Raw genomic sequence first — 72089 nt, 5'->3', positions numbered from 1 at the left:
ACGCTTGAGACTTGAATGCCTAGTGCGGTTGTGATAGGTCTTTTCTGTACTTATTTGATTCCAATCCAAGCAGTCACAACAGTCAAGGGGCAGACTAAAGGTGTGTCTGACTCGGTCAGATTTACAATGCTTGGACCATCACAAGGACTCTAGGGCAAGGGAAGATAAAGATTTTTTCCAACCGGTGTCCTTCGCCTCGGGTACTATCACACTCCCTCAGGAACCTCAACTAGTCGTACCGCAGAAGGCGTGTTCGACCAGAGATGCAGGAGTATTGACATTCCCAGGCATACACTCATGAAAGAGAGCACGTCTCCTCCATTTACGCCGATGAGACGGTGTCAGTCTTGGCGCTGGTTTTTACTATATGTTAGCTCCTCCACTGATGCACCAACAGTGTGTGCACTCCTTGCATTCATGACAACACTAGAAATATAGAAAAAGCAAGGCCCCCATGAGAGGAAAAAGAGAATAGAGACATACCAGCAAGGATTCCTCAAGACTATCAAGTTCCCTAGTTGGCACGGCGGGGCTACAAGAAGACATGGTAGGACCGAGCCAGAGTGACCTAGAGTGCATGAAGATCCTCCTTCTTGGATTGTATGCAGAAACATTAGTAAGTGCCCGTTTTTTATGTGGTGAATCTGATCTGCTAGGGTTTGCCTTTGGGAATGAACTTGTCCCTCTATCTGGCTATGTTGATCGTTGTGCACGCAGAAACTGCCGGCTGCAATGGCTCGGGCTATCGGAGGTCGTCGGAAACTCGAGCTTTGTATAGACGACGAGCAGAGCCTTGCCCGGTGGAAGGTGGAGGTGTTCCCCGACGACAATCAATTGTACCTCCGTTAGGGATGGAAGCACTTCGCCCATGCCCTCGACCTCCAAGACGGGTTCTCTCTTGCATTGTGGTATGATGGCCGGTCACAGAAATGTCAAGGTCTTCGACCTTACCACCTGCCGCAAGTAGTACTCGCATGACTTTGAGGCCGACAGTAGTCAGCTCTCCCTGCCCATCGTGGAGCTGAGTTTTGCAATGATCCTAAAGAAGTACCACCTTAAAGCAAAGTATCTGGTGAGCACTCGCGTGAGATGCAGAATGTACTGACGATGTTGCAAGTTACCAATGTCCACTTTGTCATCAGTCTTTTTTGTGCGAGACGAAGAACATGCCAGTGGACTATGAGCGAGTGCACGACGACAAGCAGTGGTGCATGGTCGAGCTACAGATGGCTGGGTAGTTCTAGATCGTGGGCTTGGAGAGGACCCACATGAACAAAGTTTTTGCGAGTGTCATTCAAGTATGGGTGGGGCACCTTCTGTGCTGACAACAACCTCAACATCGGTGACACCTGCTTCTTCAGTGTGATCCATGAGGCCACCTGCAGCAATGACAACGATGAGGAATAGGAGGAGGAGCTAGAGGACGATGAAGCTAAGCTCAAGGTGGAGGTGCACAAGACAAATGGCTGATGGAGGCGGTGAACTCGGCGCAAGAGTTGACACGATCTGTATTTTGTTGTTTCATCAATACTATTATCTAGTCTGTCAAGATTTCTAAGTACTAGACTGTCTTAGGCCCTGTTTGGATGAACTACGATTAGTTAGCCATGGCTAAAAATTAGTTAATTAGTTATTTTATTAGTCCATAGCAGTTTGTATCATGAACTAATTGTTGGGTTCTATGGACTAGTTTGATGGCCCCTGATAGTTGCCATCACTATATTTCATTGTTCATCAACTCGTAGTGATCTGGATCGTCTATATACTACCTCACAGTGTCATTGTTGCCGGCATCGCCATTGTGCCTATAGAGTAATAGGGCGACCAGATAGGCCGCCAGATTGGGCCCGCCATCCGTGGCGCGGGCGAGATCGTTAAGGCATGGCGGGGGGCTATGCTTTTCCATGAATACAGTTTGTATCCCAGTGATGAAGCAAGCCTCCGGGTTGCTGACTTAGGTCAGGCTAGCAAGGAGGCTTCGTAGTCGATGGGGTCATCCTAGTCCTCCCGCGTCTGAACCAATCCAGTGCCAGACATCGACCGATGATGGGGTCACCGTAGATACAACACATGGATGAGCAGGTCACCCAAAGGCTATAGAGGTCATCCGTGGGCCGCTCCGAGGTCACAGTGAGGTGGCCCATGATCACAATTTGCACCTCTATAGGGAGCACTGTCAATGACATGATTGCCACATGGATCGAGCTATAGCGTGTGGACGACGACGAGCTAGAGGCCTGGAGAGGCAGAGTGGAGCGACATACGTTGATTGAGGGGGAGACAGGGGAGGCCACTGAATGGGGGCAACAGTAGGAGTCAAACAATGGGAGTGAGGTTAGGCTTTGTACACATAGGGATGCTAGGGCTAGAATAGGCTTCTGACATGAGCGCACCACGTTCATCATTACTAGTATCCGAGTAATGAATATTTTAGTCGGGTTGGACCTTCTGTCATTTGGTGAACTATACAGTGCAGCCCTATCTAAGCAGTCATAGGCTCGCAGTAGCCGAGGGGGCAGCAGCTAGGTAGAGATGGCCACAATACATGGTTTCATAGGTTCTGATCATCTGTACTCCCTCGGCTGTGTTTGAAGCTGCCGCGTTAGGATTCATGCTTGCAGCTCCTATTTGTAGCACAACTAATCAGGCAAAAGTTCTACTCATAGCTATACAAGAGTTCCATGTCTGGCCCGTTCAAATTTACGCTGCGTAGATTATCAGGCGAGCATACGGTTTACAAGAAACAGGTAAACTCCATTTCTTCTAATATACTAGAGGGACGTGGTCGGGGAAAGTTGTGGTCGATAGTTGTAGAGTACACATCCCTGGTATGGTAACAAGTTGCCATCTATAAGCATGATTTCAGTTAGAATAATTTTCAATCGAGATCCTCAAACCAGCATGGAATGCAATAATAAGTTCATACAAATAGTATGGTTTGATATGAAGTACGTTACCTTTATCTAGGTCCTCAAACTAGCATGGAACGCGGTTGGGAAAATGCAAACGGGTGAGAGAAGGAGGAGCCAGAAGGTAGGAGATTGATGCAATGTGCACCATCAGATGAGGGAAGGGGGATGCTCCATTCATATAGACCCTGCACGGTTGATGAGTGTGAAGCGAATGCGGCAGGAAAGCTACACACAAGAAGTTAATCGAGAAAAAGAGCTTTTGACCACCATGACATGCTTGACACTTGAATGCCTGGTGTGGTTGTGATAGTTTTTCTGTACTTATTTCACTACAATCCATGCAGTCATAGCAGTCGAGGGGCAGACTGATAGCTACGACACTTTATACTATCCTACGAGATGAAATACACAGCAGGCGGACTTTCTTGAGTTCGTAGTAAAAGTCAACAGCTATGACTCATGCATTCTGCATTAGATTGAGGCGAGACTTATTCAGATGAACTCCACACTGCATGGTTCTTTTAAGTTCAATAAATTTTATCAAAGAAAATTTTAACATCTATACACCCACGTCCTCCGATCAGAAAGGGCGAAGACCGTTAGTATATTACAGATCAGAAAGAGAAACAGAAAGAAATCTGCAGGCAAAAGCAACCAACATGGGCTAGAAACAAGTTATCAAATAACCAAAGGAATTGAGCTACACCACGCTCAACAGAGTTTAACAGACCTAATACGAAGTTTAAGAAAAGTTAACACAGACATGCATGCAAATAATTAAGACTTCACATACGATCGTCCCACAGACCAAACCTAGTCATGACTTACTACTAATACATCCCATAGATCAACGGTCGAGGTGGTTGTGTAGGATATCATCCATGTCCACCTTTGCTATGATGGCGTCGATGGCTGGCTCGACGCGCTTGAATAGTTCATCAATATAATCTTTGTCTTCCGGTGTTGGTGGAAAAGCCTGCTGTACCACCTGGACTTTCACCACTGTGGCAAACTCAAGCTAGGCAGCGACCAGTGCCATGGCAGCCCCTTGACGGATGGCTTTGGACGCTATGGCCCAAATGTGGGCTGGTAGGGCTCAAAGGCGCTCCTCTAGTGTAGTGATCGAATCATCTACTGTCTACACTAGGAAGGCGGTGTCACAGGCGGCAGTAGCATCAACAAGCAGGTTCTGGACCTCCGCCTCAGCGGCCGCATTCTCATCTTGTGCCTAGGCGGCTTCTTGTTGGGCGACGCCAAGTGTGGCACGTGCGGCCTTCAGCTCATCGCGCAACTTGTCGGTGTCTAGACTGGCCCCTGAGTACAAGTCTGTGACCTTGAGGTAAGCCTCCTTTAACGTAAAGTACTCTTCATGGTCTGACAATGCATCACCGGAAGACTGTCTAGGGTTAGACGGGACTTCGTGGTCTGACGATGCATCACCAGAAGACTGTCCAGGGTCAGACAGGATTGGCGACGGCGTGCGGTGATGGACATCTCTCTGCACAATGCAAGCCAAGTTCAAGCCCATAGGATAAGGGGGAGAGCGATCTGATTAAGAAGGCAAACGACTCACTAGACTGTCCAGAGCAGCATGGGACAAAATCATCATTGGTGGCTGCCCCCACCGGGGGATGGTTCCCGGGGCCACTTTTTAAGCGTGATGGTGGACGAAGAACCTGGCTCTAGGGCCAATGATCCTCAGGACGCCATCACGCCCACGTCCACCTGTTGAGAAAGTAGACAATTTCCAAATACTAGTTAAATTAAGTAGCATGAACACAAATACTAGCGCGAGCATTGTTTGTAGACTCTAGTTAATTTAATGAAGAGAAACAACATGAACAGCGGTACACGAAAAAAATCACCGTGTCAGGAGGAACTGGCGGTGGATGTGAGACCACACTGATGAGAGGTTCGTCTGTCATTGGAGGATGGCCGGTGCTGAAGGCCACTGAGGACTCCCCCTTGCCATGATCCAGCATGTACTCTCCCATAACCTTCATCACCCATTGGTCTAGGTCATCCTCATGGATGGAGACCCTCAACTCGATTGTAGGGTCAGTTGGGCCTTGGAAGTCCCACTGGGGGTGGTGCCTCATCTTCAAGGGGAGGACCCAACAACCGATGAAGGTATGGATCACCCTCATTCCCATCAGGCCCCGATCCTTTAGGTCCTTGATCGCATCCAACAAGTTGGGCATGTGGTGTCTGTAGGCCTCTAGGGGCGGTAGTTCCTCCCATGACTCCAGGAGGTCACCACGCAGCCGGTCAGGAGAATAAGACGACAGTGGTGGGCTCTCATTGGGGACGTAGAGCCACGACTTTTGCCACTCCAAGTTCATGAAAGGGTAGCAGTCAAGGCTTAGGTACCTATCCTCCAATCTAGGACAAAGTTGGATCAAGGCACCCCCCATCCGAGGAAGATGGACCCCCTTGGGCGCTGAGCGAACCACCCAAAATAAAGATGCCACAGCTCATAGTGGGCAGGGACTCCCAGGAAGCCCTCGCACAGCGTGATGAAGACGAAGAGGTGGAGGATCCCCTTTGGGGTCAAGTCATGGAGGCACAACCCATAGTAGTATAGCAACCACCGGAGTAAGGGGTGCGCCGGCACCCCGAACCCAAAAGAGTGGAAATGGGCGAAAGAGACAACCTCATTCTCCTCCGGCCTCGGCTCCACTTTAGTTCTCGGTGGGACTCTCCACCCGATCGTGCCGACGGCCTCTGGGATCATTGCGTTCGGTCGCAGCTCGTTGAACGCCTTGTGGTCAATAGACGACTTCGTCCACTACATGGTCATGGTCCTCGCAGGAGGCCCGGTGGCACAAAGGGCGCAGTAGGATGGAGGGCAAAAACTTTGGCATGGAAGGAGGAGATCTAGGGAGGGAAGGTAGATGATCGCAGAAGGCAGCAGATAACCTTCCCTCTCGCGCCCTTATGTCTTCTATAGTTTGGGGGTTGTAGAACCACCCTATGCCCCACGACCACTGGCACGTTTGCGTCGGCGGGCGGTTCGGCTTTGCCCTGTCACATCAATGCGATGGGCCACGAGGCGACGTCCCTGCTGGAACTGCTAGCTGATGCCACCCACGCATGTGCGCCTGTGCGGGAATCCAAGAGTCTACAAGATGAAAACAGGTGCCGCACGTCATTCATCAATACTATCTAGGTAGTCATGATTTCAAACCGCTGGACCTTCTGTGATAAACCTTATTGCTCCACTAGTGTCCGGCTAGTGAAAATTTTAAAGGATCGTTCTATCTATAGGGTGCAGAAACATTTCAATAGCTGTGCATCCATCCTTTGACGGTTGCGATCAGCCCAAATATGACTTCAACTACTCCCTCCATCCCAAATCGACAAGTCAGATTGTCAAATTTGACAAAATAAAAAAACTCAATGTAATAAGAATCAACCAAAGTATATGAAGTATGAACGAAATAAAGGAAGATAAATATAGTTGGACCAACATAAAAACTTCATTCCATTATAGAGAAAAGTACATTACGTAGTTTTTCTCTAATCTCTAATGTCTAAAATAACTCATCTTACCAAGGGGACTCATGTCAGACGGTTGACAAATTTCATTCAGTCTATCAACATTAGTGAAGATGACAGAGTCTCCTTCCATAAACACAGTAACACTGCTAAGTCTTTTCATTTGCTTGAAATTCCTAACACGGACAAAAATCTCACCACTATCATAGTCTTCGACAATTGTAATAAAGCAATCTTTACCAAGCATATAACGAACTATAGCTTCAACAACGATTTGTCGGGGCTGTTGATGAACATGACATCCCCAAGCAACAAGCACCCCTTGTACGATACCTGGCGACACTCCTAGCTACCAAAGCGCAAGCTTGCTAATGGAGTAAACATGGGTGTTGTGGTATGACGACATCTCTCTGTATACATACAGAATAAAAAAACACAAGGAAAAAATCATTAGAAAAAAACACATATGAAACACTACACCTTGAGCAAGCAAGAACCAGCACAAAGCAACAAAATATTGCCTAGGCCATATCTTAGCCTTGATTGAGATCCTGGCTAGAATAAAATGACAAAGAAACTAAAACTCACCTCAACAAGGACGATCACTGTTGTTCTATGGGCAACAACTGCTAACAAACTTGTAACACTGCCTCCTTTCCTTAGCTAGCAACTTGAAAGTGAAAAGTAAAAGAGACCAGGAAGGATATGTATACTCGACGTAGACGCTAACAAACGTTAAAAGACGTGAGTCCCTGTAGCGTTACTAATTACTAATAAAATAGATTCAGAATACGAGCAGTCAGAGTAGTAGTCGAGGGGTTGGCGTGTTTTCCTGCTCTGATTATGAGAAAGTTTGGCGCATTAAATACACAGAGCCACAGACTTTCTCGTTATTAGAGTAAGAAAACATGTCAACCCCTCAACTACTACACTAGCGATTTGAGTAGTAACGGCGATGAGCCATGGGAACGTACCTGAGCGATGGCATGTACATCACTGACTGCGACTCCAGCGAGAAGGAGGACAATCCGGAGTACTGCGACTCGTCCAGTGATGAGTCTGGCGAGCCGGCGAATCGCCAGAGCACTAGCGAGGAGGAGGATGCTTTTTTCTTTCTCTGGAAACTCAAATCCCCTTAGAACCCGTGACTTTTTCTAGGTTGGGAAATCCATTGGGATATCAATAACCCATTTAGTTATTTATGGAGGGTTTTCCATCTCTGGACCTGCCTTCCCCTTGCTTCCAAATTATAGGCCTTAGTTCAAACAGCCGCAGATGCAGTCACACACATAAAAAAATTGGTAGATGCAGCGCAACAAGCTATAACGAGTAGTTTTTTTGATAATTTTTAGGTGTCAAATTCATGCATCTTTTAATTATTTATTTATTATCACCCTCTTTTAGTTTTATGTTTATTTATATTATTATGAAAAAATGAAAAAGGCAACAACTAACTCATCAGATATATAAACAGGTGCACATGAGAAAAAATGAAAAGATGGATATTAGGTAAGTAACATTTTGTTGTAATAATTTTCAATTAAAACACGAAATAAATTTCGGTCTCTGCCGAGCACCGCGCCGAGCAGTCCTGCCAACACACCCCGAAAATTTGATTTCGCACCGCGCCGAGCAGTCTCGCCAACACGTACCAAAAAATTAGATGTCTATCTTTTGCCCTCCACGCGGAAAATAGGTTTACCACGCCATCGATTTCAGACAAGGGCATTTGTGGTAATGTGATGGCCACATAAAAGCACAAAGAGCCGCCGTCTCTGCCTCCATCTCCATTCTCTACCCACACCATCTCTCCTCTAGCTCCAAATCCTAGTCCCATGGCCTCCCTCTTCACTCTCCAGCCACCCCTTCTGCCACCCTGCTTCGGACCCTAGGCGCCATTGGCACAGTAGCTCAACTTCCTCTCGACTCTCTAGCTGCACCCTCTCTGATACATTTTCAAACCCTAGCCTCAACGACAGTACAAGCCAGATCTGGATCCCCTACCTCGGCACCTGCCACGACCGACTGAATATGAACCCTAGATAGAGTTAGATCTGTTACCCCTGTGTCAACGCCGGCCACACCAGCTCCATGACCACGATGACAAGATTAGATCTGAACACGAACAAAGAGTAAGGCGTACCCAAATTCCTTTTATGATGTGTGCTCTACTGTAGAGGTTGAACCAAGGATATGTAGATAGCGATGGGGTTACATATTTTGTATAGTTGAGTGTAGTTGACATGTGCTTTATTAGATTAATGACTTCCGTATAAGCTGTAGTTACATACTAGTTAGGCACTTATTTGCATACTCTAGCTCTGTTGTGTTGATATTCCATAGAAGCTTTAGTTAATAAATGTCTTTGCAATCTAGAAAGATGGAAGAACTTGAAATACGTGTGGTCCCAAAACCTGTGTCTCCAAAGGCAAAAAAGTAAACAACAAAGGGTAGACACGGTGAAGATTTAGAATATATCCCTGAACCAGGGGAGGTAGTTGAGGGATTTGATGTTACAGATGAAACAAATTTAGATTTAGAAGATGAGTTAGTACCCCTAGAAATTGAGGTGCTTGTTCTATCTTGTATTTAGTTTGGAAGGGGGGTCGGTAGCAATGCAATGCTTTACTGTTTGGATAGCAATGCAATTTGTACATGCTTGCTGCTTAAGTTTGTATCTCCAATTTCTATGTTCGGGTTAAAAGAGCCATAGAGGAGGCTCTGCTAGCAGGACAAAAGGCAGCGCTGCCATGAGTCCTAGGCGAAGGCACTCCAAGCGATGAATTCAACATGACCAGGAGAGTTTGCTCATGGGGTTTGTACTCAGAGGGCTGCCACTAGCAAAAAGGTGGAGGTATCAGCAGTTGGTGAACATAATTCTCCATCACCACACACACCTATATCTAGGGATCAATTCAAACTTTATCAATTGACCGAAGACATTTGTCGGGATGGCTCCCTACCTAGCCCTGTGAGAGAGTTCCCACGGCCAGATGATGATAGCCATGCCAAAGTGGAGCCCTCTGAGCTACCTAGCCCAGTGAGAGAGTGCCCACAGCCAGATAGTGATAGCCATGCCAAAGAGGAGCCCTCTGAGCTACATAGCCCTGTGAGAGACTGCCCACGACCAGATGATGATATCATGCCAAAGAGGAGCCCTCTGAGCAAACTCCCGTCTCCACCCACCCATAGAACAATGAAAGTTGTCTAGGTTGGTATTACCTTACAGATGTCTATCAATCAATTCGCACTAGCTATTTGATATCCATGTTACTTTTCTAATAATCTAAATGTATAAAAACTTTGTAGTACCATTACCGAGAAGTGCGAGGAAGCTGAGGTCTCGAACTCTTGGAATTTTGCTTGACAAAATGAGCAAATCAATGGGAGGATTGAGGATGCTCATCTCTGTTGCCAAGGGGAACAGAAGGCCACATGATCCAGTACAAGCTGCCAAGTTTGCCTCAGAGGCAGGTGCAGTAGTCAGGCATCAAATACCAATTTTGACACATTGAAAACATTACAAGAAGCCGTCTGGTGTCGTCCATTACAGGAATTTTATGGAGAGGCTAACTGTATGTATGGGTATCCTCTCTTGACATTCAACTTTGCTTTGAGAAACTTTAACAGATTTATTTTTCATTCACACTACTGTGTACAGTCAAGGCTAGACATTGACAAGGCTCACCCACCAACACAAGAAGCTTGCTAGAATGTATTGCAACGTGGGGTACGGCAGGCACGCTATAGGTTGAAGCAAACCTACTTCAATGGCATCCCTGCAAATCAGATCCGTACGACCTTTCCTATCCCGTGCATGAGCGATGCACAATGGTGTGAACTAGGCGAGACTTGGACTAGTGCTAAGAACAAAGTATGTGTGAACCCATCGATTTCCTGTCTAGTCTTGCTATGGTCTACTTGTGCTACAGTCTAACACAAATAAAGCTATAGGAAACATATGAGATGAACAAGCGAAACCGTGCAAAAGTGAACTACCACCAGTCTACAGGATCTCGGTCCTATGTTGTCCAACTGCAAATATTTGTAAGTGATGGTTGTGTTTTATTGTTACTCTTGCCTTTGTATAAATATAAACAGAAACTCATATGCAATGTGAATAGAAGAAGAACAAGAGGAAGGCTGCAGAACACGATCAAGGACTTGATGAACAACATGATGATCCAAGACTTGAACAACATGGTCGACCTGATGAAAATATTAATGCTGTGGAAGTCTTCAAGGACTTTCATACCAGTACGAAAAAGGGCCTGAGCGATGCTGCAAGAGCAGCAGTTGTAAGTACCTTCATTTGCATTTCTTGAAATCTACTGAACCCATTGCCATAAAAGAAGAAAACACAGTAGGAGCCTGATGTGGCAACATCATTTAATTTTATAGTTGTAATTTTACACCATTCAATATGGTATATGTACATTATGCTTATGTAATCTCTATCAGCAGTAGGCTGCAAAAGACCTATGCATTGTGCTTATGTAATCTCTATCAATAGTCATCTGAGGAAGTCCTATGCATTACTTGTTATGAATTAATCTCTTGGGTTTTAGTTGAAGTCCTCTTTCACTATCTGTAACCTAATGTTTTACTGATTGAATTTCACAGGAAGCTATGGAAGCTATGCAAGCAGAACCTGTTGCTGATGGACAACAACTAATGATTAGTGCTGATGTTGTTTTCAAGATCCTCTGCCTCTACCAGGACAAGCGTCCCTCCCAGGCAAGCAGCAAAAACCTTTTTTTGAAGAATGTTGGTATCCTGAGAAGCTCCACCAGAGCAGAGACATCGGTGGAGATGACACTTCGGGAGCAGCTTGCTGTTGAATAGGAAAGTACATCTAAGCTCGTCGAACTAGTGGATGAACTAAAGGTGAGGACAGAAAAGGCTGAAAGGGAGCTTGAGGAATTCAAGCAACAACAACAGGAGGAGTACAATAGGCTCGGTGAGCTAGTCTTCTGCTTAAGCTCTCCTAGTAATTAGCTCTCTGTCTTCAACTCCTGTGGCTTGATGCGGTGAACATTTATGGTCAGTTGTGTGGACGCATGTGATGGTTTGATGTTGTGATACTCTGTCAGTGGTTTGCTGCTGACGTGTAAAATATTAATTGTGGTTATTTGATTGCCATGCTGAATTGTTATGTAGTCAATCTGTGCAGTAGTAACGATCTCGAATTACTTCTATGACGAATTGATTGTACTCCACGTGGTAGAACCAGAATAGGCCACGTAATCAAATAAAAATATGACACGTGAAGGAACTCATGCATGACACGTGAAATAGCCAGAGCACGACACGTGGGCTATTAATAATCCGACATGTGGAAGGATGTCGAGCCATGTGGCTGAATAAAAATGCGAAAACGTGGACGGACAGTGCCGTGACGCGTGGTCGAATAAAAACGGCCATGTGGACCAATAAAAATACGCCATATGGTCTAATGAAGAAGTGACACGTGATTCAACCGCAACACGACACGTGTGCCCATAGAAAACTAACATGTGGAACAACAAGAACATGATACGTGGTCTAGTAAGAACCTAAAACGTGCAAGAACCAGAGATGACCACATTATGCAATAAGAATGTTACACGTACCCGAACTATCTCAAATGCAACAGGCTATAGCATGTACACGTGGAAAGCAACTCCAACGGAAGCACCCACACATGCTAAAACAGTTCTATAACGTTCTGTTTTTCGTCATAGATCAGTTCTATAATTGCAAGTATGACGTGACTTCTATGACGTGTTTTATGACGAATTTGACTCCTTCAGTGACGAAATCTGATCGTCATAGAAGTGGATATTCCTACTAGTTCCCCAGTCCCCCATCCAAATTAAAGTTAAAGAGGTCTATCACCATAATCCGTGAGGTTATCTACCAGATGATGTAGTTAGTTGCAACTACAACCATATCCACATCAGAACTTGTTCTGAAAACCATGGCTTATCTGCCCGAATCATTAGCAGCCTTTTGAAATCTGACGCATAAAACTCTTCGGTTTAGCAGATCGACGCAATGAACCAAGAGTTTGCACCAGACGACGCCCACATGTTTGGTACGTACACTACTACCATACCAGACAACTTTCAATTTGGACTCGAACCATTGGGTCAACCCAGGGCACCGCCGTGTGTGTGTGTTTGCACCAGATAGAAGAAGCCGGTGTACCATGACCATGGTCATGGATGACGCATCTCCATCAGGTGCACGTACAACTCATGTGCCATGTGTGCGCAGAAGCCAGAAGGCGTGCAATTTATAAAGAAACAGTTGTACAATTTATATTTTTTATAAATTTATTTCATATTCATAAAGAAACAGTGGTAGGCAACGATGCTTATTAACAACGAGGTTGTATGAGTTACCAACGCGCTTAAAGTATACTTTCTCCATCTCTGAATAAATTAATTTGTAGAACTGTTCTAAAATATTTTTTATCTTTAACCGATTATAGAAAAGTACAAATATTTGTGATATTGATGAGCACATTATAAAAATATAGTTTATGGTGTATCTAATAATGATACTATTTGGTGTCAAAAGTCTGGATGTTCTTTTCTAAAAATTTAATCAAACATAAAAAAAAGTAACTTAAGACATCTGTAAGAAATGATTTATTCAGAAACGAATGGAATTCATACGTTCAAAATAGGTGAATGTAGGTGTGTATATATATAAACTTCTGACTATATGCTTTGTTTTCTAAAAAAATGCTTTTGTGATTCTCCAAAAAAAAATGCTTTTGTGTTCATTTTCTTGAGCCTATCTGCAGCCTGTTCATTTGGCTGTGGCTTGTCGTAAATGATCGTAAATTTTCAGTCGGAACAGTATTTTTCTCTCACACAAACCAGCCAGTGGTACTTCTTCACGAACTAGCCAAACGATACTAAGAATTGGAACATTTGAATTTTGGTTCCGTTTCTATATGAATCAAAAGCAATGGAAATTGGATTTAAATTCCAGTGCTTCTATAATTGTGAGAAGAAATAAACCGAAAATCACATCTTAGACGAAGCGCATGACGCTAAAATGGCTTGGTGATCCACTTGCACCAACACGGCAGCACCCTGACCTGATGCACATGTTCAACGAACATGGCTCCTGTGCCATATCCTTTTGTATTTTTTATCAATAGAATTAACATATGTAATATGTGAGATGTGTTAGATATATTTATTAAGACGGTACGCATGGATACTGTCGATGTTTCACCACCGATAGCCTGCCACGGGGGTACCCGGGGCAGTATGTTCGGACTTCAGCGTATGCAGAACTCGACGGTAAACGCAAGAGACAGTCGATTTATCCTGGTTCGGGCCCTCGACCATGATCGAGTAATAGCCCTACGTCCAGTCGGCGTTAGCCTTTGCGTTGGATTGATTGTAGAGTGTTGTGTTGTCGTCCAAAGTCTCCTCTGCTCTAGGAATCCTGCCCTCCTTTATATAGTCAGGGGGTCAGAATCCTAGTCGGTTTACAATGAGAGTTCCTAGTAGGATTACAGAATAATACTACTACTAAGATTACAGGGGAAGAATCCTAGTTAGACTAGATCTTCTCCCTTCCTTACGAGGTATCCCGTGGGTCCCGCACCGATAAGCCCCCGAGCACTTCATGGTTGAGCTCTGGAAGCCTCGTCTTGTTCCTTCAGGTCTTGTCGAGCAGAAACAAGCGTCGTCCGAGTGCTTTCTTGAGTGAAACCATATAGCGCTTCGTGAGATCTTCGCGTGGTGTATACCTTTTTTGAAGAAAAAAGTACTCCCATTTGGGTGTAGCCCCGAGCCTCTTGCTGTTTGGCACAAGGAGCTGGAGGGTCTTCTCTTGAAATCGCTCTGATTCTTCGTTGAAGGGCTCCTGAGCATGTACCCGGGTTCTTTGTCAAAAGGAGCTCGGGTATTGCTATGTCCGGGTTCTTTTTATCGTGTGGCCTTGAAGTGGTCCGTCTTGAAGAATTCTTCTGAGTGATGTGCGCTTTTTTGAAGGAAAAAGTGCACTCACTGAGTGTAGCCCCGAGCCTCTTGCTATTTAGAACAAAAAGTTGGAGGGTCTTGAATCTTATGTTTGTTTGAAAAACTGCTGTTTTGAGGAATTCTTCTGAGTGATGTGCGTTTTTTTTGAAGGAAAAAAGTGCACTCTCTGAGTATAGCCCCCGAGCCTCTTGCTGGGTTCTTTTATCCAAAAAGAACTTGGATACGGGTTCTTGGTATGTTCTCTTGTAGTCTGCTGTTGTCAGACGTAGTTGTATGGTGGTGGTTGATAGTAAATGCTGTTCATTCATGAGTTATACAGTGTTGGTATATTTTTCTGGATATGCTCGTTCTTGAGTACTGCTCCTTCACGCCTGAGTCCTGTTTCATTGAATTCTGTCTTTTCACTGTGTCCTTTATTAGGTTTGTTCTGTTGGTGCTCCCGGTCCATGTGCACTGCTTCTTTGGCCTATAAATATCCTCCTTGTGTGCTATTTTGATTCATTGAGCATTCTGTTGCGTGGTGTGAAATCTCCGTAGTCATGAATCTGGTAGTTTGTGAAGTAGAGCAGCCTCCGGGCGTATTTTGCAGTTCTTGTGTATCTTGCCATAGCTGGAGGGAGTCTTGTGATAGGGATTAGAGGTAGGCTCATCCCGCAGCAGCATTGTACTTGGAAGTACGCAGCGGTAGTCGGAGAGAGTCTTGTGATGTGGGATATGTTCCTTCATCTGGCAAATCTAGGTTGATCCTCATCGTCTGCCCTGAGACTGTCCGGTGCAGATCAACACCATATCCAGCATCACATCAGACTTGGGTAGACAGATGCCTGCCGGCCTTCTCTGCTCCATGTTGTCCCGCCGTGCTGCTGATTTCTGCCTTGGATGCACTGCGTCCGTCCTTTGAAGAAAACAGTGTAGCCGAGGGCGGTTTGTTCTACCGAGTAGCAATTTGGAACACGTAGTCGTTCCAGAGCCTAGCCGTGTCCGGGTTCCTCTTTGCTACCTTGCTTGTCGTAGTACCGAATACATTGGGTCTTGTAAAATGTGTAATCTTCTATTTTTTGAAACCATTTATAATGGAAAGAATCTTGTCTCTGAGTTGTTATTCTTTATTCTCCTGAAGTCCCGGTTGTTTATGAGATTCCCAAGTTCTTTCTATAAGGACCGGGTTGTTGCGTTCCTTGTGAGGTAACCCTTCTTTGCTTCAAGGTTGATGAGTTCTTTTTGTAGCAATATGATAACTCCGCCGTGGTGCTGGATGGATAAGTCTGAAATCTGCCTGTTAAACTGTACCGCTGTGTAGATTTGTGTCGTCCGTTATTTTAGTTGTGTCAGTAAATGGACCGTTGCGTCCTCATGCCGTGTTAAAACGGGCCTGGTGGGCCGCGTTTTCACTGGTGTAAAATCTATTTAAGGGCCTTTCCTCTTCTTCTTCTTTATTGCCCTAATTTTCCTTTGAAACCCTAGTCTTCAAACTTCCGCCACCGCCATTGTTGCCGTCATCTGAGCGCTGTCGTCTGAGCCTTCTCGATTCTTAGTGCCCCATTGCTTTTGCTAGTATATGGGTAGGAAGAAGTCATCGGGTAAGTCCCAGGCAACCTTTGTCGACGAGGAAGCATCGCTCTCCGTTATTGAAAATCAAGAATTCATGGCCATGAGGGCTGCTCAGAAGATCTGGTCGGCTCCAACAACGACTGAAGATCAGCTTCGTGAGCTCGTTAGCGATGGTCTGATTTAGAGCAAGGATATTGCTGATTGGAGAGCTCCAGGCGAGCATCGGGTCCCTGCTCTAGGTCCTAGTGAGATTATTCTTTTCATCTCCTTTATCCGTGCCGGTCTCTGCCTTCCTGCTTCTGCCTTTCTTCACCGATTTCTCAACTATTTTGGGATTAGCCTGAACCATCTTGCTCCCAATGCTGTCCTTCATCTTTCTGTTTTCGTTCATCTTTGTGAAACTTTCCTTGGAATTCCTCCTTCTCTTTCTCTCTTTCGTTACTTCTTTCGCCTAAAGCCACAACCCTGCCGCGATGACACCAATGTTCTTGGTGGCTGCGGGATTCAGTTTTGACAGGGTCTTAAGAGAAAATTCTTTGACTATGACCTGGTTGATTCTGTGAGGGATTGGCGTGCTGACTGGTTTTATGCCGCCAACTTGATTCCTCCTCTTTCCGTTCATTCTGGATCTGGTCCCTTGGTTAATGACCGATGGGAAAAGAACCCTGTGACGACGGCTGAGGTCCAGGCGATCAAGCCGTTTCTTGAGAGGATTTGCACTCTGAAACAGCAAGGCTTGACCGCCTTCAGGATTATTTCTAGTTTTCGTCGCCACCGAGTGTCGACGAAATATGGTCGGCAGTCCATCTAGGGGTATGCCCATGATGGTAGATTGTCGGTAGACGGTGCGCAAGACACGAACCGGATGGTTACAGAGACACAAGACATAAGATTTATACAGGTTCAGGCCGCCAGTGTGGCGTAAAACCCTATGTCCTATGCTCTGTTATTTGTATTGATTGAGTTGTAGATCGATTGTCCTCCCTGAGGGGGACCCCTGCCTCTCCGTATATAGTCTAGAGGAGGAGGGTTACAAGTAAAGTATCATATTTGGTACTATTACAATATCTGGTACAACTTGTAATCTAGCCATGTACGCCTTGATCTTACGGGCTGGGCCACCTCGGATGGTGCAGCCCATGTACCATCTTGTGGTACCCGGGGGTATATCCCCCATAGCTAGTCCCCGAGCGCCATGTATTCTAATGCGACACGCCATTTTAACCTTCTTCGAACAGTGAGGCTTGAGTTCTTGACATCTCCGACCACTGTTGTCGCCGGAGAAATAGGTTGTCCGAAGAATGTATGGTGCTCTTAAGAAGAAAGAAAAAGATTTCTGTCCTGGGAAGTGTGCCCACTTGTATTTCTGAAAACAAAATGCAAGTACGTCTTGAAGCGTAGCGTCTTTGATCATCAGAGGCGTAGTGGTCGAAAAACAAGCACATTCACTGCAAGGTGAAGTGTGCCCACTTAGTCCCCGAGCCTAGTAGTAGGTGACGTAGGCACGTGGTGCTAGGGTCTAAAAAGAATTCCCAGTTAAGTTGAGAATCCAATCGTCGTACAGGCGATACAAGATGCACCGGCAGGTGCATCGTACCGATGTAGTCCCCGAGCTTGCTGGAAGGCGAGGTATGAGCCTTGTAGCAAGGTCTAAAGGAGAAAAAATATCCCAACTGTATGCGAGTTACCAGTCGCATGTAGTCAAGACGCAAAGTCCCCAAGCCATGGTCGTTTAGTGGTCGAAGCAGTCCCCGAGCACAGGTCGAGGAGCGAGCGACGAAGTCCCCGAGCTGTGGTCGGAGAGTGATCGAGGCAGTCCCCGAGCGTAGGTCGAGAAGCGAGCGACGAAGTCCCCGAGCATAGCTCAAAATTCCTGCAATATAAATATGTAGAATGCTAGTACATGATATATAAAATAATAAATTATAGAGAAAAAATCAGCGGTGAAGAAATAGCGTATGACGCTCACTAGTCATGAGCATGATGTGATAAAGTAGTTGGTGCTTTGTAAACATCAGTGTTAATGTGAAGTTTGTGTTTATACATAATATAAATTGTCCGACCAGTTAGTATGTAGCTGAGTCTCCAGTCCTAGCTATCCCGTTAACCATAACGCAGGGCGCGGAGCCCGTGTATGTGTAGGATGAACAAAGCGTCGCCAAGGAGCCGCTGCCGACCACCCATAACGCAGAGGGCAGACGCTCGTGCACGTGTAGGGAGGAGCCGGAGACAGGGCTTTTCTGGAGACATCGAGCGTCAACATGACTGGTCGAGGATTTGCATTAAGTATAGCTGTATGTTATATTTAAGATTGTATACATGGACAAACGTTATTTGAAGAATAATCATGACAAGGACGTTGTGGAGAAACGTCGTAATGAAAATTATATTAAATATAAATATTAGAAGTGTACTTATCTTTGATAGAAATCTGGTCGGTGGTGATAAAGTTGTCCGATCCTCGTACTTTTCGGCCTGTTGTGACGGTGGTCGCGGTTGTCATAGCGCCATTCTTCGTGGCGATCATCATTGCGACGTGGTCTGGTGGTCGGAGCTCGGCGGAGCCGCTCGAGACGTGGTCTGGTGGTCGGAGCTCGGCGGAGCCGCTCGGGACATGGTCTGGTGGTCTGGTGGTCGGAGCTCGGCGGAGTAGTCGCCCGAGGACACTGAGTTGTAGTCAGATGGGCGCTCGGACTCGTAGCTGGACGTGGTCAAGGTGGAGTCGGAAGTCCACAGAAGGATCTAGACGAGGGTCTGAGTTCTCGTAGTCATTGTTGATCTCATGGTGATGAAAGCCGTGCGTCAGCAGCAAGGAAATATTCCCGTATGCATGCTTGTTCGTGACGTCAGCTTGTATGGCTCGATTCATGCTTGCATGTGATCTTTGAAGATTTGGACGTGGCCTGTACTTCAATGCTGTCTTGTCCAGGTTGGAGTTGTAGTCAGCATCTGCTGGACTTGAGTTGAACTCAGAATTGGTCTTCGGCAGGCTAGTGAGCGTGCGTGAGCCAGAGTCAAACTCAGCATCCTCGTGGGCCCAAGTTCACACGTGGTGCACCTTGCCACCGTGCATGTCTTATGGTTAGTCCTACATGTAGATTGGATTTCATCTTGGAACAATGGTACGTGCAGCTGCATGGCTCTTTCTGTTGTGCCGATTGAGTCCACGACGAGTTGTTGATGTTGCTGACGTAATCCGTAGCTTGTTGTCGATGTGGGCTGATCTTGAAGTACGCCATCTGGCTCGTCTGGGAGTCTATACGCACACCCCCTACCTGGCGCGCCACTATCGACAAAATATGGTCGGTAGTCCATCTAGGGGTATGCCCATGATGGTAGATTGTCGGTAGACTGTGCTCAAGACACGAACCAGATGGTTACAGAGACACAAGATACAAGATTTATATTGGTTCAGGCCGCCAGTGTGGCGTAAAACCCTACGTCCTATGCTCTGTTATTTGTATTGATCTGGGGTTTAGATCGATTGTTCTCCCTGAGGGGGACCCCTGCCTCTCCTTATATAGTCTGGAGGAGGAGGGTTACAAGTAAAGTATCCTATTTGGTACTATTACAATATTTGGTACAACTTATAATCTAGCCATGTATGCCTTGATCTTACGGGCTGGGCCACCTCGGACGGTGCGGCCCATGTACCGTCTTGTGGTACCCGGGGGTATATCCCCCACACTGAGTTCAACCTCTGAAGGAGCGAGAAAACTATGGTTTCGAGTACTCTGGGGCGGAGGACCCTTCTCGTATGGTCCCTACCCTTGAGTTGACTGATGAGGAGGTGCTCGAGCATCTTCAGAAGATTCTGAAAGGAGTAAGTGTCATCCCGCTTGCTATCCTTGAGTACAGAGCTAACAACCCGCCCCCTGCTGTGAGTTGTTCTTTTCTTATGCGGGTACTTTTGAATGTCTTTTGTTATATCCACTTTTTGCTTAATCTTCCTTGTCTTGTTGTTTTACTCTTTTATAGGAATTGGGGCATAATTTCGCTGATCCAATTCCCCTTGATGATTTCCCTGCAAATGTGGAGGCTAGGGGTAGTCTTGCTAGGGCATCCTTGACCAGTAAGTTTTAGACCACCACAATATTTCTTGGCGTTTCTTCCGCAAACCTTGATGTATATGTAGAGTATGTTCCTCGTCCAGTTCCTCGAGCTCCTCGTACTTTTGGGAAGAGGGGGCGAGCGGATAGTTCTTCTTCTGCTCCATCTGCTACCAAGAAGTCTTGCCAGTCGAGTACTCGTCCAGGTACTCCAGTTGTAGCTAGCATGCTCTTAGGTGAGCATATTAATACGCTCTGTCCTTTTGTTGTTTGTTTTTATCTTTGACCGAGTACTTTTGTCCTTTTTCAGCTGGTGCTATGGTGGCCTTGGTTGAGGGTGAGGAAGAAGAGGATGATGATGCCACCCTCGTTACTCGTCGGTGAGTTCTTTTCTTGTTTTCCTATTGTTGAATCCCTCTTTTTGTTTTGACTTTGGTCTTGTTCTCTTGTAGTAAGCGGTCATTGGGTTCGAGTTCTTCTGGGGCTCCAGTACCGGCCGCGCCACTCCCGTCGCAGAGTGCCGGTGATGTTTTTGCCGATATAGTTCCCCCTCTTAGGTCCTCTGTTGGTTTTCTGAAGAAGAGGGTAGCTGAGTGAGTGATTCCTTATCATGCTTCTTCGCTTCTATTTTCTCTTTCCTGACTCATATTCTTATCGTTGAGTTTTCTTATCATCTTGCAGACCCTCGCCTTCTCTTATTCCTCAGCCGCCCTCTTGTCAGCCCTCTGGTGCGCCCCCGCATACTGAGTCAAAGATCTTGGAAAGTACGGTCGGTGAGGTGGCCGTGAGGGAGACAGGGCCCCTTGGTGATCATGCTACTTTGGATCTGCTAACTCTAGGGGTGACCGTGGCTATGGGAGTGGATCCGTCTGAGGAGGTAGCTGGGGCTTCCCAGGATATGGCCCTGGTTCTTCCTTCTTTGCTTGCGTCGGCTTCTCCTTCTGCCTCTCTTGGTACCGGTGCTCCGTGTTTGGACGATGATGTGTTGCGTCAATTTGATGCTACTCATCAGTTGTTAGAGCTAACCGCTGCCTAGGGAAGCTTGTCGACCCTTGCGACTTCTTTTGGGGAAAAGCTCTAGGTAAGTTTTTCTAAAGTTCTTTCTTTGGATGTTCGTTTTTCTTTTGTCCTTATGTCTTGTTTTTCTCTCTCTCTTTTTGCTCAGTCTTTTTCTCATGATCACACTGGCTTCTTTTTCTCGTCTGAAACCGAGAAAAAGTTGTCTTCTGAGGTGAGTACCCTACAGGCAGAGCTTGACCTTTGTCGGGCCGAGTTGGAGACCGAGCGTCAGACGCATCAGAAGGAGGAGAAGGCTCTCCGTGCTTGGGTAATTGAGGCAGAAAAGTAGAGGGATGCAGCTGCCCAGGAGGCCTTGAAAAATGTGGAGGCCATGAAGAAAGAGTGCACTGGTATTGCGAGTTCTTGTTTCTTTTTGTATTCAAACTTGCCTTTCTGCTGACTTGTTTTTTTGTTGCCTGGCCTAGCTCTCCGAGTTGAAAAGTAGAAGCTCTCGAAGGGTATCGAGGAGATGAAGACACTTGTTCATACTAACCACAATAAGGCTGAAGAGGTAATTACTGGAGCTAAAGAAGAACTCGCGCTTGCTAAGTTGATTAGGCGTGGAGCTGATAGGGATCTTGTGCAGGCCCAAAAAACTATCGAAGCCTTGACTGGCAAGTTGGCGATGGTTACTGAGAACTGGAATGCTTTGTGGAAATCCTTTCGGTCAGTAGCCGGTCTTCTCCGGACTTTAGCGGATGATGGTCAATCTTGGGCTCAGTTTATTCCCCAAGTGCCGACCCATTTCCAGGAGTTCGTGAAGAGGTGTGCCCAACTGTGTACTAGGAATGTTCTTGCCCAGGTCCGGGTTCTTTCTCCAGAGTTTCCTTTGTCTAAGGTTGCTGATGAAGTCGAGACTCAAGAATACCTGGATGCTGTTGAGAAGGTGGAGCCTAAGGTCGAAGATTTAGCCAGGAGGATTATTGATAATCTTAACATTGATATCTCTTCTCCTGATGACAATGCTTGATGTAATTGACCTTTGTGCTCCAGCTTCTATAATAGAACACTAAACTTCTTTTTGAATGAAGATTAAACAAAGATTCTTAATTTTTTGTTGATGTCTTCTTGATCTGTCGAGTGCTTTTATGGCTTTCGTTTGTGCCGTGTAAGCAACTCGGTATATGTAGATCGTTGTTTTGACAGGCTTTCTTGATTTGACGAGTGCTTGTCTGGCTTTCGTCTGTGACTTGTAAGCAACTTTGCCTGTATTTTTTTGTCTTGTAAACAATCTGGTTATGTAGATCGTTGTCTTGACAAACTTTCTTGATTTGTCGAGTGCTTTTTTGGCTTTCGTTTGTGCCGTGTAAATAACTCGGTATAGATCTTTGTGTTCTTGTTAGTGCTGAAAAGACTTAGGACCGGCGATCTCAAGTATCTTCAGCTTCTTCTTTTCGGCTTAACTCGGGATGTGGTCATCATTTGGTCCTTTCCCTGGTTGCAAAAACATCCTAGGATCGACAATCAGCCCCCGAGCACTTCATGGTTGAGTTCTGGAAGCCTCGTCTTGTTCCTTCAGGTTCTGCCGAGTAGGTACAAGCGTTGTCTGAGTGCTTTCCTGAGTGAAACCGTGTAGCGCTTCTTGGGATCTTATGAGTGTGGCCCCCGAGCCTCTTGCTATTTGGAATAAGGAGCTGGAGGGTCTTGCTCATGCTTAATTTTAGTCGTTTTGCTTTTTGGTTCAGGTGTTAGCTTATTAGCTACCCTCATCGGCGGGCTCAAGCATCTTTTCAGCTCTTCTGCTCTTGGCCGGTATGCTCAAGTGTATTTTCAGCCATTTTGCTTTTTTTGTTCGGGTGTTAGCTTATTAGCTACCCTCATCGGTGGGCTCAAGCATCTTTTTAGCTCCTTTGCTCTCGGCCGGTATGCTTAGGCGTATTTTTAGCCATTTTGCTTTTTGGTTCGGGTGTTAGCTTATTAGCTACCCTCATCGGCGGGCTCAAGCATCTTTTCAGCTCTTTTGCTCTCGGCCGGTATGCTCAGGCGTATTTTCAGCCATTTTGCTTTTTGGTTCGGGTGTTAGCTTATTAGCTACCCTCATCGACGGGCTCAAGCATCTTTTTAGCTCTTTTGCTCTCGGCCGATATGCTCAGGCGTATTTTCAGCCATTTTGCTTTTTGGTTCGGGTGTTAGCTTATTAGCTATCCTCATCGGCAGGCTCAAGCATCTTTTCAGCTCTTTTGCTCTCGGCCGGTATGCTTAGGCGTATTTTCAGCCATTTTGCTTTTTAGTTTAGGTGTTAGCTTATTAGCTACCCTCATCGGCGGACTCAAGCATCTTTTCAGCTCTTTTGCTCTCGGCCGGTATGCTCAGGCGTATTTGCAGCCATTTTGCTTTTTGGTTCGGGTGTTAGCTTATTAGCTACCCTCATCGGTGGGCTCAAGCATCTTTTCAGCTCTTTTGCTCTCGGCCGGTATGCTCATTGGAAACAACTCGGGGAAAGGCATAATAAGACATATGTTGTCGAGAAAGAACCATCTTTATTGATCATGAACATTGATAAGTCATAATAGTACATATGTTGTCGAGGAGCACCATCTTTATTGATCATGAACATTGTGGCTTGTATATATATTCTTCCTTGAGTTGTTTTCATGCGTAGAATCTTCTTAGCTGGCTGATGTGCCATGTATTTTTGACTTCTTTTCCGTCTTCAGTTATCAACTTGTATGTGCCAGGTCCGGTGACTTTTGTGACGATAAGAGGACCTTCCCATGGACTGAGTAGTTCATGGCGTCCGTCAGTTTTTTGTATTCTTCTTAGTACTAGGTCTCCGACTTGTAATGATCAAGGCTGGGTATTCTTGTTGTAGTGGCGTCTTAATCCTTGGAGGTATCTTGCTGATTGAAGGGTAGCGTTTACTCTGACTTCTTCTGTACTGTCGAGCTCTAATCTTTGGGTGTGTTCTGCTTCTCCTTCATCATATTGTTCTATCCTTGGTGACATCCAGATCAAGTCGCAGGTAGTACGGCTTCTGATCCGTAAACTAGGAAGAAAGGTGAGTATCCGGTGGCTCTGCTTATTTGAGTCTGTAGCCCCCATACGACCTTGGGTAATTCTTCAATCCATTTTGATCCATAGTCCACTAGTTCTTCATATAATCTTGGTTTTAATCCGGCTAGTATGAATCCATTAGCCCTTTCTACTTGACCATTGGCCTCTAGATGTGCGACTGATGCGTAATCTATGCTGAAGCCGCAGTCCTGTGCCCAACTTTGGAATTCTGTGGCTGTGAAGGGAGAACCCAAATCTGTGATGATTCGATTGGGCATGCCGAAGCGGTGCATAATATCTTGTATGAATTCGACTGCTTTGGCTGCGCTGTATTTTGCAAGTGGTTTGTATTCAATCCACTTGGTGAACTTGTCAATTGCTATGCAGATGTACTCGAAACCGCCTTTTGCTTTCTTGAGAGGTCCTACTTGATCCAGCCCCCAGCAGGAGAAGGGCCAAGCAGGTGGGATGCAGATGCGATTGTGTGCTGGCACATGAGCTTGTCTTGTGAACATTTGACAACCTTTGCATTTTCTGACAAGTTCTTCTGCATCTTTCAAAGCGGTTGGCCAGTAGAACCCGGTGCGGAATGCCTTGCCGACAAGTGTTCTTGAGGCGGCATGATTTCCACAGCAACCTGAGTGTATTTCATCTAGGATCTCTTTGCCCTCTTCAAATGAGACACATTTTAGGAGTACTCCTGATGATGCGGCTCTTCTGTAGAGCTTGTCTCCCACTAGGACGTAGTTCTTGCTTCTGCAAATAATTCGGGCAGCTTCCTATTTTTTCGCTGGTAACTTATTCTCTTTGATGTAATCAATAAAAACCTGAGTCCATGAAGTGGTGATTACCAAAATCTGGGTGCCTCTAGCTGAGATTTCAGGGGTTATCTCACCGGGTTGTTTGATAGAGGGAGCTGATAACTCCTCTATGAATACGCCGGGTGGGACCTTCGCCCTGTCTGATCCAAGCTTGGCGAGGACGTCTGCCGCAATATTAGAATCGCGTAGGACGTGTAGAATTTCTAATCCTTGAAAATGTTTTTCGAGCTTTCGTATTTCAGCACAGTAAGCGCCCATGTTTTCTTTGGTGCAGTCCCAATCTTTGTTGACTTGATTGATGACTACTACTGAATCACCGTATACGAGTAAACGCTTGATTCCGAGGGTAATTGCCACTCGTAGCCCATGGATGAGGGCTTCGTATTCTGCTTCATTGTTTGTAGCTTGCCATAATATCTGAAGGACGTACTTGAGTTGTTTTTCGTCTGGAGAGATGAGGAGAACGCCTGCACCGGCTTCGCCTAGCTTAAGTGATCCATCAAAGTACATCTTCCAATGATCAAGGATGGTATTTGACATAGGTTATTGAATTTATGTCCACTCGGCAACAAAATCAGCCAGGGCTTGAGATTTAATTGCCTTCCGTGGGTGAAATGGATATTGAGAGCACCAAGTTCAACTGCCCACTTAGATATGCGCCCTGTTGCGTCTCTGTTGTGTAGGATGTCTCCGAGTGGGAAATCTATCACCATGGTAATCTTGTGGCTTTCAAAATAGTGGCGAAGCTTACGTGAAGTGATCAGGAGGGCGTAGAGTAGTTTTTGCAAAATAGTGGCGAAGCTTTCTACGACAATCGCTATGCTGATCACAGTAGAAGTTGCTGCAATGTACATCATCATGTCTTCGTATTTCTTTGGAGGTGTGAGAATGGGCGAGGAAGTTAGGTATGCCTTGAGCTTTTTGAAAGCTTCGTTGGCTTCTTCTATCAACTCGAATTTGTCTGTCTTCTTTAGCAGTTTAAAGAAAGGTAACCCTTTTTCACCGAGTCTTGATATGAAACGATTTAGGGCCGCCATGCAGCCTGTTAGCTTCTGCACATCTTTGACACTTCAAGGAGGGTCCATCTCTGTTATGGCTCGAATTTGCTTGGCGCTTGCTTCGATTCCGCGATGACTGACCAAGAATCCGAGTAGTTGTCCTGAAGGAACTCCGAATACACACTTGTTTGGGTTCAATTTCCACCTCCATCTTTTTAGGTTTTCAAAGGTTTGCTTTAAGTCTTCAATTAGTGTATCCAGGTTCTTTGTCTTTACTACTACGTCATCCATGTATGCTTCTACGTTTTCGCCGATCTGATCACCAAGGCATGTTTGGATAGCTCTTTGGTAAGTGGCACCAGCATTCTTGAGTCTAAATGACATGGTTTTGTAGCAGTAGGCACCGAATGGAGTGATGAAAGATGTCTTGCTCTGGTCTTGTTCCTTTAACGTGATCTGGTGATATCCTGAATAGCAATCAAGGAAGGATAATAGGGCATATCTTGCTGTTGAATCAACTATCTGATCAATGCGTGGTAGCCCAAACGGATCTTTCGGGCAGTGTTTGTTGAGATCTATGTAGTCGACACACATGCGCCACTCGTATGTATTCTTTTTCTGTACTAGAACTGGGTTTGCTAGCCAATCTGGATAGAGGATTTCTCTGATGAATCCGGCTACCATTAGTTTTGTGATTTCTTTTTTAATTGCTTCCTTCTTGTCGGGTGAGAATCGTTGTAGTCGTTGCTTCACAGGCTTGGAGCCTTCATTGATATCAATTCCGTGCTTAGCCAACTCTCTTGGGACCCCTGGCATGTCGGTCGACTTCCAAGCGAAGATATCTTTGTTGTCCCAAAGAAAGTTGGTGAGCGTGAATTCCTATTTTACCGAGAGGTGGGCGCTGATGGTTGCCGTTTTGGAGGGATCACCGGTGCCCAGGTCGATTTGCTTGACGTCGGCTTCTTTTGGTGGTGCTAGGATGCTGGGTTTTTTAGCCGATATCACTAGCTCTTCTGGGCTCATTTTTGCTGCAACAGTGGCTATTTCTTTTCTTCCATCGGCGGCCTGTGTTTTTGCTGCAATTTGGATTGCCTGAACATCACAGTCAAAAGCGCGCTTCAAATCACTCCGAAGAGAAAGGACACCGTTAGGCCCTGGCATCTTAAGCAACAGGTACGGATAATGCGGTATCGCCATGAATTTTGCTAGTGCTGGGCGCCCGAGGATTGCGTGATATGATGAATCGAAGTCCGCAACTTCAAACTTGATGAACTCTGTATGGTAGTTTGAGGGAGTCCCAAAAGTAACTGGTAGAGTGATTTGTCCAAGTGGCATTGCTGCCTTACCGGGTACTATGCCATAAAAAGGTGTGCTTGTTGGTGTAATCATCCTGGCGAGTTGTAGTCCCATCTTCCTTAGAGTTTCTAAAAAAATGATGTTGAGTCTGGCTCCCCCGTCGATTAGTACTTTCGTGATAGTCATACCAGCAATAGTTGGATCTAGAACCAGTGGGTAATAGCCTGCGTTTCCTACGCTAGTCCATTGGTCTTCTCTTGAAAATTGGATTGGATACTGTGACCAATTGAGATATCTTGGTGTAGCCGGTTCTGCTTCCATGATGGTTCGTAACGCTAGCTTTTCTTGATGTTTGCTTCTAGAATCTGGAACCCCGGCAAAGATTACTGCTACTGTCCCCCTGGATTTTTGGAATCCCTTGTCTTCATGGTTGTCTTCTTCTTTTTTCTGATTGCCTTCTTTGGTATTCTCCTTACTATCTTTTCTTGTGTATCGATCTTTGAAGGTGTAGCAATCTCCGATGGTGTGATTTCCTTTGGGGTGCAAGATGCAACGCATGTTTTCAATGTCATCATACCTTCTGGGCTTGGAAAACTTCCTTGATTTGTCAGTCACTGCTACGGTGTTGTCTGGTCTACGTTTTCTTTCTTGATGTCTGTTGTTTCGATAATTTTGCTTGTCCGGGTTGTCTCGGTTGTTTCTATCCGGGAATCTATCTCGTGTCTTTTTCTCTATGGTAATCATCTTTTCCACTGTTTGTCTGAATTCTTCATTGTTTCTTGGGTTTTCTTTGCAGAAGTCTTGAAATTGCCACCTAGCCATGATTCTGTGAGAGAAAGCTTCGATTACTTCTCGTTGGGTGATGTCATGTACTTGAGCTCGTAGTTCGCCAAATCATCGATAGTAATTTCTGAGACTTTCACCTCCTTTCTGCTTGAGTCCTTTTAACTCTGCGTGGGTGATTGGGTGTATAATGATACCCGCGAAATTTTCATAGAAAGCTCTTTGCAAGTCCTCCCAATTTCTGATTGATCCTAGATTCAATTTGTCAAACCATTGAAGGGGCATGGTTTCTAGGGCCACGGGAAAGAACAAGGTCTTGATGTCATCGTCTCCTCCGGCCAATTCAATCGATTACGAGTAAATCTTGAGCCACTGCTTTGGTTCGGTCTTGCCATCATACTTGGAGTGGTTGGACGGCTTGAACTTGTGAGGCAGCCGTATTGAAGCAAGTCTGTTTGCAAAACAGGGGAATCTGTCGTGCATTCTGGCTTCTGTGTATTCTGATTTAGCGCCCCCTTCTTGCCAACTATTGTCTTGGTGAGAGTAGTTTTGCGTGGCTGTCCGAGTAGGTGCTTTGCTTCTGGCCTTTCTTGGTTGTTCGACTCGATCGTTTTGACTATGGTTTCTTCTACTTTCTCTGTTGTGACTTCCACTTGGTCCAAGTCTCTCGAAAGCGGACTTCCTTTGATTTTGATCTTCCTGCTCATGAGATGTTGACCTATTAGGTAGTCTTGAGTGGGACCTTCCATCGTGCGTCCTTAGGACTATTGATCGGAGGAAGTCCCGGAGCTGTTCTTGTTTTTCACTGGGATGTGAAGTCGCCCTGAGTTCTTCTAGTGCTTCTCGGATCTTATCGTAGGGTGTATTTGCCGCTCGTCCTTCTTTGACCTCTCGCTCTGATTTTCTTCGATTGTACTTGGCTAGGTCTGACTCATATCTGATCCAAGCTTCCTTGCGCTGCTTAGCACGGCATTGACATCCTTGTTTCACTTTGTTCTTTCTCTCTCTAGCTTGCCTCTGACTCTTGGTCTCACCATCGTGCCCCTGGGTAAATGGTGATATATTGGACTCAGATTCATCTGAAGACCTGACGTCGAGCGCTTCTGGGGGACCAATGGTGATCGAGGACGGCGAATCATGAATACTTCTCGAGCGTGAGTTGTTCTATCATCGACGTTGGTTTCTGTACTGTCAAAGTTGTTGATAACTTCAGTAGAGGCTTCGAGGTCGCAGATCGAGTCTCCTTCTTGGTAGGGTAGAGCTGTTGTTGTTGTTGTGTCAACTAGCCGGGTACTGCTATCCTCAGAAACAGAACCTGGCCAGTGGATGATGCAGTCTTGAGATGTTACGGTTAGTACGAGACCTTCCTGAGCTCCTGTCAGTGGTATTCCAAGCACTGGATTAAGAGATCTTTCGAGTTGTGCCCAATAAGACGTTGCTATGTTGCCGAGACCGAATAGAAAAGGACCCGTCTTCTTTAAAGTACTCTGAGTGTACTCCGAGTTGTATTCTTGATAGGTTGATGTCATGTTTTGGAGCCTTGTCGGAAAAGAACTCGGTTTTCCGAAAGAACTCGAATAAGACTCCATCTCGGAAGCGGAGCCTGAGTTTGAATCGGATGCGTGAAGCTGCGAAATCTGAGTTGGATCGGACATCACGAGCTGCGCGAATCTTCCAGCAAGTTGATCTGTCGTAGTCACCGAAATAGAATGGTCTTCATGGTGATCCGAATTTTCGAGGAGATGGCTTTGGAGCTTGCCATTGTCACCTGCCTCGCAGATCCATGAACCGAAGGTGAAGGTTGATCCTGTCGAGAAGGTCATGTTGTCGAGGTCCATTGAGCTCTCGGATGCAAAGTCGCCGAAAGCCCCTACCTGGCGCGCCAGCTGTCGATGTTTCACCATCGATAGCCTGCCACGGGGGTACCCGGGGCAGTATGTTCGGGCTTCAGCGTATGCAGAACTCGACGGTAAATGCAAGAGACAGTCGATTTATCCTGGTTCAGGCCCTCGACCATGATCGAGTAATAGCCCTACGTCCAGTCGGCGTTAGCCTTTGCGTTGGATTGATTGTAGAGTGTTGTGTTGTCGTCCAAAGTCTCCTCTGCTCTAGGAATCCTGCCCTCCTTTATATAGTCAAGGGGTCAGAATCCTAGTCGGTTTACAATGAGAGTTCCTAGTAGGATTACAGAATAATACTACTACTAAGATTACAGAGGAAGAATCCTAGTTAGACTAGATCTTCTCCCTTCCTTGCGAGGTATCCCGTGGGTCCCGCACCGACATATACAAGGAAATAAGAGGAGTGATTTTCAGGAAAAAAAAAACAAACTCAAACCAAATAAAATAAAATAGAGAAAACAGAGCACCAGACAGTTGGCACATGAGAAAAAATGAATGTGCTGGACAATACAGCTTGTTTGGAACACTAGAATTTCATAGAAATCACACATAAATTGTACAGGAATTCGTTTAGTTTTATAGGAAAAACATAGGAATAAAAAAAATTCCGTGTTCCAAATAGATCCTTAAGAGACGAACAATAACTCAAGGTATCTTTCCCTGATACTATATTTAGTTGTATGCATGAGCTAGTTTAATCCAATGATTAAGCTAATGAAAACGATGAGCAATTCGCTTATATTCCAACAAGACAAACTAAAGAAAATACAATTTATTTTTTTATTAGGAGATATAAACTACCCACAGATGTTGCGCCCCCTTTGAAGGTTTTTTCTAAGCAGTTTATTTATAATATATTTATGACGTGTGTAGGGTCGAGATGGCGACTAGAGGGGGGTGAATAGTTATTTCTAAAATTAATCACGTCGGTTAACCGAAACAAATGCGGAATTAAAACAATTCGGTCTAACCAAGACTACACCCCTCTATCAAAGTTCACAAGCACCTTATAAAGATCCTAGTTAGCCAACAATGATGCCGGGCTAGCTAGAGCTCACATATCCAATTCTAGAAGTAAGGTCACACAAACCTATGCCACTAGTATTTCAAGCAACGAGGGAGCTCCTACACATGCTAGTAAGCAAAAGCACAAAGCCAACTAAGCTCACTAGCAATGCTCAATAACAAGGCAACCAATGTCAAATTAGAGAGTGCAAATACTTAGCTACACAAACTAAGTAATGTGACTAACAAGGTTACACAAACCAAATTAGCCACGCAAGGGAGCTACTTCTATGCTACACAAGCAAGAAGGTAACTAGTGAGCTACACAAGCTAACTAATTACAAGAGCAACTACACAAGCACAATATATATGAAATGTAAATACAAGCTTGTGTAACTAGGATGCAAACCAATGGGAATATAAGGATGACATGATGATTTTTCTCCCGAGGTTCACGTGCTTGCCAAAACGCTAGTCCCCGTTGTGTCGACCGCTCACTTGGTGGTTCGGTGGCTAATTGGCATCACCCGCCAAGCCCGTATGTCGGGCACCGCAAGAACCTACCCCAAAAGTGAGGGTAGCTCAATGACATGCTCAACTAGAGTTGCTCTTCGCGGCTCCCACGGGGCGAGCACAATGCCCCTCACAAAGCTCTTCTCCGGAGCACCGCACAAGCTTCTTGCGGGCTTCGATGGAGACCACCACCAAGCCATCTAGGAGGTGGCAACCTCCAAGAGTAACAAGCACCACCGGCTTACAACTCGATCACCTAGTGCCACTCTATGCAACCTCACGATGCAATCGTACTAGAATCGCTCACTTACTCAATCGGATGATAACTATCAAGCTAGAGTGAGTTAGAGAGCTCCCAAGCACCACCACATAAGCCACCAAGGCTCTAGTGTGCTCAGCTAGCAGCCCAAGGCTGAGACCCCTTCTATTTATAACCCTCACGAAAATAGAGCCATTGTACCCCTTCACTAGGCACAGCTTGGGGTGACCGGATGCTCCGGTCAACGGATGGCTGCCACGTCATCCCTCTCTTCAAATACTGAGCGCCCAATCCCAACGGTCAAGTGATGACCGGACGCAGCACAGTGCCATGAACGGACGTAGGACCCCAGCGTCCGGTCACTTCCAGTAAGGTTCCAGCTACGACCGGACATGTTAGTTGGATCATGACCGGATGCCGGACCTCAGTGTCCGGTCACTTCCAGTAAGTCTCCACTCGCGACCGGACGCATCCGGTCACGGTCGACCGGACTCACCCAGCGTCCGGTCACTCGTTGTCTCCTCTGTGCGCTACCACGTCAGCGAGACCGGACGCACCCATCCAGCGTCCGGTCGAAGACCGACGCCTACACCTTTACTGCTGTCATGGATCAGACGCAGGACCCCAGCGTCCGATCACTATATGACCAGCGTCTGGTGCACTCAGTGAAACCCTGTCTTTTCTATACACTCCGCCGGTGAAGTTTCAAATCCTTCTCGCCTTCGTTTCATCGCCGAGTTGATCCACATCAACTCTAACTTCATCTCCTTTGTAAATGTGCCAACACCACCAAGTGTACACCACCATGTGTATGTGTGTTAGCATTTTCACAATCATTTTCCAAAGGATTAGCCACTCAAGTTGTCACGCCACTCGATCCTAGCGATGATGCAAAGTTAGATCACTCGAGTGGCACTAGATGACCGATATGCAAACAAGTTTGCCCCTCTTGATAGTATGGGCATCTATCCTAAACCCGGTCATAAACTTCTCTACACACCTATGACCGATGAAATGAAATGCCCTAGATTATACCTTTGCCTTGCACATTCCATTCCATCTTCTCCAATTTCGATGCAACATAAGCACCAACACGATCAACAATGATATAATCCACTTCATATCATCACGTGATCACATTGGTTCATGGAGCTTGACTTCACTTTCTTTTCACCGTTGTCTTCGTCCATCGGCGCCAAGTCTTGCTCAAGCTTCACCGCCATGCGGTCCATCGCTCCAAAGCCTCCAACTTGCCCTTCACGCTTGCAACCTGTCCATCAAGCCAAGTCATGTCTTGATCTTCTCCACCTTGATCACATGACTCAATGTCATGTCTCATGTGCAATAAGCTCCTTCTTCATCACATGTGTGAGCTTTGCAACATCTCAAAGCCTTTTTCACCTTCATGGCATATGTTGCTCACACACATGTACCTGTGGACTAATCACCTGTGTATCTCACATAAACACAATTAGTCCACCTAGGTTGTCACTCAATTACCAAAACCACACAAGGACCTTTCAACGTGTCATCCAAGAAAATAACCATGAATCCAACATCTCCAAACACCTTGTGAATAAAATAAATAGAGATATCTATTTTTACATTTCTCCAGTAATCTCCAATAGTTAGGGCATGTTTGGCGGCGCTCCTCCGCGCGTGCTCCTTAAGTAGAGCCAGAGCCCTCTAGGCTGAGCAAGTTTTTGACACTCTAGCTCCGGGCATCAAAATGGCTCTGGCTCGGGCTCCACACATCCCGGTGAACAAACATTCCTCCACACGTCCTCGTTTGGTAGGGCTCCACCCGCTTCGTTGCCGGAGCCACACACGAAGCCCACATGGAAGCCACACCAAATGGGGCCTTAGCTTCTTCAAACATGAAAACCAAGCAGGAGGGGGATAACTACACGAAAACCTCAAAGGATGGGTGCTCCAGTAGATAACAAGTGTGGAAGGCACGCACATATATAACAATTGATGGTAGATTTACCAAATACTTATTTAGGGAGTTGTTTTACAAAACAACTTGAGTGTTTTTCCCTTTTTCCAATAAAATAGAGAGTTCTTCTAAGAAGGTTTTGGAGATTCTCACATGCATTTTGTCTAATTCACCTTCAACATTAGAAGTTTGTCTACTTAGAGGTCGATGTTTTCAAGGAAATGGACACTCGATTTTTGAAGAATTGGATTAAGATCCAACTCTCATCTCTTTTCTGATCTATTTCTTCTTCATGTCCTATGTTTCTTCCCCAACAGCTCATTCATGGTGTATGTGATGTCCCATTCTACTCGCCTATATCATCTCCAGCAACTCCCCTCCAACGGATCCTGCCGTCCCCATCGGCAACAACATCGGCGGTTTTGTGCTCCCCTCGTTCTCTGATGCCATTCTCAATGGCAGGTGGAACTCACGCTCGAAGTTGCTCCAATCCTCCTCCGATGTGGATCTTAGTGGCCTCCTTGTCGGGTGGTGGGTCTCGCGCATAGACCTATTCCCTTCCTCCTTCGATGCGGATCTCGGTGGACCTCTCCACCCTCGCAGTGGGAGGTGCATCTTGGCGGCCCAATCGGCGTTCGGTGGATCTTACATGCAGAGCCGCGATGACATTTTATGAACTATGTCAAGTTATACCCCTTTACAAGTTTTTAGGGTTGATTACATCCGAATGGACCATGCTACACACGAATGTGAGTTCCCGCTAACACTTATCTTCTACCGGTTCTAGCCAACTAAGCATGATTAGTCGTCCCGAGCCCTTCATGTAGTTGGATAGGCTAACATTACTCTGGGTTGAGCTAACCTTAGTGAAGGCATGATATATAGTTGTTTAAGCAATCTTAGGTTGAAATGCATTTGTATAATGACATGTATAATGAGTATCCAAAATATGGTTAAGTAGTAGTGGTTCCTGTCTAGCATGATGTATGGGTGATTGCAGGAAGTCATGACAACTCATACTCATACCTAACTTCATACCATACCTGCAAGAGAGGAATATATTATAAGGAATTGAGATATATAGTTCTTGAAACTTGATGGGTTAGAGTGATAAATAGGTAGGAATCTTGTGATCCAAAATGGAGAGCTTGCTTGATGAACCAAGGGTGGATTAGTATTGTCCTAAGAGAGGTTTAGATATGGGGTAGGGTGGTTAGGTTGATATGTTAAGGTTTTCCAGCACATAAATTTGAAGTGTTCTATCGAACAGTTGGGGTGTTCTCTAGAACAATCGGTGGGTGCATTCCCGAAGAGGGGGTCTTTTGGTTTTGGGTCTAGGTGTTCCAAAAGAGCGTAGACAGTCTTATTATTGTTCTGAAGAATAGTCCATGAGTGCAGTAGACGGTTCCTGTGAGTAAGGGAAACAGTCCAGGGGTGCATGCTGAGCTGATGTGGCTCTGTGATTCCTCGACGATCCGTGTGATCAAGCGCATAGTCCAGGTCCTAGGTGAAAAAGGCATCTAAGTGTTAACTATCCATGCGTTCTAGAACAGTATAGTTCTGTCGGACAATTCGGTAGAGCAGCCGAACAGTCCACAAGAACATTGACAAAACCTATGTGATGGGTTGTTCTTGGTGTTCTTTGGGCTTGTTCTTAGGGTTTTGTGGGTGTTGTTTCCTAGGTGTGTTTAGTGGTTATCTAAGGGTGTCTAGGTGATGTGTTGGTGTTATGTAGCCTAGGGTTTACCCTTGCATGGAGATCTTTGAACTAGGATTCAAGATTTGGTAAAACATGATTAAAAGGGAATAACACATGGGAAAGAAGTTTGATGAACTTAGTCATGATGAGTTGGCCACCTTGTGTCACCAAGCTCAATCATGTGTTCTAGACCTTCTTGCCTCCAAATGAGGGATGAGAATTTGAGAAGGATTGAGATTTCCTTGCATGAAACATACATGCTTATTAGAGAGAAATTCAAGATAGCCATGAGATGAGAGGTAAGGGAATGAGTAGAGCTTACACTTGAGATGGATTTGGCACTAACAACCTTCATCTTCCATCACATGCAAGATGAAACCAAAGACCAAAGTTGGAATTTGCAATTCAAGAAAGAAAATGGAGGAATTTCTTGAGCTCACTCTTATGATAGAGAGGGAGAGGAGGAGGGTGAACTTCAGCTTCTTCTCTTGTTGATATCAGCCTTGCCCTTGGCTTGAATCCCTTCTCCTATATATTCTTCTTTCTTCATTCCTTGTTTCTTATCTTTCTCACTCTAGTTCTTGGTCTTTCCTTTCTTGAGAGGGAGGGGGAGGAATGAGAGTGGCAGAGAGATGAGAGGAGGGAACCGGATCTAGTGACTTGAAGGTGTTAGGTCGAGCTAACATGTGGGCCATGGGGAGAGAAAAGGAGGATAGATCATCCAAGTGCATGTTTGCTGCATAAGTCTTCTAGTGGATAGTCCTGCATAGTAGGCGGACAATCCGACAGAACTTTGTTTACTCCGCCGTGTTGACTAGTCAACTAGGGTTTGACCTGATCTCTGGAATAGTCCGGGGGCACTCTACAACAATCCTAGTGAACATCAAGAGATCTGAATTTTGTGATTAAGATGGGGAGATCAAGATTGGGGGTTGAGCATTACTCTTAAGAGTTTGTAGATACCATTTGAGCTTATTATAGAGAGAACCTTTCAGGCGATATCTCTTGGATTTTGGCTTTGGTTAATCGATCGGGTTAACTTGAGTTGACTTGGGTCGATTTGGAGGCGTCTACAAAGATCATTAGCTAAACCTGGGGTCTTCATCGTCGAAAATTATTAGATGACATCCACGTGGTTGACGAGGGTATTAATTGCAGGAGAGGAACAAAAGAGAGATGCCATGGGGCATGATCAACATGAGGCTCGTAATCCAGGAGGAACACGGGTGATTGACGGGGGTTCACTTCATGGACCAAGGAAGTAATGGATAGGAGATAAAGCCTCCAAGACTGTTTTTTTGAAAAGATTAAGGGCACGTTTGGTTGGTGACCAGAGGTCGCCACTCGAAACATGCGGCGCGTTGCGATTCTTTAGGCCATCGTTTGCTTCATGGCCACATGTTAGGCAGCCGCACTTCCTCATGCGTCACTGCAGTTGTTTTTCTCCACTTTGCTCGCCGAAAGTTGGGCACTCGTTTTGCTGGCCACAAATTTGGTGCCGCTAGAAACACGGTGTGGCAGGTTGATAGCACAAACCAAATGTGCCCTAAATTGCTAACGACCGTCGAGTCATGAGAGTAACAACCAAACCTAGTATAGACCATAGGCCATGTGTCACGTGACGTCGTGCCACTCATAGTGATACATGTATCGTACACTCATGTCTATAAATACACGTATATGTGTGCTCCTCTTGTAAGCACATCCTATCCAGACAAAGTTGTTATGATTCATCCGTATGCGGCACGCACACTCTGCAAAAAAAAAAAACGCGTACATATATCATAGTGATACATATATCGTAGACTCTGTAAGCACCTAGGAAGGATTGAGATTGAGCTGACGGATCTCGAAATTGACGCGATATATGATACAGCAGCTAGCAGGAGGATCAAGGGCGGCGAACTGAACCGAGCGAAAGTAGACGTATCAAGGGCGGCGAACGAACTGAACCGAGCGAACGGGAACGAGAATCAGCTGCCTCATCGACAGCGCATCGGCAGCGCGGCTCCTCTGCTCTCCAGCCTTTTTCCGCTTTGGCAACTGGTTGAGTTCAGTTTCAATCAGGTCCATGCCGTATCTGCTGCTAAAGCAAAATGCATTCAGCGGCAGCGGCGCGTGTGGGGGGTGTCCGACTCCGATCCCTTCCTCCTTGCTTTTCTGCTGCTGCTGCTGCTGCATGCACCTGTCGCTTTTTTTTCATTCATCAAAATAAAGCAACCAGCAAGCTTCCACAGTCTGCATCTGTCGAGGTAAAGAAACATTATTTATCCGTCCCTCTGTACGTCCTAGTTTGCCAGGCATCTTCCCCTAAAACAAAAAGGAAAACACCCGTCCCAGTTCGATCTCGCTTGTTTAGCTTTTGTGTCATTGTGCGTGTGTGTATACGTACGTACGTGTGTGTATATATTTTATATATAAATATACCGGCTGTGGACGGATTATGGAGGGCATCTTGTTGTGACGGGGTGACGAATGTCCGTCTCTCACCACCCGTTCACAGCAGCATAGCGCACGCAGCCAGAGGAAAGTAGGAGAGGGTTCGGCTGGTATGAAAAATACTGTTCATGCTGTTATGAAAATATTGTTTATACCGGTATTTTGTGAGAGAAAAACACTGTTCCGATTGAAGAAAAAAAAAAACAAGCCAGCCAGCCGAACTATCCTAGGGCTTGTTTAGATCCGAAAATTTTGGCAAAATGACACCGTAGCAGTTTTCGTTGTTATTTAGCAATTAGTGTCCAATCATAGTCTAATTAGGCTTAAAAGATTCGTCTCGTGGATTTCGTCTAAACTGTGTAATTAGTTTTATTTTTTATTTATATTTAATGCTTCATGCATGCGTCCAAAGATTCAATGTGACGGAAAATCTTGAAAAAATTTGCAAAATTTTTTGCAACTAAACTGGACCCTAGTCGAACATGTCCCCGCAGGAGAATCATTCGGGCGGCCTATTAATAGCTACCGCGCGTTTTTGGTGCCTTCTAACTGACTTCCTGGGGGCGTTTCTGTGTTTTACCTGGCACAAATTAAACACCCATCCATCCATCCCGTCGTCGGCCGTGCCGGTGCCGGAACCGAGCGGTGCGTGCCTGCATTGCAATTCCAACGATCGAGGGGCGCAGCGGCGGTGGAAGAGGCAGCATGCAGCTCCTCTTGCCGACCGCATCATCCTCACCTTTCTTCCCTCCTCGCGTCGTCCTCAAAGGTACGTACGGTGAACTAGCTCCGCCGCGCCGGGGCCAGAGCCGGCCGGTTCCATGTCTATCTCTATATATCTTTGCCTGTGTCATATATATTTTGGCATGGCTGCGATCCAATCCAAACAATAACCTCTGTTTCAACAAAGTTCAGCTTTGCATAGCCCTCTCCTCGGTCGCTATACAAACGTTCTCTTGGCTGGGTTTAAATAAATAAATTGTACGTATCTGGGTTTGGTTCGTCGTCGTCTTAGGTTAGATAGGCCGATGGGCAATCGGACAAATAATTGAAACAAACATAAGCAACAGAGACCTGCGCTGCTGCTGCCCAATCAATAATATCTCCTGTAGCTAGTCTCCTGCAGTGCTAGGGGTTGCTTTGTGCCTTTCTTTGTCTGTCCGGCCTGATGAGTTCCTGCTCCGGCCTGCGGCTTCCTCACCGTTGCTTTAATTTGCCTTTTCTGCTTTCACTTGCTCGTCAATCAGGTCCATGCCGTATCCGTATCCATGGCAAAGCAGGTGCTGGTGCTGGAGGTGCGGGCGCGACGGGGCCCCGTGGCAACCTCAGGCTCGGCGGGCTCGCCGGGTGGTGGAGACCGCAGCAGCATCAGCCGGCCCCGGCCCCGGCCCCGGCGACGACAACGCAGCAGCCCGACAACGTATCCAGTGCTAAAGGTATAGTTGCATGGTCATTTGACTCTCATCATCATCCCCGTCAGTCACACAGATATATAGATGCTCTCGATCTCTTCTGTTTTTTTGGGTTCTTGCATTATTATACGTACGTATTGATGAGCGAAACACTCACTGATGCCTGCGCTGCGCCCGTCGTAGCCCCTCTCTCTTTCTCTGCCATGTTGCACCTGCGCTTGTCGCTTTCCTCTTACTATATCTCCGGCTGCTGCTTTTCCTAAAGCCCAGAACAAAAAGTTTTGTGCTTTTCCTAATTTGGCTTTACTTATTAAGTAATCCGTTTTATGTTTATATGACCATATTATTAGCTACTGTGTACTAGGACTACTTATATATGTACCGGTACTCTTTCTGTTCCAAATTATAAGTGGCTTGCGTTTTCACGGGCAAAATTTAGGGAACTATATACATATAGGATCGGAGTGCCATTCCCCCAACAAAATCTAGCTAATTAATTATTTTATCTTTCTCGTTGTCCTTGTTTGTTTCTTTTCTATCTTCCCATGTAGTGATTGGGAGTTTGGATTACAAGTCTGTTCGGCCCGAGCGGCGGCGTCTGCACCCGTCGCGGCTGCTCACCGGCGCGGGCGTGGCCGTGGCTGGCTCTCCGGTGCGGGATGCAGCCGATGGCGACGTGCAGCGTAGGCAAGCGCGAGGGAGCGGGCAGAGAAGCTGCGCCCCGTGAAAGTTCGCTATGGTTCGGTAGCGTTTAATCGGGTGCTCGGCCTAAACCGACTCGTATTGGATGGACCAGATTACATAAACGCTCGATCCAACTGCTAGCGGCTTTGCGAGCGACTTGGCCCTATCCGTTAGCCCGTTTTTGGTGCAGGAATCATATGTAGAGATGGGACATCCTTTCATTCAATATATACCACTACCGCAAAATAGTTTCGTTCCCCTCAAATTTACCACATGCTTGTTCTATATATGAGCAGTCAAATTTGCCACACTTAGGATTATATTCATGTCAAACTTTCTTAAGTTAGACTAGACCTATAGAAAAAATATTAGCATCATTTGTATCTTCAAATAAGTTTATTATAAAAGTATATTTAACGATTAATTTAATGATATTTATTAAGCATCATAAATATTAATGATTTTTTCTATATATTTGGTTAAAGTTAAAAAAAATTGACTTATCATGAAAGGAGAGTGACACTCTTTGTGGGATGGAGGGAGTACGTACCATGTTTACTACTAGTTATGGTAACACCAATACCTGGTATTCTGCACTGTATCCATACCACAAAGATTCAATTTTTTCATCAAGTTCACAAGGTTCACATTTCATTATGTATTTATTTATTTGGAAAAAATATCTGCCACTTTATTTATTTGAAAAAAAGGAACTTTAACCCATCCACGGCGATCGTTCGATGCATGTGTGGGTGATGGAACGTCGATCGCTATCAACCGTACTGCTCAACAGTAGTTGACTGCGAAATTAAGATTCTTGTTGCGTGATTGATTCTATGGTACCTGTTCACACTGTCCTCTTTGTTTCTTGAGCCCAAATCCTTAGTGGACTTCACTCAATCACAAAGGTATCTCTATGTGTGGATGCAGCATGCTAAGGGATCCTGTCCTCTTTAATTGTACCCCGCTGTTCTTTTTATCCAAGTAGCCAGTGGACCAACTTGGTGATTGATGAACAACCAACTGTCCGAAACAAATGATTAGACTGGACCGCAGAGGTATCTTTAGTTTTTTTTTTGCCAAGATCATGCATGTACTCGCGCGCACAACAGAGAATCTGATGGGTATATAACACTAACTGCTGAGGAAAGAACTTTTGTAAGGGAAATTTTAGAGGCGGGCCTGGAACGTAAATTAGAAAAGTTAAATCTAAGGACATGTTTAGATCATTGGAATTGAATTCATTCTAATAAGAGTTAAATGCACCAGATGTCCATTAACTTGTGAGGAGGTTTTGGTTAGGTCCATCAACTTTCAAAGTGGTTTTTTGGGTCCATAAACTTTGTATGCCGTATCACTTAGGTCCATATCCCACCGCCACACGGGCTTCTCATGCTGATGTGGTGTGATGACCAGGCTCGTCGAGCAAGTCATGGATGTGAGAGAAGTAGCATGCTGGTCACCAGCCGTGGGCAGCAGGCTGCCGTCGCACGCGTACAACCCCTCCGCCTCCCAGCTCTCGCCGTGTCCATCCATGGCGTCGTCCTTCGGGCTGGACCCCATCCGACAGCTGCCTATCTGAGAGCGGCGACGACGCGGTGCCGGCGCCACCACCGCCGCTGCGGCCGGAGTTTTGGCACGAGAGGAGGAACGGCGAGTGCACGGCGAAGGTGGGCGTGCCCGGGCCGGAGCCCGGTGCCGGGAGCAGGCCGAGGTCCTTGCGCGCCTTGGCCATGACGGTGTGGAGCAGCGCCTTGGGGCCGAAGGCGAGGCGTATCATCTCCTTCTCGCCGTGGTCCTGGATGAGGAGGAAGCCCATGATCTTGGCGGCGTGGTCCGGGTCCAGCGCCTGGATCCGCGAGAACACCACCTTGGTGGCCTCGTAGGCGGCCATGGATGGCCGGCTCTACTCTGCCACCCGCAAGCAAGCACGCACGCACCGGCACCGCCAGAGAGCTTCCTTTTTCCTCTTCTTGGACCTGTGTTCTCGCAGCTGCGGTGTGCTAGTACAAGAAGAGTGAGCAAGCTGTGCTCTGCTCAAGCTCGAGGCTGGCTGCTAGCTTCACTTCACTAGAGTAGGAGCTCACTTGGAGTGGCACCATGCCACTAGGACAGTGAGCGGCTGCTCCATTTCCCAAAGCCAAGCCCCGGAGGTCGTATTTCCTGTGTCCCTTGGAGATGGTCTCCCCCTGCTTCTTCCCCAGCCTCAGCGGCGTGCGCATGCACGACGACGTCCACAGGCACGACCTGTCCGCGCGTGCCTCCTTGCTCTCGCCACCCTCGGCGGCGCCCTGCAGGATGTCTAGGTCCAGCGACGCGCTGCTCCTCCTGCTCACGCTGGACCTCCTCCCTTGGTCAAGGCTCGCCTTGGGCGGCCGCCACACCGGCTTCTTCTGCACGGCCTCCACCCTGGGCCACGTCAGGATCTTCTACGACGGCATCAACGACGACGTCTTGCCCTCGCACACCTCCAGCACGAAGGAGCCCTCAGAGAGGAGCGCTCCCCGTTGGCGGGTCACGCTTGTACGCGATGTATTGGCCGGCGGGTCGCGCGACGAAGCCGACGAAGAGCACGAACGCGACGAAGGAAGCCAGGATCTTGGCCGTGAAGGCCGGCGACCTGGCATCACCGATGAGGATGACCGCGGTGGTGCAGGCGCGGATGAACCACGAGGTGACGTCGGTGATGAGCGACGCCGTGAGCGCGATGCGGCCGAGGTCGGTGTTGAAGGCCCCCCTACTCCGGCGAGCTCTGCATCCTCAACCTCTCCGGCAACGCCTTCTCCGGCGCCATCCCAGGGTTCCTGTTCACCGCCTCCTCCGTGCTGCAGGAGCTCTACATGTTCGGGAGGCGGGAGTACGTGCATGCCATGGACGCGGTATGCGCCCGGCTCACGGTGATCGGCGGGTGCCAGGAGGAGGGGTTCTAGTACGGCGGGTGCCGCCTCGCGATGACCGGCGGCGCGATCACACTGACAGGCTGCAAGGGCCGAGCGTTTTGTACTCGAGAGCAACCCTGGCGGCATGAACGGGCGGAGCAAGAAGTGTGTGGGCCTGGTGGCGGCGTGCATGAGCGACGGCATCACCAAGAAGTTGCTAATAGAGGCCAAGGTTTCCATCTCGGCGTGTGGCGCGCTCATGACGCCGCCTCTCCTCCGCAACAGCGGGCTCAAGAACAGGCACATCACCCGCAACCTTCACCTGCACCCGGTGTCTATGGCGTGGGGCTACTTCCCGGATGGCACGCCGGAGGTAGCCGCAGAGCTCAGTGGCAAGTGCTACGAGGGTGGCATCATCACGACCATGCACCGCGTCACCGCCCGCACTATCATCCAGACGCCGATGCTGGGCTTCGCTGATTCCCTAGGAGTCCGGCCACGACATGAAGGAGCGCATGCTCCGGTATGCGCGCACCGCGCACGCCTTCGCCTTGGTCCGCGACCGCGACGCGGGGCACGTGGACGGCGAGGGCCGCGTGCGCTGCGCCCCGAGCCGGGAAGACGTGGAGGAGCTCCGCAACGGGCTGCGCCAGGCGCTGCGCATCCTGGTGGCCGCCGGAGCGGCCGAGGTGGGCACCCACCGCAGCGACGGGCTCCGGCTGCGGTGCGACGGCGGCCTCCGCAACGAGGACCTAGAGGCGTTCCTCAACGAGGTGACCGTAGGGAAAGGCCCCATGCTCCCGGGGCCTGACACGTGGGCGCTCCATTGCTCGGCACACCAGATGGGCAGCTGCCGGATGGGGTCCAGCCCGAAGGACGGCGCCGTGGATGGGTGCGGCGAGAGCTGGGAGGCGGAGGGGCTGTGTGTGCGATGGCAGCCTGCTGCCCACGGCTGGTGACCATGCTACTTCTCTCACATCCATCACTTGCTCGACGAGCCTAGTCATCATACCACATCAGCATGAGAAGCCCGCGTGGCGGGATATGGACCTAAGTGATATGGCATACAAAGTTTATGGACCCAAAAAGTCACTTTGGAAGTAGATGGACCTAACTGAAACCTCCTCACAAGTTAATGAACCTCTGGTGCATTTAACTCTTCTAATAATTATAATTTAGACATAGATTAATTAAGCTAATATAGTTATATATGAAATATATTTGTATACTTATATGTTGCATTTCTATTGTAGGGAAGTGAGTTGAAGAGTGTGCTATAAGTTGGAGAATAGAATTTTTATTTTTATCTTCCCACCCTATGAATTTGAGATAGGCTTATTTGTGAGCTTGGGAATGCTATGGAATGTCAAATTCCAAGCCAAATAGTCCTAATCCATTAGGTAGATTTCAATCCCTTTAAATAAAAGGATCCAAACGGCCCCTAATTGATTTTGGTTTCTTATATCAGGCCAACTTGACTTCTGATCATTATTGGATTCCTGTCTAGCTTACTGTACTTATATGGGGCCGGGAGAAAAGAAGGCAAAATGGGTAATGGAGTGCTAAATGTTCTGATGCTCTAATGCTATACTATAGTTGGTAGTGGGCATTGGACGGCACTACTCTGCTCAGGCCAGGTTCTTGATCCTTTGATGCATGTCTCATGCTGAACACTTACTAGAGATGTAAGTGGGTACCCAACATCAACAGTAGCTCAATCTGATCACTCACATCATTTTCTTCAGTTTTCTTGCTTTGAAATTAAATCCAGTTTAGTTCATTTCCATGAGTTTCAGTTCAGTTCAGCCCAATGGCTTAGAGTAATCAAAACTTGCATCCCGGCAGAAACTAACTACTTGTAATGTACAGAAATGTTTCAGTGTTGGTGTTGGGTTTGAAGCAAATAAACTAACTATATGTTGTCAGCACCTGCAGTGTTCCAGACCACCCGTGTCGAAACCGAGACTGAAACTGCGAAATGGCCAGGGAAACCACAAGATCATGATGACTACCAAGTGATCCCTGAGGTGGTACATACCGTACGTCTTCTTTTCACAGATGTTGTTCTTTCTTTCTTTCTGGACGACATTTGTTTTCTGGACAAGGACGAGCAATGGTATAATCAATCCCATAATTATAAGTTTAGTTTGTTGCTGAAATTAAATTTGCATCTATATAGCAGGCTGATGAGATAGAGCTGCAGCCACTTATCGATCAAGTGAGGGCGATGCTAAGATCAATGAACGACGGGGATATCAGCATCTCGGCGTATGACACGGCGTGGGTGGCGCTGGTGCCAAAGCTGGACGGCGGTGGCTCCCAGCCCCAGTTCCCGGCCACCGTGCGTTGGATCGTCGACCACCAGCTGCCTGACGGCTCCTGGAGCGACTCGGCCTTGTTCTCTGCCTATGACCGCATGATCAACACCCTTGCCTGCGTCGTTGCACTCACGAAATGGTCGCTTGAGCCTGGAAAATGCAAGGCAGGGCTCTCGTTTCTCCACGAGAATATGTGGAGGCTAGCGGAGGAAGAGCAGGAGTCGATGCCCATCGGCTTCGAGATCGCGTTCCCTTCTCTCATTCAGACAGCTAGGAACCTGGGCATTGACTTCCCGTATGATCACCCGGCTTTGCAGAGCATATACTCCAACAGGGAAATCAAGCTGAAGAGGATCCCAAAGGACATGATGCATAGAGTCCCTACGTCCATTCTGCATAGCCTTGAAGGGATGCCTGATCTGGACTGGGCAAGGCTTCTGAATCTCCAATCAAGTGATGGATCATTCTTGTATTCTCCTTCGTCTACTGCATATGCACTTATGCAAACTGGTGACAAGAAGTGCTTCGAATATATTGATAGGATTGTCAAAAAGTTCGATGGAGGAGGTAAGTCGATCGTCCATGACATAGCATATATAGCTGAATGTTCACAATATCAGCTAGATAGCTTTTTAATTTGTGTCTCATCTGAAACTGTTTGTCATCACCATTTCAGTCCCCAATGTTTATCCAGTCGATCTTTTTGAGCACATCTGGGTCGTTGATCGGTTAGAGCGACTCGGGATCTCCCGCTACTTCCAACGAGAGATTAAGCAATGCATGGACTATGTGAACAGGTTTTTGCTTCTGCGATCGATCCCCTCTTTTCAGTACTATTGTTTTTCCATTTAGAGATAGATAAATCATGCATGGCAACACTAAGCTTCAGTGACAGTGAGCACCGTACCTTATGATGAATTTCTTTGGCTTGTCTTCTCATTTTGTAGGCACTGGACTGAAGATGGGATTTGCTGGGCTAGGGACTCTACTGTAAAAGATGTGGATGACACAGCTATGGCTTTCCGACTACTAAGGCTACATGGATACAATGTCTCCCCAAGTATAAAGACCATTCCCTTTTTTATTTAAATATCTCATTGACTTATGTTTAGTTGAGTACAAACACAAATTAAATAGGCTAATCATAAAATTAGTAGCAAGTTTCTGGTGAACCAACCAATGCTCAGCTAACTAGTGAAGTGATATATATAATGCACAGCATGATATAAATGTCAAAGTATTTCACACAACCCCCTCTGCTCTTCAAACTTCATTAAGCTGTTACATCTCAGACATAAGTCGATCGTGTTCTGTAGGTGTGTTTAAGAATTTTGAGAAAGATGGAGAGTTCTTTTGTTTTGTGGGGCAATCAACTCAAGCCGTCACTGGGATGCACAACCTCAACAGAGCCTCTCAGATAGCTTTTCAAGGGGAGGATGTATTGCACCGTGCTAGGATTTTCTCATATGAGTTTCTCAGACAAAGAGAAGCCCAAGGCATGCTCCGTGACAAATGGATCATTGCGAAGGATCTAGCTGGCGAGGTAATCCAAACTATTCTACATTTGATGATTTTAGATCGATTAAAACATGAATAGAGGCGAAAATATTTTTCCATAAAGGTCATGATTGTGCCCTTTTATGCCGATATGCTATGTACAAAAATATTTTCCAAATAATATATGATAACACATATGTCTATGTTGATCGATAGGTACAATATACACTAGACTTCCCTTGGTATGCAAGCTTGCCTCGTGTCGAGGCAAGAACCTATCTAGATCAGTATGGCGGTAAAGATGATGTTTGGATTGGAAAGACCCTCTACAGGTGCACACTTATACTTCATAGCTAAAAAATTGTTCATAAACTATGCTGCATATTCATTAGTCAAAGTAAGAGAGATGCTTTACTTATATGTGCGGGGCCATTTTTGGCAGGATGCCTCTTGTCAATAACGACACATATCTTGATTTAGGCAATAATGGATTTCAACCGTTGCCAAGCTCTACATCAGCTTGAGTGTAATGAGCTTCAAATGTAAACACCATAATTTCATATTTCATTTCATGAATTTTATTTTGGAAGGTTAACTTTCATTTAATTTGAAAATATTTTGGCACTATATTTAGGTGGTACATAGAGAATTGCCTTGACACTTTTGGAGTGCAACCGCAAGATGTTTTAAGAGCTTATTTTTTAGCTGCGTCTTGCATTTATGAACCTAGTCGTGCTGCTGAGCGGCTTGCATGGGCTAGAACATCAATGATTGCCAATGCCATTTCTACACATCTTAATGACATTTCAGCGGACAAGAAGAGATTAGAATGTTTCGTGCACTGTCTCTATGAAGAAAGTGATGTATCATGGTGAGTACTACACCTTACCTTAGTTGAGCATTGTATCCATTTATGAATCATCATGTGGCACAGGTCATGTACCAAGCATCATTGATGTTTAATTTCTTAATATGAAAAATAGAAAAGTAATTTGAGTAATAGAAGCAAATAACTTCCATAATTATAGGAATATCAATAATGATCATTTTAGCTATTAGGAATTATGTACTTACATAATATTTGGTATACTCATCACATGATAGATATAACAATTAATTGTACCATTGATCTATGATATTCAGAATGTGCATTGTTCTTTCCGATTCTAAATTTCAATCCTCACACTTATCATTTATTGCATGAGTCAATACTATGCGCATTACTTACATATATTACAAATGAGGTAAAGATGGCATCATATTCTTTGTTGTAAGCCCTGTTATGGTCAGTAGTGGTAGCCATTTAACCTTCCTTTTTGTCAAGTCATGTGGATTGATTGTGCTATACTTTGGTGGCCAATATGGCATGCCACTTAAGTTTTGATGTATTATGAATGCTTCATAAGTTATGACCTCCATGAAAAGTTGCATAAGTTTATTGTTGATATATACTCTAGATGCTTTTATGTGGATGATGTAATTTTTAATTCGCATTGCATTTTACAAGTGACCTATTTAATTGTAGGTGTTTCATTTTTAACATTTATCTTCCATTTTCACTATGGCACCTATTATGTACTATGTAAAATTGAGAGAAGATTATTTCTCTGACATAATGGTAAATTTAGGCTTAAAAGAAATCCTAATGATGCTATTCTCGAGAGGGGCACTTCGAAGATTTATTAACTTATTGGCACAAGAAGCATTGCCAATTCATGAAGGACAAAGGTTCATACACAGTCTACTGAGTCTTGCAGTAAGTTATCCTCACTTGTGCTTAATTAGATTATACCGATGTCTTCTCAACAATCATTCTAATATCTTTGTCTACACTTCTAGTGGACCGAATGGATGCTGCAAAAGGCAAATAAGGAAGAAAACAAATATCACAAATCCAGTGATATAGAACCACAATACATGGTTCACGACAGGCAAACATATTTGCTTTTAGTCCAGGTTATTGAGATTTGTGCTGGACGAATTGGTGAGGCTGTATCAGTGATAACAACAAGGATAGTGATTGGTTTATTCAACTCACATGCAATACTTGTGACGGTCTTAACCACAAGGTGTTACTATCCCAGGTATACCCTTTATCACAATAAAATTATTTTTACTCTTTGTGCATAGCTAGATATATGTATGATACAATGATTGTTCCCTTAGGGGAAAATAATAATTTGAGAATCAAACCATTGCATATATAACTATTTGTTAGCACCTCAATTCTCCACTAAAGACTAGAATTTGTTCCTAGTTCCTTGCAACCTCAAGTTAGGGGTCAGGTAAACTGTTTGTGTAGATTTTCTATACCTTTCGATGGCTTAGTGAGTTTAGAACCTAAGTTTATGGCTATGTTTAACTTCAATATTTCGTGAGTTCCGAATCTTCAAAATTTCTACACTAGCAAATTACCTCAACCTTATTCAATGCAATATCGTACAAACAAACTTTATTTCCTGCAAGTTAGATGCTAACTAAATTTCCATATATTGTTCTAGTTTCATCATCGCTATTACTCACATGTATAAGTAATCCTTCCTTAAGTCATATTTCCATCTAAGGACAAGTGAGTAAGTTTATATTTGAAATGCTATTGAATATATTTTTATTTACTTTTGAATCTCTATATGGTACATGACCAAAGTAATATCAAATCTTTCTTTTTTGTAATATATATTTAAGAAAAGTATAGATACTTTCTTTCTCGACAATTATAGCAATCATGAATTCTAATATGTTCCATGACCACTAATTTAGAATAAGTAAAATTGTTGATAATTTGTACATATAAATTCATGTTTTCCATAAAATCTATTTAGTTTTGCATGCCAACATGTCGAACTAATCATACCATGCGCAGGATGCCGAGAAGAATGAAGCAACAATAAATTGCATTGACAAGGAAATCGAGTTGAATATGCAAGAACTTGCTCAATCTCTGCTCCTGAGGTCTGATGAGAAAACCACCAATAAGAAGACCAAGCAAACCTTATGGAATGTCCTAAGAAGTTCATACTATGCTAGTCATTGCCCACAACATATCATCGATAGACATGTTTCCAGGGTTATCTTCGAGCCCGTTTAAAAACATTTAAGTGGTAGATCATTAGGTTTAGGTGTAAATGTGTACATAAAGAAAGTATCATAAGGAGTAATGGTAGTGGAAGCATGCAATTGTAAGTTTATTTGTAGTCAGCTTAGGATGGAAATTAGTGTAGTTGTAATATCAAGAATGTTCTATACTGAGTAATCATATTGTGCATAGAGGTGTTCATTTGAATAACAGTTTTGTATGGTAAGTGTTATCTCAGTTCATTCCTAGAACCTTTTGAATTGTTTGGAGAACTTCTCTGATTTCTTAGCATCAAAATACATTTCATAGTTATTAAAGAACTAATAAGAAAGACATGTTAAAATAACAAATTTATGAAATGTTGAGAATAAATTCTTAGATTTTCTAGTATTTCAAGATATTTGAACCTTTAAACTAGAAAATTTTTGTAGAAGTCATTAAAATTTCTAATTTTTCTCTCTACAAAACCATGTTCATAGTTAGAGAGAACCACAAGCCATTTGCTTCCAGGTTGTGACAGCAATAATCTCCATCTTTTTAAATCATATGAAGCCCTTATCATATCGCCTAAGTCATAGCCCACTCACTTCAATGCACTACCCTTTTGACGCATCCCATTCCTAAGCTTTTTCTTATGAGAAAAACCACCATGATGCCACTTGATATACCCTAAGTGTAAATCACATTTATTAGACATTTGTAATGATAATATCTTCTTATATCCATTTTTGGTTATTGATTTTTCTCACACATGTATAAGCTTTGTGCCATTTCATTATAAAAAGAAAGGAAGTACCAAACACAACATCAAAAGTAAAAGGAGGGAAAAGATTGGAAGAAAAGAACACATTGCAAGAACAAAACCAAGAAAAATAATATAAACAACAACATGACAAATAGAGGTTGAGCAAGGTCGTCTAAGCCCTAGCACACTTTCATAGGATATTTAGAATCTTTGTCCATATATTCTACATGAGGGCTCCAATGCCTACTGTACAATCATGTGGTAAGTACATATATTGCATATTTTCCCGAGCTCCCATGCATGCACCCATGCCAGATGAATTACCAGCAAGTGAGCCCTTTTCCAATGCTACTTATCAACCCATTGAATTGAACACCAAGTACAAATACAGTGCTTGGGAGCCCCTCCCTCCTCCCCATTCTCCATGCACCCCTCATCCTCCTATGTTTGTTGTATTTGGACCTCTCTAAGATACAAACTACTACATGCACCCCAAACTATATTATATACTAGATAACACCTTGTCGCGCATTGCTGCGAGAATTTTCTTGTATTATTATATGAAAGGATTCATAGGGTGAGAAATAATGAAACCCTAGAAGGAAATATGCACATGTTTATTTACAGTCTTCATATGAGATTCCGAGCACCCCGACGACCGTATGTTGTTCCTTCGGCCATTCATGCAGCGTCTTGATTCGGACTACGTGGATGAATACGCAAGAAAGATGATGTGTTATCATTGAGAGTTTCACACCGGTACATTTGTGATACTACGCAAGAGAAACTGCAGAGTGGTCCTCGATCTGTTAATGGAAGGTTTCCTCCATGGACTTGATCCTAATCACATAGACGTTGGGAACAGCTTATCGGAGAATCAATTTTAATTTGATTAAGATTTTCTGATAAGCTGCGGTCTAAAAATGAACAGTGTGAAAAAAAATTGGGCATTTAGCAATTTTGATTATTGTCCCATGGATTCTTTGTCTTGAGTGTAAAATAACTTATATGCCATTACGTTGATAATACATAATTTGTTGATCAAATATTAGTGGAAAGCAATTATGGTAATATTTTTCTTATTTGTTACACCACATAACACAAATAGATTTTGGATAGAAGTTGAAGTGAATAGTTGATAAAATTCACGTACCTACGTTCACTTGTATAAGGGTCCACTTCTAATAAAAAATTGACTTTGTCCCAGCTGCCGGCTTTGATCATCAATCTCCTTTGCAGCTCCGGTTTTTGGCAGTGGCGGCGGCGGCGAATAGGAGGCCCAACTCAGACATCAGGTTACGCAGCTTCATCCTCCCCTGCAGGCATCGACAACTCCAATTTTAGGTGGCGCCGGAGTTGAGGAGGAAGGAGGCCCAACTCTTGTACACGTCGAATTCCGCAGCTTCATCATTGATCTCCTCTGCATGCTTGCGTGGTCGAGCAGGGCGGCCTGATGAGCGGGAGGTCAGTGGGAGCGGACGGCCTATCGAGCAGGAGCTAGCGGCGGGCGGGCGAGCGGGTGGCCGAGCGACCAAGCGCGTAGAGCGAGGGAGCCAAGGATTCAGAGTATAAAAATAGCCACTCAGCTGCCGCATAGTTGCAGGTGGGGATGATTTATTTTATGAGGAAGATTGGTCGTAGACATTTTCACATCACGATGCATGCGTGATAGTGGCGTTTAAATTCATGATGCATGCATGATAGCTAGCGGGGGAGGGCAGGAGGCAGGATCGGTGGAGCACTGGAGCCTGGAGGAGAATCACAAGCGTCAGGAAGTGCCATAGTGGTGAGCAAGGGATGGATGAAATCTGATGACGTGGCTTCATGAGAAGCTGGAAAAATCACCTAGTGGGGATCTCCTATTTAGGTATAGGAGATAGGAGATAGGAGATTTCTAGCTTGTCAATAGGTCCCACCAACTAGAGAAGATAATGGTGTCAAGCTATGGTACCAAAACGATATAACTCAAGCCTTTGTTATAGAGAATCATATTTGCTTCCGTCTGACAATGACACAAGAAACAAATAGGCAGTGAATAGTTTCACCAATTTGATCACAAAAGTGGGCTTCTTATCAAATGAGGTAATTCACATCTAGCCACTCTATTAACCATTAGAAAAATATTAGAGTCACAATACATAGGAAAACTTTGCATTGTAAAAGTTTGTAATGTTTCCATACTCGCTTCTAAGGCACCAATTTGATGATGGCACACAAAATTTACTTGTAGGTTGAGTTACTTAGGTATGTCGTTATCCAGACAATCTTGGAACCCATTAATCCTACATGTCATATTGAAGTCACGTCATCAAGTAGATCATATACTTGAAGGTATTCATCAAGAGCACACCCTGATAGGACACCTCTGAATATTCCTTATCTATAATGATCAACTGATGCATGTCATGGTACAACAGCTACAAGATAAGGCACTATCTTATTAGCATTATTAGCCCTGCTACATAGAAATAGGCCAACTAGAAGTTGGTATTAGCTATGCATTGGCAGTGGCGGATGCACGATGCGGGATAAGAGGGGGCTAAAACAATGGAGATGTTGATTTGCATGAAGATTTAATGGTGAAATCAAGCTTTTGCTAAAGTGATTAGTGGTGAAATCAAGCCATTAGGGGGGGCTGGAGCCCCCCCAGCCCTCCCTTTGGATCCGCCGCTGTGCATTGGCCAACATCATAGTGACCATTACAAAATTCTAGTTTCAGCCTGTTGTTGAAGGAGGGAGATTGTAGGCCCATTAATGTTTCTAGTTTTGCCCCGTCTATGGTCCATGTGTTGTGTTCTGGTAGAATTAATCTAGCATAGGTTGTTTAAATAGGTTTGGTGCAGTTTATATTCCTTATCGCTCCAAACATATATAGCACTTCCAGGTTAACCGTTTTACGTGAAGCGAGGACAAAAGTGAAAGAGAGGTCATGCACATATGTAGGAATGTTCCAAGTGAGTGTGGTAAGCTTTAGAGGGCATCAAGGAGGGGATAATTTAATACCTTATCCCATTAGTGTTTCTGATGGGAGAATGTAATACCCCGCTCCATTAGTATTATTGGTGTCAGTCTTTATGGCCCATGTGTTGTGTTCTAGAATAATTAGCCCCACATCGGGTTTTTTAAATAGGTTTAGGTTAGCTTATAATTCTTGTCGCTCTAAATATAACACCACTGGGTTGACACTATATGAAACAAGGATGAAAGTCTATGCACACTCGTTCCACATGAGAAGCTAGGCTATAAGTAGATTTTGGGCGCTGGTGTCACAAGTGCTATTTGTATATGGCTACTTAATGGCGTGGTCCTATGGAGCCAAAGCCACATATGAAGAGACCATCCAAGGGTAGATAAATCCTCTGCACATTGTCCTCTAAGTTGGATTGGTTGACAAACCCTAGGGTAGAAGCTAAACAATTATGCCCATTATCCTATTTTGTCCCTTCAATAATAATCCTCTTCTTTGTTTGTCAATAGCCATTTTATTTAAGTCCATTGCAATCAGCTAAAGAACTGATTTCTACTAGAGTGTGCACGCTACAAGATTAACCTACACAATAGATAAATTGGGGACTAACATATAGTCTATGCCTCCGTCGAGAACAACTTAATATGGGTTTGCCATACCCAAATTTCAAGAGTATTCCACATGCATTTCACAAGTCAAAACTAGTAGCTTTCACAAAAGCCCCAATACAACATTTCATCCACTAAAATGTAGTAAAAATATATTCATGTCTATGTAGGGTGATTCGATCTATAGTAAAGAGGAATAATAAGATATCAAGTCATTAAAGGAGCTATCACCCCCATGATAGTTCTACCGAAGTGAAGAGGCACCATCACCATCTCAATATCCTTCATCTTCATCTCATGCGTTTAGGATCAATAGACCAAATTCAATCAATGTATGTGGACATCTATTAACTTTTCGTGATATTATATGTTCTACGTCCATTTTCTTGCTCACGTTTCATGATATTCTATGTTCTTCACCCATTTCCTTGCTTGTATTTTGTGATATTCTATGTTCTTCATCCATTTCCTGCTCGTGTTCTATTCATGGTGGGTTAGTAATTTCTATGGAGCAGACGGACACACATATTTGTGATGTGTATCTTTGCTAGTAAGAACAAAATAAATTTGTGTATCTTTGTCATGTTCTTTTTGAAAATTTTATGTTATGAGAAATTCTCAAAAGTGCTTTGACAAACATTTTGTCACTTTATTTCATCTATGGGCTAGGTTCCATGATCTTGTGCATCTTTCTAACGTGATTTCTTATCATTTCTGAAGGTTTGTTCACGGTGCATGCCATAGGTTAACAACACGAGACCACCTTCAAAAGCCATTGCTAGATAGCATTGTACATGTGAAAACGTGATTAATTTCAAGATGCACTTGTACCATAGTAAGCTCCTTTCAGTTATACAATGAATGCTGAATTCGGACATTACTTTTTGAAAATTATGGCCATTTACAAATGAATCACACCTTTCCTATTGAACATAACATCTTATTCATTGTGTCGGCATCGATAAGGCTATTAAAGCTCATCTTCTTCCTCCTCACAACTTCTTATATCTTTTTTTACCTCTTTCGCTTTTCTTCTCAGATCTCCCACCTCTGACACTGTTACCCCACACTTGCCTTCGCATTGACGGTGGGCTTTTGTCCCCGGTGCCATAGACACACGCCTTGCGACCACTAGCCATGATTACCCCGCCACTTCCACATTGCCGTCTACATTTTGCCCCACTGCTTCTATCCCACACTTCCTAACTTGGGCGTCCCTTGCCCCTACCTCTATCCACAACCCGCCTGGTCTGCATCCTAGGGCTTCCTTTCTAACTCTAATGGCCATAGAGCCCTCCCCAAACCCCGCAAACCCTAACCTCTCTTCTTCGATTCTAGCTCTTTGGTCTCATGGAGGAAGACAATAATTTGGATGTGAGCTCTATCGTGGTCGGAAATTGCATACCACGATGCACATGCGTCAAATAAGACTTTGGTACTTAGAACAACAACTTCCTATTCTTTGAGAATGTATTGCAATTTAAAAAAATCCTAAAATTTTATTTTCACTTGTTGTTTATTGTTTTTAGAAATATTTTGAAGAAAACACTTTCGCTAAACCCTTTACGAAATGCTTTTTACAAAAAAAAACGTTTCAGTGTAGTGTCTTTATTAAGAAAACTTTTTCTAGGTCACACGACGGACGCAGGCCGGCAACATTGGACGTACCGGCGAGCAGCCTGGAACCCAAAAACCCATGGTCGCCTGCCTTTGTTTTCTCCAAACAAACACCACAGCCAAAGGCGCAAAGCAAAACCTCAGTGGAAGTGGAAGCCGCTAAAATCCAATCGGAACTGATGACACAGAGAAACGGACACCCCCTCTTCTAGCTTTTCTCTCTCTCTCTGCCGCCGTCCGCCGGCCTCGCGCACCCCGCCGGCGACGGAACCGATCCCAGGTACGGGCCGTCGCCCCTTTCATCATTCATTCCCCGCATCCTCTCTCAGCTCTCACACCACCCTATCCCGTTCCCTCGCAGGACGCCGCCGCCGGCTGTCAATCGTGCCCCACTCGACCCGGGGACTCCGTTCAGGTCCTCCCCCGAACTCGCACTGCTCTCCGTCGGTTCAGGTGAGGATCTCCCTTAATCCTTCTCCCTCTTCTCCTCCCGCCTCGTCCTCTACCTGTGTATGTGCGCGTGATGGGACGCGGGGGCGTTGTTGGGTGCGGGGCCCAGCAGCGGCGGACGAACTCCAGCGGTTGCTACCTGGGCGACCGCCGCCTTCGGATGGGCGTTCGGGGCCAAATCCGTAGCCTCAACCAGCCGATGGGAGCCCACTAGTATTTCCTGCCTGCCCTAGTAGCTGTGATCCTAGCACTCTGTTCCGTTCCGATTTCTGCACCGCGTGTTGACCACATCAGACAGAGAGAGAGGAGGGTGGAGCACCAAATCGATTTCCCCATCTTATTTTGGATCTGTTTTCCCATCTTATTTCGTGAAGCTACCTGTGTCAGTACAATGGGATGATATATTGATTTCCTATTTTTAGGACAGCCTTACCTGTCATCTCTGTTTACAAAGGCAGCGCCTAGCTCCATTTCTAGGCTCTTTTACGCATAGATATGTTTTGTGCTTAGGTCATCATGAAATTTTCCATTTTTAGGACAGCCTTACCTGTCATCTTTGTTTTAAAAGGCGGCGCCTAGCTCCATTTCTAGGCTCTTTCACGCATAGATATGTTTTGGGCTTATGTATTCATGAAATTAGGAAAATTTAGAGATCGGCAAAAATGAATCATGGTCATATTACTCATGGATGCATGATAACATCAATTTTTTTAACCTAATATGCTAAGTTTCCTTTATTTAGTATATATGGCATTTCTCTAACTGTCCACATAAAAGTATGAAAGCTTAGGCACGTCTAGTTCCTAGGCAGAGCCCAACTGCTTGCCTAGCACTTTTTTATACACTGCCTGTCATCAGTAGTGATGTGCCCTGATATAGTGCACTGTTGTGTATCTTCCATTGTGCAATGCTTCTGCAATGTAAGACTCCACTATGCAGTCACTCAGATTTGTATCTGCTCCGGGCTCCTTTTACCAGCATGACTCGTCTGGGGGAGCAAGTACTAAGTACGGGTAATGCAAATCTATTCAGAATTTTCCCGCCCCTCTCTCCCTCTCAAAAATGATGTGGTTTTCATGAATTGCCATTTCTCTCTCTCTCTCTCTCTCAAAAATGATGCGAATTTTCCCATTTCTCTCTGCTTGGGTGGTCTTCTATTCTATGCATTTGTGGCATCTAATAAACATTTTGAAATAGTCCAAGCATGTGTTACAATGTGCACCATCTCTTTTGATCTTTCCTTTTGTTTTGCAGTTAAAAACATGACTGCTCAGACAAAGAAGAGGGGCGCTACGGAAAATGGGGATGGTGGTGTTGGTTTGGGCCTTGCTGCCTTCATTGCAAACAATGAGGATGTGGGTCCCATAGTCCGGCATGCTTTTGAATCTGGGAAGCCTGAAACCCTCTTGCACAGCCTCCAGAACATCGTGAAGATGAAGGAGGTTGATATTGAAGAGATTTGTAGACTCCACCATGAGGAATTCATCCTTGCAATCGATGAGCTTCGTGGTGTCCTGGTTGATGCTGATGAGCTTAAGGGCACATTGTCTGATGAGAACCTGCGGTTGCAAGAAGTTGCTAGCGCCTTGCTACTGAAGCTTGATGAGCTTCTTGAGATCTATTCTGTAAACAGTAATGTTGGGGAAGCCCTAGCTACATTGAAGATTTGTCTGCAAGTTATCAGTCTCTGCAAGATATGCAACAGGGACATTGCTGAAGCAAAATTATTTTCTGCATTGAAAACATTGGAGTTGATTGAGAAGGACTACCTGCAAAATATTCCACTGAAGCTTCTGAAAAAGGTTATTCGTAAACAAGTTCCTATGGTAAAGCTGTACATTGAGAAGAAAGTTTGTAGTGAGTTTAATCAGTGGCTTGTGTATATCAGAAGGACTGCTAAGGAGATTGGGCAAGTCGCAATAGACCAGACATCTCTTACTCGTCAGAAAGATGAGGGAATGTGTGCCCGACAGAGGGAAGCAGAAGAATCTAGCCGTGTTGGGTTCGACGTGAATGCTGACACCTTGGATGTGGAGCACATGGCTGAGGAACCAATGCTGGAATTTGATCTTGCGCCAGTGTACAGAGCACACCATATCCACATAGGCCTTGGTCTTGGGGAGAAGTTTCGAGAATATTACTACAATAACAGGCTCATGCTACTCAATTTGGACTTGCAATTTTCTACGTCACAACCCTTTGTTGAGTCCTATCAACCTTTCCTTGCTCAGGTAGCTGGCTTTTTTATTATTGAGGACCGTGTCCTTCGAACTGCAGATGGGCTTCTATCTGAGGGCCAGGTTGATACAATGTTGGAAACAGCCATTTCTAAAGTTACTCTGATCTTAGAGGAACAGTTCTCCCGCATTGATGCTGCCAACCACCTCCTCCTCATAAAAGGATATGTCAGTCTTTTTGGTGCAACCCTGAAGAAATATGGATACCGATCCATGTCAGTTGTTGAAATTCTTGACAAAACTAGGGACAAGTATCTTGAACTTCTTCTTTCTGACTGCCGGAAGAAGCTCAACTATGCCTTTTCTAAGGACTCATATGAGAGGATGGTTATAAAGAAGGAAAATGAATATGACACAAATATAGCAGCATTCCAACTTGAACCTGTTGATGGAGTACCAAATTTGCCATATGTTGCTCCATTTTCCTCCTCAGTTCCCAATGCTTGTCGTATTGTGCGTTCTTTCATTGAGGAGTTGGTCAGCTACTTGTCACACAGTGGTAGCACAAACATCTATGATGTGGTGAAAAGTTACTTAGACAAGTTCTTGATTGAGACGTTGAATGATGGTTTTCTGAACCTGATACATGGTGGTTCCCTGGAATTTCCACAGGTGGTGCAGATTGCAGGAAATATTGCCATTCTTGAGCAGTCCTGTGATATGTTCCTTTGGCATGCTGCTAGACTTTGTGGTGTCCCTAGGTGCCTCCTTGAGAAGCCCCATTCTGGTTTGACTGCTAGAGCTGTGCTCAAAGCCTCCCAGAATGCAGCATACAATGGATTGATTACTTTGGTCAATTCCAAGATTGATGAGTATATGTTGCAGTTGACTAGCATCAATTGGACTCTGGAGGAAGCTCCAGAGCACGCAAATGACTACATGAACGAAGTTATTATCTATCTTCATGAGGGGGTATCTTCTGGGCAGCAGATTGTACCAAGAGATGCCTTATTCAAGGTTGTATCTGGTGCACTAAGCCACATCTCAGATTCTATAACAACGGTACTTCTTAGTGACCGGGTGAAAAGGTTCAACGCAAATGCTGTTGCTAGTATTGACATTGATCTGAAAGTGTTGGAGGGGTTTGCTGATGACACATACCGCATGACTGGGTTTTCGGACCTGAGAAAGGAAACAAGTTTCAGAGATTGTCTAGCCGAAATAAGGCAGCTAATAAATCTTCTTCTCAGCAACCAACCTGAAAGCTTCATGAATCCTGTAACCAGGAAGCAGAATTATGGAGCCTTAGACCATAAGAAGGTGGCAATAATTTGTGACAAGTTCAAGGATGCCCCAGACAGTTTATTTGGAAGCCTTTCAAGCCGAGCCACAGTGCAGAGCGCCCGGAAGAAATCCCTGGATGTTCTGAAGAGAAGGTTAAAGGATTTTAGCTGAGATTAGCTGTGCTACATCATTAAATAAGCTAGTACTCAGTTTTTAGGAAAACAATGGTTCAGCGCAAGTCTTACCATTTCAAACTTCTTTCCATCTTTATTCCCTTTTTAATCAACTTCCGTTTTGCCTTAGGGCGAAATCCTTGGATGTGCTGAAGAGAAGGTTAAAGGATTTTAGCTGAGATTAGCAGATGAGCTAGATCATTAAATAAGTTAGTACTCTGTTCAGGAAGACAATGGTTCGGTGTAAGTCTTAGCCATTTCAAATTTCTTTCCATCCTTGTTTATTCCCTTTTTAATCTGTTTCCATTTCGCGTTCGTTTTGGAGCCTAATGTAGACGTAGTGATCCGTATAGATGAAATATTCATCATTATTATGATCAGGACACTTTGTTGTTATGTGGCACAAGGTAACTTGGTGTCGCAATCATCACATATCATGGAAGAACTTATAGGTTTTGACATCGAGCGTGATCGATCTGTTTGCGCCGATGCATGCATCGATCTGATTGCGCTGATGCATGCAAGGGCACCTATGATCGAGAACAAGATTGCGACAGCAGCGCTGAGCATCTTCACAGCACACTGCAATCCTCTGGGTTATCAGGCATCGTCCTGGTCTTGAGAAGTGCCAATGCAGGCAGCACGAAGTCCAAAGGGGTGAACCCAACTGCTCCGCAGACTGATACAAAGTCCCCAAAGAAGGGCATTGCAGCGGAGACGAGCGTAATCACGGCCATGTATGCAGACGTGTATGTCAGCCGGCACAGGCAGGGTCTGCAGCTCATGTTCTTCTTCGCCTGAAGCCTCTCTTCGAAGTGCGCAAACGTAGTCCGGCAGTATATCTTGGCGAAAGAAGTACTTGGTTATGCCACCAAATTAATTCAAGATGGGAACAGCACGTGTTTGGTTTACCTGGAAGCAACCTGCTATCTGAATGACTGCAAACGGGTTTGCCATTACAGTTGCCCATCTTGGAGCTGTCAGGGAGGACAGGATGTAGGGCTGGACCTGAGAGCCAAATGCCCAGTAGCCACTGAATGCGAGGGTCCAGTAGGACACGACGATGATCGTGTACGCTGAAGAGACGCCTTTGTACATGTTTGCCCTCACCAGTTCTCGCACGGTGCTCTGGATTTCAGATTTTCAGTCCAGAGTCTTGAGAATGGCAGGTTACGACATACATGGACCTCATTATATGTGAACATCAGATCAGATGGGCACCTGAATTTCTGGCAGCATGGCGTCGCCAAAGGAGAAGGCTATTGTGCCCAATGCGTTGAAACCTCTGAAGATCTAGTCGCCAAAGGAGAAGGCTATTGTGCCCAATGCGTTGAAACCTCTGAAGATCTTAGTTGCGGTGCTTCCTTGTAGACTGTAACTGATTCCCTTTCTTTGGATCCGATATCCTGCATGAATTAACTCAGTAACCATATTCATCAGTGACAATTCCACCCCCATCTTGTTCTGCAGACAAAAAGAGAGAGAGAGAGAGAGCTAATACTATGTTATATTACCGAATACCTGTCATATATTGTGACACCAATGGTTGTCCCCGCAAATCCAACGGTGCTGGCAGTGCAGATAGCATTGACCCACCGGAACGAATGGATGTCAGGGAGCTGGGAAAGGAGCAGCTCCAATGCACCGAAGACAAGGATGAACTGCTGCAGCGTTGAGGCTGCTGCCGACTGTGATCTGGATTGCAATGTTGTTGCCTATAGATGCCACCTGCTGGAAGAACGAGACATACCAGTAGCCCCAAGGACCTGAACAAATTAAAAAGCACAGTTGAAGTAACTTTTCAGTTGCAAGTACTGCTAACAGTGTTACTCTATACTGAAATGGAATTATTTTTTTTTAATTAAGCAGTACAATGTAGACACTCACAACGCACGCAAACGAAAAATCAAAACTATGTACAATAATCAGTCTCTTTTCAGAAAGTTTCTGCTGTTAGAATGCTACTGTCAGGTATAAATAAAGAGAGAAGTTTATTTGCTGTGGCAAATAATGCCATTACTGACCAAAGATGCTGTCTGCCAGGAGCCGGTAGTTGGTGTGTTTCTCCCCATTCCACCGCCATAGAGAGGCCACAACCAAGCTCGAACACCATGTAACTAGTGTCCCAATAACCAAGCTGCAGACACCAAGAGGCCAGCCAAGGGAGGCAACAGTAAAGGGCAAGGGGCGTAGGCTGCCGGCGTGGCGATCGTCGTCGCCACGTGGAAGGCCGCTTGCCGCCACGTGCCTCTCCCAGTCTGCTCCACGTCGGCCTCCGCCTGATCCTCCTGTGCGCCGCCGGCTCTCGCCGGTGACGGCGACATGTGTGAGTGTGAAGCTGCTGCTCTCTTCACCTAGCTCTAGCTTCAGGCAGATGAGACGAGCACGTGGTGCACCAGAGGGCAGACCGGCAGAGATGTCAGCTGTTGGTGGTGGATACTTAAGTGAGACAGAGATCTCGAAAGGGACGCACAGGGAAAATGGCGCACCGGTTTGCCTTCTTATGTTGACTACAGAGTACAGAGCCGAGAGAAAGATGTCCGTCCTCTGATGTTGATGTTGACAGCAGGGAAACTGGATACAGCCTGTAATGACGTCGGACGGACTCTCCTTATATGGAAGTAGTATCTCACTGACATTCAGGGCCACAGGTCAGCCTACCATAAGTGGCATATCGTCGATCTATCCAGTTTTGTGTTGTGTGAGCTTAAAGCGATATTAAGGTCACGAGTACATGAAATGAGTTTGACGTCATATATGATTACGTGATGATTTGAAACAGAGGGTTTAGTTTATATGTAAGTTTAAAGAGTTTAGTCGAGGCAGAATATGCCTTTGAAATAAGGAAGAAAAACAACTCCATAATCAGAACAAGCTTTGTTGCAGTTACGAAGCTAAAGTGATTTGAAGAGGGATGCACTTGTCCTTGTTCTTGTCAGGATATAGTCATAGAGATATGTGTTATGTGTTATAGAGGATGCAATCAAACTCGCTATTTTTATATTTTTATGGTGCATTTACACCTCTACACACAACGTATCTTGACTTCATCCCCGCTTTGCTGTGCAGTAATACTTAGTTGAGGGCATCCGGATGAACGGACGGACCGACCCCGTGTGCGTGATACCCAAGAACAAAAGAGAGGGGACGTGTAGTTACAGTCAGGTGGGTCCGCACCCGTCCTTTCTGTGGGGCAGCGCATGGGAGCGTGTGTGACCACTCGTTCGGGATACATGTGACGCGTGGGGAACCATGCATGCACATGAGCAGAGAGAGAGAGAGAGAGAGAGAGAGGCTCCCTGCTGCGTCCGCTGCTAGCTGGACCAGGCCAGGCCGCTAGCCGCACGCACCCAGGGCCCCAGGCCTCCCTATCGCTCCTGCCCTATGCTGCCTAGCGCCTAGGCCTGCTGTTGCTTGTCATCTTGCTCTTTTCTCTCTCTATGTTGTCTGCGCCTAAGCCAAGCTGCCCCTGCCGCATGCTGCTTGCAATGTTGCTGCTTTGGTCTACCAGATTAACCAGTTGCAGGGCCGGCCAGGCCGCTTGCCTGTTTGTGAGAGGAGCATGGGCCCACATCTGCATGCGCCGTTTGCTGCTTCCATGACAGTTGACCATTGGCAGCTGAGTGCGGGCCCAAGTTTTTCCGCCACTCCATAGCATGAAGCTCTGTATGTTTCATGCATTTCAGATGTATGTGTTCATTTGGATGTTGCATGTGTTTCATCTAGATGTTGTATTTGTAGCATTGACTATACACGTATGTTGCAAGTGTATGTTTCAAATGTTTTATCTGTTTCAGACGTATGTTGCAAGTGTTTTATCTATATGTTTCAAATGTTGCAATGGCTATACACGTATGTTGCAAGTGTTTTATCTATATGTTTCAAATGTTTCATCTGTTTCAAACGTACGTTGCAAGTGTTTTATCTGGATGTTGCATATATTACAGTGGCCATACACATATGTTGTAACCTTATGTTTCAAATGTTTCACTTGTTTCAGACGTATGTTACAGCAAGTGCTTCATGTTGCAAGTGTTTTCATTAGTAGACATAGTATGTTTCATGTGTTTTAGATGTATGTTTCATATGTTTCTTCTGAATGTTGCATGTGGTCCCTATCTGCATGCACGCCCACGGGCACACAGCACAGAAGCGAAGCGAGGGGCGTAGCAGCATGGGGGGTAGGGCGTGGTGGGTGGTCCCCACCTGCTTGCACCGGCACGCAGCACAGAATGAAGCGAAACGCGCAACAACATGCAGGTACGGGCTTGCGTGTGTACGTGCAGCACCATGTTGGGCCGAGCGGGCAGGTGCATAGTTGCAGCCGCATGCGGGACAAGTGAGGCAGGAGGCGACAGATGCAGCATGCAGTCAGACTCATCAAGCATGTGGGGTGGGCGCTGCAGCACTATGTGGGGGCGGGCAAGCAGGCGCACAGTTGCAGCCCCATCGGGACAAGCGAGGCAGGCGACGATAGATGCAGCGTACGGTCAGACTCATCTGGTATACGGGGTGAGCAATAGACGGGGCATGCACGTTCGGATGGGGCTAGCCATGCCCTTCTTGTGTGGTTCCAAAGCGCTCTAGCAGTTTGTCCGAGTTGTGGAATAGGGTGGTAAACATTCGTCAACTGGATCGATCCGAGAACCTGAGACACGTGTCAACGGACATGTCTAAAAAAACATTCATCAACTGGACTAGTGACCGGCGCCCATTCAGCTTGTGATTACCTTTCGAGGAAAAAAAACACAAATATGGACCGGTGAATGTTTTTTCCCCTAGATAGATATAGGGGTTAAATATGGCAGGAGTAAACAGTAAAGGTGCGACCGAATTTCTAATTTAATTACACCTCGATGGTAACTAGTACTCCAGTAGAAATAACGAAGGGACAAGGCCACACCAAATGACTAAACAATTAATAAAGACCAAAATGATTGTCGGTGCAGAAAGTGGCCAACACATAAATATTTATAGTTTTATCGTACGTTGTGATCGGATGTGGTCTAGCACTCAATGACACAGGGTTTATACTGGTTCAGGCAACGTGTTCTACGTCCAGTTTGAGTCGATCGGTGTGAAAGGATCTAACAATGCCTAGAAGGAAGGGGGGTGGGTGAATAGACGTATCCAAAAAATAACTGCAAATGCTAAGTTCAATTTTGTCAGTCAATGTCGGAAGTCCCGGCGTTTGGGTCGGAACTCCCGACGTCGTCAGAAGTTCCGGCACAAACGTCAGCAGTCCTGACGCCTACATAAACTACAAAAGCAGTGCTAAATTTAACTTTACGGATAAATAATCTTACAACCCCACTTCCTAGTGGTTTGGTGAAGATGTTAGGTCACTCCTTTGACGCTGTAATGCCCCCAAACCATAGAGAGTCCAAACCCTAAAATGAAGTTTGAGAGAGAAAGAGACAAACAAATACAATTAATCTCTAGCAATCACAACAACAAGCACACGGGACACAAGGATTTATCCCGAGGTTCGGCAACCCTACAAAGGAGCTCCTACGTCCTCGTTGTTGAGGTGACCACCAAGGTCGGAGTCTCTTTCCACCTCCTTGCCTCTCTCAAAGCGACCACAAAGGTCACTTGAGCTTTCCACTAAGAAATCAAAGGGTAATACAAACTTATCAAGGCTCTTCCACAAGATGGAAGCTTTTAGGCAACAGCCTAGCTGGCTAGGGGCAAAGCCCCAAGAGTAATAGATGCAAAATCAATCGGCTTGACGAAGAAATCAAGTGCTCAAGCTTGCCAAAGTGATTCTCTCACTTAATCCACTCTCCTTTCACTCAAAACCCTAAGGGAATCGAATATTGAAGCAAAGGAGGGAGGAGAGGGGTGCCTTTCTTGCTTGGGGGCTGTTGGGACGAAGTTAGGTCAGCTGTGAATGAGTCTGTAACGGTTAGAAGTGAAGAGAGGGGTATTTATACTCTTAGCAGAAATCTAACCGTTCAGATCTACGTTGGAAGTTCCGACGTAGATCTCAGGACTTCTGACGTTAACATAAAGCACTGTTCACACAGGGTCAGAAGTCCGCGCGTGCAAGTCAATGTCGGAACTCTTGACAAACGTCGGGACTTCCAACGGTCGGAGCTTCCGACGTACGTCGAGACTTTCAACGTGCGCAATCAGTCAACTAGTGAAGCTCCAGGTGTCGGGACTCCTAACAAGGTCCGAGACTTCCGACGGGTGCAGACAGCCAGCCAGTAGAACCACAGTTGTCGGGACTCCCGACTTGGGTCGGGACTTCCGACTGTCGGGAGTTCCGACTCACGTCGGGACTTCCGACGTCCGTAGTCACCGCACAGGCTAAGTGACTGGGAGTCAGAACTTTCGGCATGAGTCGTGACTTCTGACGGTCGGGAGTTTTGGCTTACGTTAGGACTTTCGACACCGACAGTCACAGAAAAATAATCTACGTGCTCGTGGAGTGCTAGAGTGTCTCTCTTTTGATTTAATTTTTTATATGCTTGAGCACTCTATCTTCCTCAGACCAACTAAGTTTGCATCTCTCTTTATAGTGCGGCGGATCCTAAACTCAAAAACAAAAATAAAACATTTGGAGAGCGTTTTGAGTTCGTCCGCCTTTACAACTTCAAGAATTGAGGGATACCATTTCATCTTTATCAACTCTTTGAATCTTTCATGGAACTAATAGCTACGACATATCTCATTAAGATCATATTAGTCCCTAATTTGGATGTCATCAATACACCAAAACCCACATAGGGGGCAAATGCACTTTCAATCCCCCCCTTTTTGGTAATTGATGACAACCAACTTAGGCTTTTATAAGAATAAAATATTTTAAAGCTTTTGAACCCCAAAATTTATGAAGAGCTCCCCCCTTGATGTATGCATGAATTTGAATTTCAATTAAAATCAACTATACATGATTTGCATACATCAAGACAAAAGCTCCCCCTAAATTTTGCAATCCATGGGGTGCAATAAGTGTGTGTGAACAAATAGATATCCATGAAAAGAAATGCAATATGACATGTTATTTCACACAACAAGTAAAAAAATATGATGGCCAAGATTTCAAAGTAAAAAACTTGAAGCAACACATGGCCATCCAAAAACATCCACCATCACAAGTAGAGACAAGCACAAGCTAATAAAATAGATAGAAAACCATTACTTGTCCTACAATCATTCATCATAAACACATATAAATAGATGTCCATCACAAGCTAGCCACCACATGACTTAGTGCATACAAGCTAAAAGTTTTAAAGTCTCAAAAGTAAATAACCAACTAACTTATTACAAGATGAATCACAAAGCCTAACACTCTCCCTTTGTCAACAAGTGCCAAAAGGGGTAGGCCGCATGAAAAACCAACTACTCATCCTCATAGTCATCATCGTCATCTTGGTCACCGTCCTCACCACCATCGTCGTCTTCGCCATCATCCTCCTCAATGTATTCCTCATCTTCTTCTGTCGCCTTGCCCTTGCCATGAGGGCGAGAAGTCGCATCATCTTCGTATGCTGCACAAGCCTCATCATATAAAGCCAACGGATCATGGGAAGGCACAAACGGTGGCGGAGGAGAAGACACAATCCCTGCATGCTGTTCCAACCAGTAGAGCCTCTCTTGCATATCGTGCTCACATTGAGTACTAGCACAACACTATCCAAACATGTATGTCATGAGGAACTTGAATTTGCTTGGCTTCTTACCCGAGGAGGAGGAAGAGAGGGGCTCAGCACTAGAAGAGCGAGCAGCAGCAGCAGGTGGTGAAGCACCATAGTGAGAGTGAGAGCCCGAAACACCTTTCCCTTTTGCTTTGGCTACAGCACCTTTCTCCCTTAGTTCTCTTACAGCAGAGATGGATGTCTTGTTGGAAATCTTTAGGAGATTGTGCTGAGTGTCTATGGGGAACTGAATGCCGGACACTTGCTCAATGACATGCATAATGTATGGTGCATAGGGAAGATGCTTCACTAGATCCTCAGTAGCATCATGTATTTTGTTCCAAATGTATTTGCTGATGGAAAATTTCTGAAACTCATCTCCAAATCGCTGAAGCACCTTCTGAGAATCATCATGAAGGACGGTGGAGTCACCTCGCTTCGGATACAAGATCTATCTCAGAATGTTATTAAGGACATAGTAATAGGGCTTTCAGATATACTGTCTGTCCATCAGCATGTATGTCCATCAAGGTACATGTGTTGGTACTCCTCCAAAGCTATGTTGTCATACTCAAGTCAACTCAGGTGCAGTGCGGTCGGTATGACTCAAACCAAGAAGGCAAGAGAAAGTGATGAAGTCCACCTTATAATGCTTGCCTTCAGTGGTCCAATGAATAAAGTCAATAGCATCGGTAGGGTCTCTCTCATGATGATAGGAAGCATAAAACTGATAGATGAGCTCATTGTTCCAATGCTTCCTAAACTCCAAGCAAGTACGACAGCCCCATTGAGTGTATATCACTGAACCATCTGCTCTAGCTCAGGCTCCTTGTACTTACTAAGAGAGTATGCATCAATGCACTTCATTTGAAGGATCGGTGGCTCCCTCTTCTTCAAAAACTTCAGATATAGAATGGAATCATAGAAGTCATAATGGAATGGGTGCCAAAAATGATACTCAAGCCATAGATCCTTCTCATCCTCATCATAAAGGATCCTTCCCCTCATGGACTTGATGTCCTTAACCCGGTGATAATAGTCCACTAGTAGAGGAGTCCAACCACCAGTAGGATTAGGAGCCATGGCGGGCTCCCGCATGATCAGCGAAACTCTTAGGAAGGGAATGACCTGAGAGACGAAGCCCGAGCCACGAGTTAGGGTGCGAGTCGATGGAGCAGCAATGGTGTGGCTGGCATGCTCAAGAGCTTCTTCTTCAGCATCAACAATCAGAACATCCCCAACAAAGGCTGGAGCAGGAGGAGGAGTGGCAGCCGATGATCCTTGATCATCATGGCGATGGGCATGGGAACCACCAGCAGCAGCACGGGGACCTCCAGCACTAGCACGGGGATATGCCGCTTTAGTGTGGGCAGACGGCTTAGGGATAGCGGCACGATCTTGGTTCTTCTTAGATCTCTTCTCCTTATGATGCGAGGGACTGCCACCGTCCATGATTACGAAGAACATGAAGTGGAACTAAGAAACAATACAACAAGACATGGACGAACATCTAGAATTAAAGAAACATGAATGGAGTGGTCACCCTAGGGTCGGGAGTCCTAGCCGTAGTCGGGACTTTCGGTGCACATGGTGACCATCCCATTCAAGGGGCTTCAAATCGCGACACACATTCATACAAGGAGGTCAGAGGAGTAGAAAGGGAGAAAGAATACAGGCAAAGCGCAAGGTACATTGACACTAGGGTTAGGGCGCCACGGTAGTTCCTTGAATCGAGGAAAGAGGAGATGGAGAAAGATGAAATTGTAGTCCATGAACAAATCGATGATCCCTGGCACCACCATGAATAGAATCCCCACCACACCACTGAGCCGACGAAGGAGATCGAAGCACGGGCGGTGGTTGAAAGAGCCGGTAGGACTCCTGGTAGCACAACTGGAAGGGAGGGTAGCCGAAACCTCTGGCAGGCCGGAGCCATGGACAGGGCACGACGGCACAAGGAGCGAGGAAGGGTAGGGGCGGCGCGTGGAAGGGCTAGGGAGGTGTGAGGAGAGGGATGGCGATAGGAGTGCGGGGATGGAGAGAGTAACCGCAGTAAAAGGGACTGGGCCAATTATAAACGAGTAAGTGAAACGACGCAACATGGTGAAAAACTCAGATCTACGTTGGGACTCCCAGCGTATGTCGGGACTTTCGGCGGTCGAGAGTTCCGGCACGAGCCGTGACTTCTGGCCATCAGGAGTTTCGACCTACGTCGGGACTCCCAACATAGGGAAACTGAAAACACCTCAACCTGCACTCACTCTACCATGTGGGGCAAAAATATGATGGACACTAACATTTTCACAAGTGACTAGATTTCATTCAACCAGCACAAAGCAATAGTCACTCATGAAAATTATAAAATAGATTTTGAAAGTGTCACATAATGTTTTCTTAATTCTTTTCTCCTAACTAGATCAAACAAAATGTGTGTGCAAGGGATCAAGCCACGTTACGAGAATCAATGATATTTAGTTCACTCCTCAAAGCACAAAATCTTGACTCATCTAGGGGCTTTGTGAAGATATTGGCTAATTGCTTTTCGATGCTCACATAGTGAATGGCGATATCTCCTTTGGCTTTGTGGTCTCTCAAAAAATGATGCTGGATGTCTATGTGCTTTGTTTCGAGAGTGTTTTACAGGGTTGTTTGCCAACTTAATGGCACTCTCGTTGTCACACAAAAGTGGAATCTTGGTTAACTCACATCCAAAGTCCTTTAAGGTTTGCTTCATCCAAAGTAGTTGGGCACAACAAGCGTCGGCCGCCACATACTCGGCCTCGGCAGGTGGACAAAGCAACAGGAATTTTGCTTCTTAGAGCTCCAAGACACCAAGGATCGACCAATAAATTGGCAAGTCCCGGATAGTACTCTTTCGGGTTACTTTGCAACCGGCATAATTCCGAATCAGAATAGCCAAGTAACTCAAAAGTGGAGCCCTTAGGATACCACAAGCCAAGATTAGGAGTGTGCACTAAATACCAAAAAATTCTCTTAACAACCATTAAATGACATTCTTTCGGATTAGCTTGAAATCTTGCACACATGCACACGCTAAGCATAATATCGGGCCTAGATGCACAAAGGTAAAGAAGTGATCCAATCATGGAGCGATATACCTTTTGATCGACATCCTTTCCTCCTTGATCAAGATCAAGATGTCCATTGGTTGGCATGGGTGTCTTGATGGGCTTGGCCTTGTCCAAGTTAAACTTGTTCAACATGTTCTTAGGTGTACTTGGTTTGACTTATGAACGTGCCATCCTTGAGTTGCTTGATTTGAAATCTAAGGAAGAATTTCAACTCTCCCATCATGGACATCTCAAACCTATTTGTCATAATCCTACTAAATTCCTCACAAAAAGCCACATTAGTACTACCAAATATTATGTCATCGACATATATTTGGCAAACAAAGATATCATTATTGACTTTGCGAGTAAACAAAGTAGCATCGGCCTTTCCTATCTCAAAACCTTGTTTGAGTAGGAAATCCTTCAAACAATCATACCAAGCTCTAGGGGCTTGTTTGAGCCCATAGAGCTGCCTTGTCGAGCTTGTAGACGTGGTTTGGATACTTGGGGTCTTCAATGCCCGGTGGTTGCTCTATATACATCAACTCAGGATAGGGGGCCATTGAGAAATGCACTCTTCACGTCCATTTGATATAGCTTGAAAGTCATGATGGGCGGCATAGGCAAGTATAATATGAATTGATTCTAGCCTAGCCACCGGTGCATAGGTCTCCCAAAATCCTAGCCTTCAATTTGAGTGAATCCTTGAGCCACCAAGCTTGCCTTGTTCCTTGTTACCACTGCCATGCTCATCTTGCTTGTTGCAGAAGACCCACTTGGTTCCAATCACATTTTGCTTGGGCCATTCCACCAAGGACCAGACTTTATTCCGAGTGAAGTTGTTCAACTCCTCTTGCATGGCTATCATCCAATCTGGATCATCAAGTGCCTCTTCCACCCTATGAGGTTCCAAAGGAGAAACAAATGAGTAATATTCACAAAAACTTGCTAAATGGAACATGTAGTTACCCCTCATCGAATGCTCCCCAATATGTTATCAACAGGATGATCCCGTTGAATGGATTGATGCACTCTAGGATGTGGCACTTGAGTTGATCTTTGGATAGGGCCATCATCATCATCATCATCATGGTCATGATCGATTGGAGGATCACAATCATGAGCTTGTGGAGGGTTAACTTCACTTCTTTCTTCATTGTTGAGTTGAGGTTGAGCTTGCTCATTGTTGACATCATCTTCATGAGAATGACCTTGTGCTTCATTTGATCTCCCATCTTGATTATTTCTTGTTGTAGGAAGCTTCACCATGTTCATTGGATGAAACATGATGAATGGTTGGATCAAGATCATCATGCACAACATGGTCTTCATCTTCGTCTTTGATGGACTTTACTTCACCAATGGCAAGCTTCTTGATTGCTTTGTGTGTAGCTTCTTCATTACCTACAATCTCAACATTGACTTGCTCTTTTTGAGAGCCGTCGGTTTCATCAAAAGTCACGTCTACCGCGATTTCAATCAAACCGGTGGTTTTATTGAAAACACGATATCCATGTTTGTTAGTACCATAACCAAGCATGAAACCTTCATCAACCTTTGGTGCAAACTTAGAGCTTTTGGATTTCTTGTTAAGTATGAAACACTTGGATCCAAAAACTCTAAAGTAGTGCACCTTAGGCTTTTTACCAGTTAGAAGTTCGTAGGTGGTCTTTTCTCTTTTCTTGTGAAGATATAAGTGGTTGATGGCATGGCATACCATGTTGACCACTTCTGCTCAATAGTTGGTTGGAGTCTTGTACTCATCCAACATTGC

General features: G+C 45.2%; 1 protein-coding gene and 3 pseudogenes across 1 annotated transcript; 3 read left to right on the top strand and 1 right to left on the bottom strand.

Moving 5' to 3' along the window:
• Positions 1-38279: 38279 nt before the first annotated feature.
• Positions 38280-49727, top strand: LOC136487070 (ent-copalyl diphosphate synthase AN1, chloroplastic-like; annotated as a pseudogene).
• Positions 41979-43783, top strand: LOC136510353 (long-chain-alcohol oxidase FAO1-like; annotated as a pseudogene).
• A 5912-nt stretch (positions 49728-55639) lies between the features above and the next one.
• On the top strand, positions 55640-59934 carry LOC136487060 (exocyst complex component SEC15A-like). Its single transcript, XM_066484181.1, has 3 exons — positions 55640-55788; positions 55870-55961; positions 57213-59934. The coding sequence occupies exon 3, from the start codon at positions 57221-57223 to the stop codon at positions 59588-59590; it is 2370 nt and encodes a 789-aa protein (XP_066340278.1). The 5' UTR covers positions 55640-55788; positions 55870-55961; positions 57213-57220; the 3' UTR covers positions 59591-59934.
• An 85-nt stretch (positions 59935-60019) lies between these two features.
• LOC136487052 (GABA transporter 1-like) lies at positions 60020-61955 on the bottom strand (annotated as a pseudogene).
• Between the last annotated feature and the right edge of the window lie 10134 nt (positions 61956-72089).

Source organism: Miscanthus floridulus, chromosome 1, assembly GCF_019320115.1.
Source record: "Miscanthus floridulus cultivar M001 chromosome 1, ASM1932011v1, whole genome shotgun sequence".
In the NCBI taxonomy this organism is placed as follows: domain Eukaryota; kingdom Viridiplantae; phylum Streptophyta; class Magnoliopsida; order Poales; family Poaceae; genus Miscanthus; species Miscanthus floridulus.
Note: the sequence above shows the minus strand (reverse complement) of the source record. Positions and strands in the feature narration are given on the sequence as shown.

Excerpts from the sequence above, each read along its gene's own strand:
- LOC136487060 (XM_066484181.1), top strand. The coding sequence starts at position 57,221 with ATGACTGCTCAGACAAAGAAGAGGGGCGCTACGGAAAATGGGGATGGT.